At 39.0% G+C, this 69835-nt stretch overlaps 5 protein-coding genes, 1 non-coding gene and 1 pseudogene across 13 annotated transcripts; 4 read left to right on the top strand and 3 right to left on the bottom strand.

The window, feature by feature from the left end:
* Window positions 1-28427: 28427 nt before the first annotated feature.
* LOC106430378 lies at window positions 28428-30169 on the bottom strand. Its single transcript, XM_048743862.1, has 5 exons — window positions 30029-30169; window positions 29816-29950; window positions 28996-29589; window positions 28781-28832; window positions 28428-28684 (listed from the first exon to the last, which is right to left on the bottom strand). Exons 1-5 carry the CDS (start codon window positions 30167-30169, stop codon window positions 28428-28430), a joined length of 1179 nt encoding a protein of 392 aa, XP_048599819.1.
* A 1575-nt stretch (window positions 30170-31744) lies between these two features.
* LOC106430376 lies at window positions 31745-35266 on the bottom strand. The gene is made up of 2 exons (XM_022711169.2): window positions 33952-35266; window positions 31745-33850 (listed from the first exon to the last, which is right to left on the bottom strand). Exons 1-2 carry the CDS (start codon window positions 34159-34161, stop codon window positions 33440-33442), a joined length of 621 nt encoding a protein of 206 aa, XP_022566890.1. The 5' UTR covers window positions 34162-35266; the 3' UTR covers window positions 31745-33439.
* A 1511-nt stretch (window positions 35267-36777) lies between these two features.
* Window positions 36778-39693, top strand: LOC106430398 (serine/threonine-protein kinase SRK2A). The gene is made up of 9 exons (XM_013871189.3): window positions 36778-37125; window positions 37312-37386; window positions 37521-37622; window positions 37863-37916; window positions 38000-38092; window positions 38227-38319; window positions 38796-38900; window positions 38982-39080; window positions 39149-39693. The coding sequence occupies exons 1-9, from the start codon at window positions 37006-37008 to the stop codon at window positions 39464-39466; spliced, it is 1059 nt and encodes a 352-aa protein (XP_013726643.1). The 5' UTR covers window positions 36778-37005; the 3' UTR covers window positions 39467-39693.
* A 179-nt stretch (window positions 39694-39872) lies between these two features.
* Window positions 39873-41366, top strand: LOC106430374 (annotated as a pseudogene).
* Window positions 41367-41769: 403 nt separating this feature from the next.
* On the bottom strand, window positions 41770-45534 carry LOC106430390 (splicing factor U2af large subunit B). Of its 6 annotated transcripts, none has more exons than XM_013871171.3 (13): window positions 45318-45534; window positions 44873-45114; window positions 44651-44797; window positions 44356-44429; window positions 43712-43791; window positions 43579-43626; window positions 43438-43497; window positions 43284-43344; window positions 43088-43200; window positions 42537-42983; window positions 42303-42438; window positions 42156-42223; window positions 41770-42070 (listed from the first exon to the last, which is right to left on the bottom strand). In XM_013871171.3, the coding sequence occupies exons 1-13, from the start codon at window positions 45441-45443 to the stop codon at window positions 41933-41935; spliced, it is 1740 nt and encodes a 579-aa protein (XP_013726625.2). In that variant the 5' UTR covers window positions 45444-45534; the 3' UTR covers window positions 41770-41932. The 6 variants fall into 6 exon arrangements, with proteins under 6 accessions (XP_013726625.2, XP_013726626.2, XP_022566900.2 ...); XM_013871172.3 differs by having other exon boundaries at window positions 43712-43788; XM_022711179.2 differs by lacking the exons at window positions 44873-45114; window positions 45318-45534 and adding exons at window positions 44034-44086; window positions 44249-44286 and having other exon boundaries at window positions 44651-44803.
* A 6129-nt stretch (window positions 45535-51663) lies between these two features.
* Window positions 51664-59276, top strand: LOC106430373. Of its 3 annotated transcripts, none has more exons than XM_048745793.1 (24): window positions 51672-52116; window positions 52228-52299; window positions 52380-52423; window positions 52501-52612; window positions 52698-52769; window positions 52878-52940; window positions 53050-53127; window positions 55190-55282; window positions 55406-55525; window positions 55635-55718; window positions 55877-56080; window positions 56186-56233; window positions 56408-56638; window positions 56719-56825; window positions 57008-57252; window positions 57358-57426; window positions 57520-57578; window positions 57686-57855; window positions 57963-58041; window positions 58139-58382; window positions 58459-58504; window positions 58650-58758; window positions 58853-58915; window positions 59071-59276. In XM_048745793.1, exons 1-24 carry the CDS (start codon window positions 51790-51792, stop codon window positions 59149-59151), a joined length of 2820 nt encoding a protein of 939 aa, XP_048601750.1. In that variant the 5' UTR covers window positions 51672-51789; the 3' UTR covers window positions 59152-59276. The 3 variants fall into 3 exon arrangements, 2 of the variants coding, with proteins under 2 accessions (XP_048601750.1, XP_048601749.1); XM_048745792.1 differs by having other exon boundaries at window positions 57358-57427; window positions 57515-57578; XR_007318492.1 differs by lacking the exons at window positions 58459-58504; window positions 58650-58758; window positions 58853-58915; window positions 59071-59276 and having other exon boundaries at window positions 51664-52116; window positions 57515-57578; window positions 58139-58372.
* Window positions 59277-60324: 1048 nt separating this feature from the next.
* On the top strand, window positions 60325-60395 carry TRNAG-GCC. Its single transcript has one exon. It is a non-coding gene; the product is annotated as a tRNA-Gly (tRNA).
* Window positions 60396-69835: the final 9440 nt, after the last annotated feature.

Here is a 69835-nt window from a genome sequence, read left to right as displayed (position 1 = left end):
GTATCACAATCGTGTTATACCCCTCGAGCCGAGGCCCGACGATATAACTCAATATCTTTCACAAACATCAATCATTATCATATCATTATTGTGGGAACCGAAATTCGCACTGTCGATTTCCGTTTAAATAAGGAAACTAGGAAAACCCTAATTTCCCAGAGGACCCAAATATCTGCTAATTACCACACGTCAAGCAATCAGAACACGAGAATAACAACGATAAGAATAGGAAATCGAAAAAGAGAGCAAAGTATATCTTATTCCGAATTTGCGTATGAGCGTTTACAACAAGGTATAAGCCTGGGCTCCAGAGCCGTCGGCGAAATTCCTAGTTCTAGCAACCCTAAATCATTATCATATCATTATATATCTAAACGCGAAACCTAGCAATCCATCAACCAATACTCTTGTTTTGCAGGCGCTAGTCACACACACAACAATCATAACCCATAACCGACACTCACCTCAACACTTAGATGAAAATTTCGGACTGGAAACGCTTCTATCTCGTGGTCGGTTCACTTTGAACTTTTATCGGAAAAACTCTAGAACTTTAGAAATCTAGACACAGGGAGGGTAGGATATGAAAGGAAACGAAAGCTGATTAAAAAAAAGAAAAGAAAATCTATAGACCAAAACGTTACCTTAAGTCTAAGTGTTCTCGGGTTCTCTCGGGTGCCTACGGTCGGGTTTTTAAAAGTGGAGAATGAACTAAGGGGGTGGTCTGCTATTTATAGGCTGGAGAATGATCTCTGTGGGAACCGAAATTTGCACTGTTGATTTCCGTTTAAATTAGGAAACTAGGAAAACCCTAATTTCCCAGAGGTGCCGGAGATCTAATAATACCACACGCTAAACAATCAGAACACGAGATATCAACGACAAAGTACAAAAATCGTAAAAAGAGGACAAAATAGATCTTATTCTGAATCCGTGTTTGAGCGTTACAACAAAGTATAAGCCTGGGCTCGAGAGCTGTCGGCAAAATTCCTAGTTCTAGCAACCCTAAGACGGCTAAACCTAATTGAGCCGCAGCTCGAAATAACAAAAACGGAAATATGCCTAAATCGCTCTAAGTGCTAAGTTTTCTCCGAAAAAAGTCTCTCCCTATGCCTCTCGCCTAGGAATCCTTATATAATGGCTCCTAGGTCGGTTTACGCTTTTCCTCTTCTGTCCTTATGCCGTCATAGCATAAAAATGGAGATATTCTATTTTTCCGATCTTCGTAATTATCTTCAAAATTTTGTATTTATCCGCGGAAACTTGACATTTATCTTTCCTTGCGAACCAAGCGTAAACCGTTATGCGGCATATGGGCTGTTGGTTAAGAAATCGTAAGTTGGGCCTCAAGTCATGTTTTAGGTCCCTTTGGGCCGTCTTCTGACTCAAAGCGTTTATTACGGCTTCTTTCGATAAAGAACAAACTTTCCGTGGTTTTTACCGTAAAGTTTGATCGATGACTTAGAATGGCGGGAAACATGAAATGGGTTCGCTACGGTCTTCGGGAGATAGCATTGAAGGGTAGACGAGAATGCATGGACTAATGTCGTATCGACGTTTCGGAAGAGCTTGGTCGCTACGTAGCGACCGAGCGGAACGGAGGCTCTGTCGCTGGCTCGAGCTCGGTCGCTACGCAACGACCGGGCGGGACGAACGCTCGGTCCCTACATAGCGACCGAGCGGGGCTCGAGCTCGGTCGCTACGTAGCGACCGAGCGGAACGGACGATTGGTCGTTACGTAGCGACCGGACAGCGTGAATATACGGTAGTTGCATAATGACCGAGCTTGGTTCGTCCGTGTTCTGATCGTCATACTCGGACCTATCCTTAGCTGTTCTGGGTATGTTTCCGATGGCTTATGTTTGATCTAAATAGAATTCGAACGAAGCTTTATCTCGGGAACATACGCTGCGACGTTTTCTTGACCGAGCATGATTTGTTGCGGAAAGACATACTTGTATTCGGCGGGGATTTGGACGTTAACTTCGTCGTAACCGTTTTCGACCCCAACAGTTAGCCCCCCAGCTCGTTAGAATCCTGGATTTCTAGTGAGATTCTAACCCGCGGTATGGCGATTTCAGACGAGATTGGTGTATTTGGGCGAAGTTCGTGTCCGAAAATCCGCAAGTAAGTAGTAATTTCTCATGCCTATAAGAAGGGAGGTACTTCTTCACAACCTTTACACTTACTCATTCTCATAGAGAGGTCTCTTGAAAAATTTCTTCTTTTTTTTTTCTCTCTACCCTTTTCTTCTTGATTCTTAAAAGGAAAATACGAAATGTCGAGTAAGAAAAGGAGTTCGAAGAAAGGGTACTTGCCCGCGAACGTTCCTGAAGAGCTCCTTGTGCCAAAGATAGAATTCGTTCCTCATTCGGTAGACCCGGCCGAGAACGAGGCATGGTGGGTCGCGTGTTATGGTTCGATCACACCTCCAAAAGAGGAGTCGTTCCCGGTCATGAACCGTCCCCCGGTCGACGAAGGTGCACCAAGTAGGAGTACTAGTGAACTCCTCGAGATCATGCGGTCGTTCTATCAGATTTCGGATGCGGTGGAGTTCCGGGTATTTTGTCAAGGAGAGCGCGCTAGCAGTCCCCCGGAGGGTTACTTTACTTGTTACGAAGCATTCGTAGTGCGCTGTCGCTTGTGGTTCCCGATTCCCGAAATTATCGTCCGTGTGTTGGATCGTTTCGAGGTGGCGATAAGCCAACTGAATCCCCTTGGCATCCAGCACCTCATTGGAGTCCTGATCCTGAGCTACGAGCATGGTCTCTCCTTTACCGTCGATCACTTTAAAGCGCTTCTTAGGTTACAGATCGTCAAGGATACGGACAAATATAGGCTGGTCCCTCGGAACTTCATGTCAGTGGTTAAAGGGTTTACTTCCAACTTCAACTCGTGGAAGAAATTTTTCTTCTTCGTTCGTATAGACGCTGCGTCTGTTGAAAAGATTTGTATCCCATTGTTCTGGAGGTTGCCGAACGATCGTCCCTTCATCAATCCTCCTGCTCCGTTCCCTGAGGATATTATCGCGGTGAGCGATCTTCTCAGGAACGGTCCTTTTTTCTGGACTTCCTTTACGCCGAAGAGAGTTCAAAAGGCGTTGAGGTTTGTGCATCCTAGTCCTGCTTTGGGCGGGGAAACAGGGAGTGACTCTGAGCCCGATGACCAAGGTCCCGATGCTGCTCCCACGGTTGCGACGGGGCTGAATTCTTCGAAGGGGAAAGATATTGACCTTGGTGACATAGAGTTTTTGGTGGACGATTCCATGCTTCCAGGATGGGATCCAGACCTTGCTTTCGGCGATGGAAGCGGTACGAGCGAGGTCCCTATTCCGGACTTTGATGATTTCTTTGCTGGTCTTCCCTCGGGCTTTGATGCTCCTCCGGCTACGAACGAGTCGGGGAGGCCGAGAGTCATCGCGGAAGGATCTCGTATCATCAACGGGGTATAGGCTTTAAGAATTTTGACGATCGTTTCAAGTATATATATATATATATATTTGCTTATAACGTGTTAATCGGTTTTGCAGGGCTTGAACTTGCTTGGATCGGCCATTGAGGCGAGCCATAGAAAAGCCATGATCAATCGCTTTAAAGCGGAGAAAGCGGAAAAGGATCTTGCTCGCATGCGAGACGAGATGTTGGCGCGAGATGCGCAACTCGCTCGTGATCATGCGAGGGCTGTTCGTAAGGCGGAACGGAAGGGCAAGAGGGAGATTGTCGAGGTGATGAAGACTCGCGCCTCTCAATTCCAGGTTGAGTACAGGAACCTCAAGGATGCTTTCACCTCGCTAGGCGATTTCCGTGAGTGTCGCGGTTCAGTCGGGAGCCTTTGGAAGACGCGGGCGGACGATTACGTTTTCGAGAAGGAGATGGAGTTAATGAAGGGTGGCATGAAGGATCATGCTCGCGCTGAGGCGCTCATTCCTCCGATCGACGGGAGGATTCAAGGATTTTGGGATCCCATCCTGGTTTCTCATAACACCGTAGAGACCACGACCGAGTTTCCCGGTGATTGCGGGGAGGTGGATCGTCCCGCGGATGCGTTTGGAGCTTCGTTGTCCAGGAACTTTTACTTTGAACCTTTAGAGGTGGACTGAAAATCTGGAGGGAGGAGGTTGTTTATTTATCATGCGTTTGTTGCCGAGTATGGCTTTTATTTGTCTTTTTCTGCCGAGTGTGGCTTTGATTTCCCACCGCTTTATGCGGTCTTTATATATGATGGGCGTTTTATTTCGAATTTTTTCGAGTAAATTTGAAGTAAATTTGAGTTGTCGTCTCATATTTAATTCCGTTGGGACGTTCAATCTGTCGGTTCGTTCGTGACTTTTCGTAAAAATTTCTTATTCTTACAACTTTCGGGAACGTTGAGATGTGAACGGAAAGACATGGTTTAGGATCTCGTATCGTTTAGATATCATGTCTTGCGATGTCTGAGACCAATGCGATGGGTTTAGGGCAAGACCTAGGTTTACTCTCGGTTTTAAGGTTTGTGCGGTGACTAGCCGGCTATCAATTTTCCTGTTGCAATTTCTACCTGATTCGTTTCGATTTAAAGTCCGCTATAGGTTCTCGGCTTATATGACTTGTATGGTATGAATCGAGCATCCTTCCAGAGACAATTTTTAAGCCAACCAGAAGTGCTAGACCTAAATTTTTGATTATTTTTGTAGCGCGCTTTCGTCCTTGTGTTGGACGTTCGAAGATCAAAAGAGTGATCAAGTTGCGTTTGTTTAAGACGGCTGACGCGTTCGTCGGGGCCAATCGACGAACAGGGTGTAAGGTTTTTGTGGTCGTGGTCGGATAATTTGTTCGCATCGTCTCGAATTTTAACTTGGCGATGTCTCGCGGTTGTTTCGAAGACTATACGAAATATTTTCGGTGCTGAAGAAAGATTATTTTCCGATTTTGGGCAGGATGAGGCCGCTGACAAGAGTCTTAACGTTCGTATATTTTCTAGGCGTGTCCTAAGACTTTTGCGTTTAACTGAAGCGTAAGCGTTTTAATTAAAAAGGAGCAATGCATATAGTAAAAAGAGATTTTTTTTTTTTTAAATCTCTAAAAACTCGATTACAATAACGCGTCTTTTCCTATGTGGGAGTATACGAGTATACGCACCCACTCCCCCCCCCCTTTTTTAGAGAGGGGGATAGCTGAACTCGTCTTTCGAGCTGCCTAAGTACATCTTTCGAGGATCAAGCCATCTCGTATTTCTGTTTTATGCCGCGAGCGTTTTTACTCGGCGGTTTTTGGCGTCTTTCCGAAGTGTTTGTGTCAGCAGACGATATTAAATCGTCTTTCCTTGAAGCGTTTTTGGCCGAAGATTGATCTATCTTCGTGCGCTTGCGATTTGCCGTTGCAGAAGTCGTCATTTACCTTAACTTGTGCTCCGCGAGGAAGCATAGTCGCGACTGTTTCTGACATCCCCAGATAGCTGCGACTCCGTTTGGGGTCGGGAATTTGACACCTAGGTGGTATGTCGATGGAACGGCTTGCATGGCGTTGATCCATGGGGTTCCCATGATCACGTTGTAGATGGCAGGATGATAGACCACCGCGAGTTCGATGATTTTCGTGATCTCCTTAGCCATGACTGGCAGCTGGATTGACCCGAGGGTCAACGATACTTCTCCTGAAAAACCCGTGAGCGATTTCGGCGTTGGAGTTACTTCTCCGAGTTTGATGCTCATCCGATTGAGAGTGTCGCGGAAGATTACATTGACCGTGCTTCCCGTGTCAATGAGTACTCTTCTGACTTCCCGATCTCGTATGACGAGATCTATGACGAGCGGATCGCAGTGAGGTTGGTCGATCCCACCAGCTTCCTCCTTTGTGAAGGTGATTGAGCAATTTTGACCATCTCGGGTAAGAGATCATGTAGGCCAGTTTGCGCTCGACTCCGCCTTCCGCTGGTAAGCCTTGATGGCCGAAACCGTATCGTTGCAGAATTGCGATCCTCCAATGATCATGTTGACTCTGCGACGATTGTTATCGTTCCCCTTGTCGTCCGGCCTTCTGCCGCGTTTATCCCCGGATTGGTTTCTTTGGGGAGATTTCTCCGCGGGCGGATTTCTGTCTGTCTTCGGGGGGCGATCGGTCTCGAGGATGAGATCTTTCACGCTGGTAACTTCCGAGAGCTCTCCAGCTAGTAGCTTCGCGGCCAGCCTTGCTCCCAAGACTTTGCAGTTAGTCGTGGAGTGTCCTCGGGACTGGTGGAACTCGCAGAAGGTGTTTTCGTCATATTCTTGTTTGCAAGTCCACGAATTACCCGTGGTTCGGCCCTGGTCTGAACTGATCGCGTAATTGTGCGCTCCTTGGAGATCTTCCCCCTCGTGATGGACATACTTGTCGTTACGAGAGTTCTTCTTCTTCGTTTTTGGATCTACATCTTTTGAGGATGGTCTTGCCGACTTATGTTTTTACGATAAGACTTTCGTTTCTTCCTCGATTATGATGTAGTCTATCGCCTTGTGGAGGGTGTCCTGGATCGTCCGTGGTTTGTTGAGGGTTATCCATTTTCTGAATTTCGACTTGTACCAGAGCGTCTTTTTTAGCACATCTATGGCCACCTTTTCGCTTATCCCGCTGACCTTGGACATTACCCGCTTGAATCGGCTGATGAACTCGCGGAGGGGTTCGTCTTCCCTCTGGGACAGACTCCAGAGATCGACATCGGAAGTTTCTCTATCTATGAACATAGAGTATTGCTTGAGAAATTTTGATGCGAGCTGTCGAAAACTCCCGATAGAGTTTTGCTTAAGGCGTGCGAACCATTCGAGGGCTGCTCCTTCCAGATTCTCGACGAACAGGCGGCAGTAGCCGGCGTATTTTTCGCCGTCCTTCAGTCTTGCTCTCCCCATCGTGATGTGGAAAGCCTTAAGGTGCGCCTTTGGATCGGTCGTACCATCATACTTCGGTACTTTGATTTTTCCCGGATCGGATACCCTCATATCTGAGATGCGAGTGGTGAAGGGGGTCTTCCGAGCCCCTTCCAGCAGCCTGTTGATCCCGGGTGCAGCGCTGGTAGCTTGATGGATTTGGGATTTCACGGCTCTTACTTCTGCCGCAGTCTTGGTTATATAGTCGCGAAGATCGCGGTTATCCGACGTCCCGCCAGCAGATATCCGAGCCTGTCGGCGTTTACTGCGAGTGAGCTCGGTTTGCTTTTCAGCCAGCTCTTCTTGTTCGTTCCAATAGAGGACTTCCTCCTTTTCCGTCATCGGTTTGTCGAACCGAGAGCTTTCCCGAGCAGATTGGCTTCTGGTCCTTCTTGGATGTCTGTCGATGTCCTCATCGGTATCGTTGGAGACATCTCTAGGATCCAGGTCAACGTGCTCGACTTCGTTATCCTCCGAATCTTTCACGGGAGGCGGAGGACTTTCAGGGTTCCCATTTTCGACGGGAGATTTTTTGCTAGGGTATTGACCCGAAGGTTGTTCCCGCGCGGCTCCAAACCTATCGAGTGGGGGTAGCGAAGTCGAGTCTTTTCCCATGGACTTTAGTGGTTCCGCGGGGACGGATTGCTCTGGTATTTTCCGTTAAGGTTTAAACCTGTTTGGTCAAGGTGCTCACGAGCCTGTCCTGTTCTTCCGACCTTTTTTCGTAGGTGGCGAACATCTTCTTAAACTCCTCGAGCGCCGCGGCGTTGGCTGGTGCGTTGGCCGCGGATACGTCCGCTGCGGGAGTGTGGAGATCAGTGCCACTGCTTCCGTTAAGAGGAGTCTGCATGTTATCCGCATCGTAGGTTGACATGTCTGGTTGAGCGTGATGTGGTTGAGAGTTAGATTGATCTGTACCCCCCCCCCCTCCTTCTAGTGCCAAACTGTGGGAACCGAAATTCGCACTGTCGATTTCCATTTAAATTTCGAAACTAGGAAAACCCTAATTTCCCAGAGGTCCCAGAGATCTGTTAATACCACACGCTAAGCAATCAAAACACGAGATATAGATCTTATTCCGAATCCGAATTTATTCCGATCTTATTCTGAATCCGTGTTTGAGCGTTACAACAAGGTATAAGCCTGGGCTCGAGAGCTGTTGGCGAGATTCCTAGTTCAAGCAACCCTAAGACGGCTAAACCTAATTGAGTCGCAGCTCGAAATAACAAAAACGGAAATATGCCTAAATCGCTCTAAATGCTAAGTTTTCTCCGAAAAAAGTCTCACCCTATACCTCTCGCCTAGGACCCCTTATATACTGGCTCCTAGGTCGGTTTACGCTTTTCCTCTTCTGCCCTTAAGCCGTCATAGCATAAAAATAGAGATATTCCATTTTTTCCGATCTTCGTAATTATCTTCAAAATTTCGTATTTATCCGCGGAAACTTGACATTTATCTTTCCTTGCGAACCAAGCGTAAACCGACATGCGGCTTATGAGATGTTGGTTAAGAAATCATAAGTTGGGCCTCGAGTCATGTCTTAGGTCCCTTTGGGCCGTCTTCTGGCTCGAAGCGTTTATTACGGTTTCTTTCGATAAAGAACGAACTTTCCGCGGTTTTTACCGTAAAGTTTGATCGATGACTTAGAATTGCGGGAAACATGAAATGGGTTCGCTACGGTCTTCGGGAGATAGCATCGAAGGGTAGACGAGAATGCATGAACTAATGTCGTATCGACGTTTCGGAAGAGCTCGGTCGTTACGTAGCGACCGAGCGGAACGGACGCTCGGTCGCTACGTAGCGACCGAGCTTGGCTCGAACTCGGTCGCTACGTAGCGACCGAGAGGGACCGGCGCTCGGTCGCTACGTAGCGACCGAGCGGAATGGACAATTGGTCGCTACGTTGCGACTGAGCTTGACTCGAGCTCGGTCGCTACGTATCTATGGGAACCGAAATTCGCACTGTCGATTTACGTTTAAATTAGGAAACTAGGAAAACCCTAATTTTCCAGAGGTCCAGGATCTCTGCGAGAGCCAACGGCAAGTGACCAAATATATGCGGAAATCTAGTTCTAGTGGCCAAAAAGCTCAAAACTAGTTGACTCGCAGCTCGATAACAAAAGACGAAGAAAATACAGAAAAGATTTTTGATTGATTTCGGACTGAACCTTATGAAAGGCTGCCTACGTACCCCCTTCAAGGATCAAGCCGAACGTAGTTCAAGAGTGAACCAAGAGATCGAACTGCTTGTTCACGTGCGTCTGGTAATCGGGTGCCAGGCATAGAAACAGAGCATGTCGAGAATAATGCCTCAGAGTTTCTAAGTGCCGAGAGTTCTGAGTCTAAAAAGTTCTCCTTGTGCCTCTCGCCTAGGACTCCTTATATACTCGCTCCTAGGTCGGTTTACGCTTTTTCCTCTTCTGCCCTTAAGCCATCATAACTTAAAAATGGAGATATTCCGTTTGTCCTGATTTTTCTAATTATCTTTGAATACTTCGTATTTATCCGCGGAAACTTGACATTTATCTTTCCTTGCGAACCGAGCGTAAACCGTCCTACAGTTTATGGGCTTTTGGTTAAGAAATCGTAAGTGGGTTTCGAGTCACGTCTTAGGTCTCTTTGGGACGTTATTTGACTCAAAACGTTTATTACGGCTTCTTTCGAAACATGAAATGGGTTGGATACGGTCTTCGGGAGATATCATTAAAGAGTAGACGAGAATGCATGGATTCGTGTCGTATCGATTTTTGAAGAAAGCATAGTCGCTACGTAGCGACCGAGTCGTGTGCATGCTCGGTCGCTACGTAGCGACCGAGCCATGTACGTGCTCGGTCGGTACGTAGCGACCGAGCTTCGGGGAGAGATCGGTTGCTACGTAGCGAACGAGCCATTTTCATGCTCGGTCGCTACGTAGCGACCGAGCGGTGTACGTGCTCGGTCGCTACGTAGCGACCGAGCTTCGGGGAGAGTTCGGTCGCTACGTAGCGACCAATCCATGTACGTGCTCCTCGGTCGCTACGTAGCGACCGAGCTTCGGGGAGAGCTCGGTCGCTACGTAACGACCGAGCCGTGTATGTGCTCGGTCGCTACGTAGCGACCAGCTTTGGTGAGAGCTCGGTCGCTACGTAGCGACCAGCTTTTGTGCAGGTTGCTAAGCGGCAACTTTGTTCGAGTCTTTCTCCGCAAGGTTCTTCGTAAAAATAAATCTTTTTCTAAGATTTATTTTTCGTAAAAACGTTCATGCCGATTTTTACGGACTTTCAGACATCGATTCCGTCGTGACCGATTTTGACCCCAACAGTTAGCCCCCCCAGCTCGTTTGAACCATGAACTTCTATCGTGAGGTTTTAGCGAGTGGCTTGGCATGTTAGGTGAGTTAGGCAGAATTAATGGTCGAAAAGGTCCGTGGTAAGTGGTCTTCTCGCTCTTCTAAAAGTAGAACACGATAAAATTGGGACTGCGCCTTATGACGGCTGCCTACGTACCCTTGTTGAAGGGATCAAGCCTTTTGTAGTTCGTCTTGGAGTTAAGGTTCGTATGACTAGTTTTCCAGCGAGACCTTTACGGTCTGGTTTTTATGTAGAGGTTATTAGGCGTGTTGCTGCCGATGGCATTTTATATGGGTGTAGAAGGAAAACTACGAGTTGTCATCTCGTAATCTAACTCTGTGTGAACTGCTATATCCGTAATCTGTTTCGAAAGTTTTCCGCAGTGCGAAACTTGCGGGATTTCTAAAGACGCTCGAATATTGGCAAAGAGACAAATTTTGGGATCTTGTATCAAGGTTTTTGATACTATGCCTAGAGATGTTAGAGACCAGTGTGCTGGGTCGAGGGCAAGACCTAGGTTTACTCCTGGTTTTAGAGGGTGCGATGACTAATTCGACTTACGTATCCCGTTTCAGTTTCATCCTGATTCCATACCGATTTAAAGTCCTTGATAGGTTCTCGGCTTATATGACTTGTATGGTTGGAACTGAGCATCTCTCCAAGGACAATTTTTAAGCCTCCTGGAAGTGCTGACCAAAAATTTTGGGTTTCTTTTATAGCGCTATTATCCTTGTCTCGGATGTACGAGAGTCATCTCCACGAGATGGCTAAGTCTGTTTAGGACGTTAAGAGTTCGTTGTGATCAGCAACAAACTTAATGGTAAAAAATACCGTTTCGAGTCTTCGTGAAGGATATGTTTTGAGAAGATGTTAGTGCGTACGACTGTCTGGTCTTCCAAGAAAGTGTTTTTATCGAGGAAGGAAATTTCGTCAAAGAACAAATCTTCAGGCGTCTGCGACGTCTCGCGAGGCTGAAGATTTGTTATTCTTTCGTATGCCGCGTTTCGTGCTTGAAATGTTCGCGGGCTTGAAGATGTTTTGCGATGTTGCAAGGGTTTAGTCTTAGCCCTGCGTTTGAGAAACGTTCTTGTTTGACTACGGATGTTCGCAGCCAAAATTGTTGTTCCTGTTTGGATGCTAATAATTTGATTTGCGATCGAGGAATTAGGACTGAGGTGTCGCGTAAATTTTTTTCATGGGAAGAAGCGTTTTCCTTCATAGTGCTTTGTGAAGTGTTGGCTTTCCGAGATCTATTTCGTGCATTTTTTAGGATGTTTCGTATAGCTCTAGAAGCTTTGTTACGGATTTTTCCTTACATGCCGCGTATTATGGGTAAAACGTTGCGGGCTTAAAGTGAATTGTGGAGCGTATTGAACTCGGTCAATTTTCGAAAAGTTTAGATCTTCCTTTAGCCATTTGGTTGTTAGGATTGAGTTTCGTTACGAAGAATTTATCATATGACTTCCGACTGTAGGCTATACGATAATTATTCTCTTAATAGTCACACGACGTTTTTAGACAAATCGTAGATTGTCGTTTAGCCGTTAAGTGATGGAGCTATGGTTTCTCAAATAGTTTGGCTTGGCGTGAGGGATGTGTTCACTCAGATAGCCAAGGATGTTGTAGGTCAAAGATTAGACCATGGTACTTTAACATTTAAGGTCATGTTAGTTTACGATTGTCCTTAAAGGGGATGGCAAATATTGGTTTGGACCTTTAGTGGAAGGCGTAATTGACCGAGGGCCAAAGAGCGCTTGTTGAGATTGATAGGCTAAGTTTGCCGGGGTTATCCATGCTAATATGACCGATAGTCGTAGAAAACGATTCTCCGCTCTAGGTTTCAGTTATACGACGAATATTTCGTATAATGTGACATGTAGTCTTATAAAAATCGAATCTTTTTTACCTGAGGAAGACGAAGCCCAAGAGGTTTGCTACATAACCAGTGTGGAGTCAGTGGCAGGAGGACTGCCTTCTCGGATGTGACCGAGGGAAAAGAAAAGCATAAGCCAGCGAGCCGCATGGTTGTTCATAAAGCCTGTTATGTTAACTTTAGAAAGTTTCTTCGTAAGACTTGGTCTGATTGTACGAAGGATTTTTCGCGTAAGTAACGGGGACCGGTTTTACGAAGGTTGTCGAACGGTCATATGTAAACATATGTTAAAGTAGCGTTATTTCGGTGGGTTTCACGAGAAATGTTTCTGCTGTGATTTCGATCCTAGGTGAAAGTTGCCTGGAGTTACTCATGGAGTGTTACCGAAGTTTATTTCATTACTTTCTAGTCTCAGAACGTTTTCATAGGTTTTATGAAAGTATTCTCATGACACATTCGTTTCTGGAACGAATTGGTCGACCAGAGGTGGATCTAGCCACCATCGGGAGGAAAGCGTCTCTTTGTGCACAATGCTACATCTATTCTCGAGTTTTCTTCGTCGCAAATGTTTTCGATGCTTTTCCGTGACTCACTTGGTACAACGGAAACTGAAAGAAATGCTTTGGTGATTAAAGATTTCTCGTAGAAATTTTTAAACGAAACTGGCTTTCTAAAACTGGAAAGGGCTTCAATACTCTGGTTAATCGTCGAGTTTCAGTTTGATATTGGTATATGTTTTCTGTACGCATGATTGCGACAAGAAATGATGTATAGTCTTTGAGATTATGTTTATGATCGTCTGGATATGTTGCTAGCGTTTAGACGAATTTAGATTTTGTTTGCCTATTTGAGACGATTTGCAAAAGTTTTTGAAGTTTGGGAGTATACGAGTATAGTATACGTACCTACTCCCCTTTTTTTTTTTACGAAAGAAAACAGTAGAACCGATACTTTGAAGGGTTGTGTACGTTTCTTCTTCTAAGGTTTGAAATGATCAATAATCCTGGACGATTTAAAGACGAGCTTGGACTGTGATTTGGTTTGTTTCCACTTTGACGACTTGGAATATGTCGGTTCCGAGAAAATTGCTAGAAACGAATTGGTTTTAAGACGAAGTTCATGTCTCTAGTTTTTTCTCTCTTTAGGAAGCAACCTTGATATGCGTGGCGATCGTTTCTCGATTTTCGGAGAGTTTAGATCGGTTTGCAAAGATCTGGCCGAACAGTTATGGAACGATATATCGAGACTAGAAAAATCGCCTAAGACTTAGTTCGCTAAACTATCCACCTAGGTTTTACGTTCCCTAAAATTCTATGGCAGTCTCAAAGGCGTTTTTATTTCTTAGTAATTTCCTACGAAAATTCCAAGTCTGATTTCAAAAATTTCAAGTCGGAAATACCTTAGTTCTCTCGAAGACGCAGTTTTGTCTCTTCTCATTTTTGCTTGCTTATTTCCTCTTCCTCTTCTCGTGTATGTTCGCCATTTTCGATATTGGTCTTTATCCTTTAAACTTGACATTTATCTTCCGAACTTGGCTGTTATCTTCTCCTTAGATACGACGTCAATTTTTATAAAAAGGTTCAACGTAATCATATAGTTGAGGCGGCTAAGGTGTTAAGTTAACAGTTGCCGTTTTATACGATTAATCTGAATCCAAGCGAGAAAACAAGTCTTTGCGGGTTTTTTTTATCGTAAAGTTTCAATGGTAACTCAAATTAAGACAAAAAAAAAGACATTTCGATCGAGATTTGAAGGAGAACACTAAGATGGAGGTAAGGGCGAGTAGGAGCAAGCGAAGGAGTTTAGACGAGTCTTGCTTGTTTTTGTCGTAAAATCTCAACGGAAACTCCGATTGAGACGAAACGAAGAGCGTTTCAATGAGGATTCATAAGAGAACCTAAATGAGGACCTTTCTGAGGCCTGACAGGTCGCTATGTAGCGAGTGAAGGTCTGACAGGTCGCTACGTAGCGAGTGGAAGCAAGCCAAGAAGAGTCCTACTTGTTTTCGTCGTAAAATCTCAACGGAAACTCCGATTGAGACGAAACGAAAAGCGTTTCGATGAGGATTCAAAATAGAACCTAAAGGAGGACCTTTCTGAGGCCTGAAAGTTCGCTATGTAGCGAGTGAAGGTCTGACAGGTCGCTACATAGCGAGTGGAAGCAAGCCAAGAAGAGTACTACTTGTTTTCGTCGTAAAATCTAAACGGAAACTCCGATTGAGACGAAACGAAAAGCGTTTCGATGAGGATTCAAACGATAACGCAAAGTAGGACCTTTCTGAGGCCTGACAGGTTGCTATGTAGCGAGTGAAGGTCTGACAGGTCGCTACGTAGCGAGTGGAAGCATGCCAAGAAGAGTCCTACTTGTTTTCGTCGTAAAATCTCAACGAAAACTCCGATTGAGATGAAACGAAAAGCGTTTCGATGAGGATTCAAAAGAGAACCTAAAGGAGGACCTTTCTGAGGCCTGACAGGTCGCTATGAAGCGATTGAAGGTCTGACAGGTCGCTACGTAGCGAGTGGAAGCAAGCTAAGAAGAGTCCTACTTGTTTTCGTCATAAAATCTCAACGGAAACTCCGATTGAGACGAAACGAAAAGCGTTTCGATGAGGATTCAAGCAAGAACGCAAAGGAGGACCTTTCTGAGGCCATTCAGGTCGCTATGTAGCGAGTGGAGAGTTGGCTTGAGCTCGGTCGCTACGTAGCGACCTAGCCGTGTGCGTGCTCGGTCGCTACGTAGCGACCGAGCTGTGTGCGTGCTCGATCGCTACGTAGCGACCGAGCTGTGTGCGTGCTCGGTCGCTACGTAGCGACCGAGCTGTCCGCGTGCTCGGTCGCTACGTAGCGACAGAGTTGTGTGCGTGCTCGGTCGCTACGTAGCGACCGAGCTGTGTGCGTGCTCGGTCGCTACGAAGCGACCGAGCTGTGTGCGTGCTCGGTCGCTACGTAGCGACCGAACTGTGTGCGTGCTCGGTCGCTACGTAGCGACCGAGCTGTGTGCGTTCTTGGTCGCTACGTAGCGACCGAGCTGTGTGCGTGCTCTGTTGCTACGTAGCGACCGAGATGTGTGCGTGCTCGGTCGCTACGTAGCGACCGAGCTGTGTGCGTGCTCGGTCGCTACGTAGCGACCGAGCTGTGTGTGTTCTTGGTCGCTACGTAGCGACCGAGCTGTGTGCGTGCTCGGTCGCTACGTAGCGACCAAGCCTTGTGCGCGCTCGGTCGCTACGTTGCGACCGAGCTGTGTGTGTGCTCGGTCGCTACGTAGCGACCGAGCTGTGTGCGTTCTTGGTCGCTACGTAGCGACCGAGCTGTGTGTGTGCTCGGTCGCTACGTAGCGACCGAGCCTTGTGCGTGCTCGGTCGCTACGTAACGACCGAGCTTGTCTAGGGCTCGATCGCTACGTAGCGACCGAGCTGTGTAATCGATTTTCTGCGCTTCCTTTTTCCGCGATTAACCTAGGGGTTTTCTGCGGTTTTTGGGAGAACAAGTTTTACCTTCCGAAAAGTTTTCGGAAAACGTGTTTTGGTAAAACCCTTACGCATTGAAACATCTTTAGCTCGGAAATGAGCCAAACTTATGGGGTTTGATAAGATTTATCGTTTCCCTTTATGTTTAAAAAGAGAAATCGCGAGCTCGTTTCATTGCACTTCCTGTGGCGAAAAGTCGCGGCTAGGCGCAGTGGCGGCTGGGGTTGTCTTACCAGCGTTGTTGCGAACTGCGATTTTGTATTTCGTATTTCCAAACATTGTTTTGATCAAGCGTTTTGTGGCTGAGAGTAAGATTGATCCTTACCCCCCTCCTTCTAGCGCCAAACTGTGGGAACCGAAATTCGCACTGTCGATTTACGTTTAAATTAGAAAACTAGGAAAACCCTAATTTCCCAGAGGTCCCGGATCTCTGTGAGAGCCAAAGGCTAGTGACCAAATATATGCGGAAATCTAGTTCTAGCGGCCTAAAAGCTCAAACCTAGTTGATTCGCAGTTCGATAACAAAAGACGAAGAAAATACAGAAAAGGTTTTTGATTGATTTCGGACTGAACTTTATGAAAGGCTGCCTACGTACCCCTTTCGAGGATCAAGCTGAACGTAGTTCAAGAGTGAACCAAGAGATCGAACTGCTTATTCACGTTTGTCTGGTAATCGGGTGCCAGTCATGGAAACAGAGCATGCCGAGAGTTCTGAGTCTAAAAATTTTTCCCTGTGCCTCTCGCCTAGGACTCCTTATATACTCGCTCCTAGGTCAGTTTACGCTTTTTCCTCTTCTGGCCTTAAGCCGTCATAACTTAAAAATGGAGATATTCCTTTTTTCCCAATTTTTCTAATTATCTTCGAATACTTCGTATTTATCCTCCGAAACTTGACATTTATCTTTCCTTGCGAACCAAGCATAAACCGTCCTACGGTTTATGGGCTTTTGGTTAAGAAATGGTAAGTGGGTTTCGAGTCACGTCTTAGGTCTCTTTGGGCCGTTATTTGACTCGAAACGTTTATTACGGCTTCTTTCGATAAAAACAAACTTTCTGCGGTTTTTATCGTAAAGTTCGATTGATGACTTCAAATGACGAGAAACATGAAATGGGTTGGCTACGGCCTTCGGGAGATAGCATTAAAGAGTAGACGAGAATGCATGGATTCGTGTCGTATCGATTTTTTAAGAAAGCACAGTCGCTACGTAGCGACCGAGTCGTGTGCGTGCTCGGTCGCTACGTAGCGACCGAGCCATGTACGTGTTCGGTCGCTACGTAGTGACTGAGCTTTGGGGAGAGATCGGTCGTTACGTAGCGACCGAGCTTCGGCGAGAGCTTGGGAGTATACGAGTATAGTATACGTGCCTACTCCCTTTTTTTTTTTTACGAAAGAAAACAGTTGAACCAATACTTTGAAGGGTTGTGTACGTTTCTTCTTCTAAGGTTTGAAATGATCAATAATCCTGGACGATTTAAAGACGAGCTTGGACTGTGATTTGGTTTGTTTCCACTTTGACGACTTGGAATATGTCGGTTCCGAGAAAATTGCTAGAAACGAATCGGTTTTAAGACGACGTTCATGTCTCTAGTTTTTTCTCTCTTTAGGAAGCAACCTTGATATGCGTGGCGACCGTTTCTCGATTTTCGGAGAGTTTAGATCGGTTTGCAAAGATCTGGCTGAACAGTTATGGAACGATATATCGAGACAAGAAAAATCGCCTAAGACTTAGTTCGCTAGACTATCCACCTAGGTTTTACGTTCCCTAAAATTCTATGGCAGTCTCAAAGGCGTTTTTATTTCTTAGTAATTTCCTACGAAAATTCCAAGTCTGATTTCAAAAATTTCAAGTCGGAAATACATTAGTTCTCTCGAAGACGCAGTTTTGTCTCTTCTCAGTTTTGCTTGCTTATTTCCTCTTCCTCTTCTCGTGTATGTTCGCAATTTTCGATATTGGTCTTTATCCTTTAAACTTGACATTTATCTTCTGAACTTGGCTGTTATCTTCTTCTTAGATACGACGTCAATTTTTATAAAAAGGTTCAACGTAATCGTATAGTTGAGGCGGCTAAGGTGTTAAGTTAACAGTTGCCGTTTTATACGATTAATCTGAATCCAAGCGAGAAAACAAGTCTTTGCGGGGTTTTTTTATCGTAAAGTTTCAATGGTAACTCAAATTAAGACAAAACAAGAGACATTTCGATCGAGATTTGAAGGAGAACACTAAGATGGAGGTAAGGGAGAGTAGGAGCAAGCGAAGGAGTTTAGACGAGTCTTACTTGTTTTTGTCGTAAAATCTCAACGGAAACTCCGATTGAGACGAAACGAAGAGCGTTTCAATGAGGATTCAAAAGAGAACCTAAAGGAGGACCTTTCTGAGGCCTGACAGGTCGCTATGTAGCGAGCGAAGGTCTGACAGGTCGCTACGTAGCGAGTGGAAGCAAGCCAAGAAGAGTCCTACTTGTTTTCGTTGTAAAATCTCAACGGAAACTCCGATTGAGACGAAACGAGAAGCGTTTCGATGAGGATTCAAAAGAGAACCTAAAGGAGGACCTTTCTGAGGCCTTAAAGGTCGCTATGTAGCGAGTGAAGGTCTAACAGGTCGCTACATAGCGAGTGGAAGCAAGCCAAGAAGAGTACTACTTGTTTTCGTCGTAAAATCTAAACGGAAACTCTGATTGAGATGAAACGAAAAGTGTTTCGATGAGGATTCAAACGAGAACGCAAATTAGGACCTTTCTGAGGCCTGACAGGTTGCTATGTAGCGAGTGAAGGTCTGACAGGTCGCTACGTAGCGAGTGGAAGCAAGCTAAGAAGAGTCCTACTTGTTTTCGTCGTAAAATCTCAACGGAAACTCCGATTGAGACGAAACGAAAAGCGTTTCGATGAGGATTCAAACGAGAACGCAAAGGAGGACCTTTCTGAGGCCATTCAGGTCGCTACGTAGCGAGTGGAGAGTTGGCTTGAGCTCGGTCGCTACGTAGCGACCTAGCCGTGTGACCGAGCTGTGTGCGTGCTCGTTCGCTACGTAGCGACCGAGCTGTGTGCGTGCTCGGTCGCTACGTAGCGACCGAGCTGTGTGCGTGCTCGGTCGCTACGTAGCGACCGATCTGTGTGCGTTCTTGGTCGCTACGTAGCGACCGAGCTGTGTGCGTGCTCGGTCGCTAAGTAGCGACCGAGCTGTGTGCGTGCTCGGTCGCTAAGTAGCGACCGAGCTGTGTTCGTGCTCGGTCGCAACGTAGCGACCGAGCTGTGTGTGTTCTTCGTCGCTACGTAGCGACCGAGCTGTGTGCGTGCTCGGTCGCTACGTAGCGACCGAGCTGTGTGCGTGCTCGGTCGCTACGTAGCGACCGAGCTGTGTGTGTGCTCGGTCGCTACGTAGCGACCGAGCTGTGTGCTTTCTTGGTCGCTACGTAGCGACCGAGCTGTTTGCGTGCTCGGTCGCTACGTAGCGACCGAGCCTTGTGCGTGCTCGGTCGTTACGTAGCGACCGAGCTTGGCTAGGGCTCGATCGCTACGTAGCGACCGAGCTGTGTAATCGATTTTCTGCGCTTCCTTTTTCCGCGATTAACCTAGGGGTTTTCTGCGGTTTTTGGGAGAACAAGTTTTACCTTCCGAAAAATTTTCAGAAAACGTGTTTTGGTAAAAACCATACGCATTGAAACATCTTTAGCTCGGAAATGAGCCAAACTTACGGGGTTTGATAAGATTTATCGTTTCCCTTTATGTTTAAAAAGAGAAATCGCGAGCTCGTTTCATTGCACTTCCTGTGGCGAAAAGTCGCGGCTAGGCGCAGTGGCGGCTGGGGTTGTCTTACCAGCGTTGTTGCGAACTGCGATTTTGTATTTCATATTTCCAGACATTGTTTTGATCAAGAGTTTTGTGGCTGAGAGTAAGATTGATCCGTACCCCCCTCCTTCTAGCGCCAAACTGTGGGAACCGAAATTCGCACTGTCGATTTACGTTTAAATTAGGAAACTAGGAAAATCCTAATTTCCCAGAGGTCCCGGATCTCTGCGAGAGCCAAAGGCAAGTGACCAAATATATGCGGAAATCTAGTTCTAGCGGCCTAAAAGCTCAAACCTAGTTGATTCGCAGTTCGATAAAAAAAGACGAAGAAAATACAGAAAAGGTTTTTGATTGATTTCGGACTGAACCTTATGAAAGACTGCCTACGTACCCCTTTCGAGGATCAAGCCGAACGTAGTTCAAGAGTGAACCAAGAGATCGAACTGCTTGTTCACGTTCGTCTGGTAATCGGGTGCCAGTCATGGAAACAGAGCATGCCGAGAGTTCTGAGTCTAAAAATTTTTCCCTGTGCCTCTCACCTAGGACTCCTTATATACTCGCTCCTAGGTCGGTTTACGCTTTTTCCTCTTCTGCCCTTAATCCGTCATAACTTAAAAATGGAGATATTCCTTTTTTCCCAATTTTTCTAATTATCTTCGAATACTTCGTATTTATCCTACACTTCATTTTTATAAGACTTCCATTATGGTCTGTTATATATTTTAGATCAGCGGTTTAACATATGTCACATAGCTCTGAATGGTAACAACAGATCTGGTGGTGCATGACAAGTAGATTGGTTAATGCGGTACTGTTTAAGTGCGGTTTGTGTTTAAAACGTATATTGCTGAACAATTGCTATTTTTCTAAAAGAAGTGGTTCAAAACAACATGTGAATGGTGACAAAAATAATAGATATTGCGGGAAAATGTTTGAATGGTGATAGTAAACTAAATAGTGCAGAAAATTATAAAATAATATTCTACTTTATATTATGAATATATTGTGCTGAGTTTTTTTATTACATTATTTGATTCAATTATTGTATATTAAATTATATATTTTAAAATTAAAATTATATAAAATTTATCTTTTTTATACTCTATAAATATAGACTTGTTTCATTAGATTTGGACACAGAAAACTAAATCATCTTTAACCTCTCATAAACTCTCGTTTTTATATTTTCAAGTCTTCATTGAGAAAATAGATCCCAACAAAAAGCCTTCTAATAATACTCAAAATTCTTCTAACTACCCTTTTAACCATCCAAATCCCAACAACTATCCATTTCAAAATCAATCTTCCAACCAACCCCAAAACATACTACATTGTGGTTTTCCACCAAGTTTTTTCATGCCGTCAGCTATTCCAAACTATCATCCATATTACGGTTCGGCAATGTCATATTCATCTCAACCACCCGCTTATTCTTCAACTATGACGGGTAATGAAATTGCTCCAGATGTTGAAGCAACTGGATATCCTGAATTTTCTACACTAGTGACTCTTTATGGTATAAGTAGTTTTAATGAAGTCATTCATGGTGCAGACAATTCAACTCCAGCTATCCAAAAAAGTGTCAAATTGACCACTGAGCAAAATTTGGTGCTACTGAATGGGTGGATCAAATATGGGACCAATGTAATGAACATTTCTCATTTAATCATCCGAATGGGGGAGTTTCGTACATGAATCATTATAACTACATGAACCAAAAATTAGAAAATGGATTGGCGCCTATGATAACGCTAACTGTATGCAAGAAAGTGGGTGGTCGGCGCAAGATGTATTGGGAAAGCGTAAGAAAACTGTTCAGGTGGTGGTACCAGAAATTTCAATTTAATGAAAGAATGGATCACTGTCTGTGATCAACCACATTATGGTAGTAAGATATCATGTAATAGTGGCTCTGGAAGCAGTGGTTCTAAGAGAGCCCACGAGAGTGAGGCTAGTGACTCCAACTCTGTAGGATCCAATGGGGAGAGATGCATCAAAGAAAAAAAACTAAAAAGAAAGGTAAAGTCACAGCTTTGGAAGTGGTCAACGAAGATTTTAATTAATTCAGACAAATCAAGGTTCAAGAGTTCGAACGCTTCGAAAAATTAGCTATGTTGCAAGAGGAGGCATACTAATTGATGAAAGAAACAAATTGGACTAAAAAGATGAAGATGTGGCTGAAGCTAAGTGAAAAGGAACATCTCAATGACCAGAGCAAAGATGTGTTCGAACAGTTGAATCAAAAATTATTTGGAAATTAATTGTAGTCACAAGTGGTTGTCTGCATCATACCACTCCATGCTTGTTTGTATCATGTCACTTAATGCTTTCATAATATTTGTTTGTCACTTTTTTTCTTTAATAATGTTGTTGTCAGTTGATGTTTTAATAATATATTGTCACGTCATGCTTTAATAATATAAAATTTTATCAAAAACCACTCAAAATAATTTAATAATGTTATCAAGTGCACGTGACTTATTCTTCATTGTGATCCGTGACTTTTCCGTCAATGTTATCCGTGATTTTGGCTTTTTAATGAGAGAATATTATCTTGCAACCACTCAACATGATTTAATAATGCTATCATGTGCATGTGACTTTTTCATCAATGTTATCCGTCAATTTCAGTTTTAAATGACAGAATTTTATCTTCCAACCACTCAACATGATTTAATAATGTTGTCAAGTGTCCGTGACTTTTTTTCAATGTAAAAATCTTATTCTTCAACCACTCAATCCATAGGTTCCATTGTTTTATAAATATGAACTCATTCTTTCATTGATGTACCAATACCACAATGGATTCTTCCGAAATTCTTTTTGATATGGATCCATCAGAATTTATTTTTAATATCAAAACTTACAAAAGACAGTCTGAAATTGAAGAAAGGTATAAATTTGACTTTTAAATTTTATGAAATATTATAACTTATTTAATTTTTCTCAAACAATATCCTGTGCAATTTTGACTGTTTTCACATTAACAAAAACACGAGATATTGAATGTGGGAACATGTGAATATGATTTACAGGAGTTTTAGGATATATATATATATTTTTTTAATAAATAGAATATCTTTAAAATTAATATTAATAACACTTATTTTTAAATTATAATATATAATTATATTTTATATATTATACATTATTTACTATACGTGACACCATTCAAACGAATTCTACATATTGTTTGCTATATACATTACTATTCATATTATTTTTTTTAAAAGCCTCTTAAGATTACCTAAATCTTTATTTATTTTTGTGATTTTAATAAAATTATCTACTTTTATATTATTTATAAAATTTCATTAAATACTAAAATTTTGATATGAATTTTAGAATTTTTATTTTTAGATAACACACTTAAATTATTATTTATAAAGACAGCTATCGCAATTATAGTTTTATATATAATAAGATATTAACTACAAAATCTTGTTATTGACATATTAAATTTCATATTTTAGATATATAAATTATGGGCTTTTTGCAAAATTGACCCAAAACTCAAATCAACCACAAAACTAACCTATGATTTTTGTTGGAATTTTTATTTTCCCTATTCACCCCACAAGTTTAAATTATTCACGAAAATGCCATTAATTTTTTTTTCTTTTTTCGAAAATGAGTTTTTTACACTCTCAACCTCATCATCTTCAAGTATTTACAAGATTGTCATTGCCATCAATACACCAACCACCATGAACAACCAATTTGAAGCTCTTAATGCACCTAAAATCGATTTACACTTCCTCTTTTCTCAATTCTTATGAACTAAAAACAACATCTCTTTACTTTCTCACCATATTCATCCCAAAAAACACAAGATTTTGATTCTAAAATTTTTATGGTTCATAGAGGCATTGAAGGTTACGATTCTTGGTGGGTCACTTTCGTTTGAGCTTCTGTGTGCTTGGAGAAGACTTATGTGTGCTAAGGAAGTTATCTCACTAATTTAAGGTATGAAATCGAGTTTTTATTCAGATCTGTTCGCGAAGAAGACTTCTGGGTAAGTCTTCTTCGCGTAGACGACTTACCTGGAAGTCGTCTGGTCAAAGGAGAGGTTAATTTTGCAATTGACTTTTAAATCTTTTTCTAGAGACGACTTATATTGAAGTCATCCATTTTTGTTTGGATAAAAAAAATCTCGGAAAACCCAGAAACGACTTCCGTGGAAGTCGTCTAGGATAAACAGGTTAGTTTTGCAATTGACCGGATTATGTCAGAAATTTGACTTTCCCTGGACGACTTACTTGGAAGTCGTCTAGTAGAAAACCAAAAATTCAATATTTTATTATAACGAGACGACTTCCATGTAAGTCGTCTCAGGTTAGTTTTGCAATTGGAAAATAAAACTTAAATATTTAATTTACTCTAGACGACTTAAACGGAAGTCATCCGCTAGATGACTTACATGGAAGTCGTCCAAGATTTTATTCCGAGATTCTGGTCAAACCTTGCTTATCTTGGACAACTTACATGTAAGTCGTCTGGCGGACGACTACCGTGTAAGTAGTCTACAAAAAAAAATTGTTTAATTTTCCAATTGCAAAACTAACCTGAGACGACTTACATGGAAGTCGTCTCGTTATAATAAAATGTTGAATTTTTGATTTTCTACTAGACGACAAGAAAGTCAAATTTCTGACACAATCCGGTCAATTGCAAAACTAACTTGTTTATCCCAGACGACTTCCTCTCTGGGTTTCTCGAGATTTTTTTTAAACAAAAGTATGTCAATATTTACAAAGGAAGACTTCCAAAGAAGTCTGCTGTAGAGACGACTTCTCTGGAAGTCGTCCTTTGTAAAATTTTAATTGCAAAAATGACTTAAATGGACGACCTCTCTGGAAGTGTACTAGACGACCCCCGTGGATGTCGACTGCGTCAATGTTTAATAAACTTGCATTTTCTCTAAAACTATAAAGACTTTTTAACATTTTCTTGTTAATTCATGTTTATTAATGAATATTTGGGCTACTGAATGAAATTTATAACTTAATTGGTGATATTTATTAGGTTACCAACATTCATGTTAATTAAAGTTTATAACTAATGTGCTTTTAACTCATACATGTTCTATGTTTGCTAATGTGTTTTGTTTTGTTTTTTCAGATGGATCGTCAGTAACATGCAGTGCATAGAGAATGGTTGTTGAAAGATGGCTGTTGGAATTTTGTGGTTGATAAGTTCAAAGGAGCGAGACTGTTCTTTTTGAGTGAAGGTTCGACGCATGCTGAACTTGTTGCAATGGCTCAAGAAGATTATAACCTGGACATGAACACAGAGTCTGTGCAGTTAGCCTACTCATTACCAGAGGCAATGATGCAACGGATGGCTCCAGACACCCCTTCTATTCATGTTACAAGTGATAGACAAGTTTGGAACTTGCTCGAGATAGCTAAAACGCATGAAGTACATCATTGTGTATCAAGCCTTAGCAAGATGAGAGCTGTTTCAGAGGAAGGGGAAGAGGATGATGAATGGGATGAAGCTGATGAAGGGAATAAAGGTGATGAAGGGGATGAAGATGATGATGATGATATGGCTGAAGATGACAATCATGATGGGGAGGAGGATGATGGGGGCGAGGATGATGATATCCATGTTGTTGCTGAAGCGGTTGATGATGCTGAGGATTACAGTGAGTATGGGAAGGTTAAAGATGAGGATGAGGATGAGGAAGAAGATGATGATATGTGTTTTGAAGATTTCAAAGGGACATATGGTAGTGAAGGAGGAAGATCGTATGGTAGCAGAATCTATATCAACCAGAGTTTTGCTAGTAAGGATGCATTGGTTTCAGAGTTGCGGTTGACAGCGGTGAGGCGTAAGTTCTCCTTCAGAATATACAAGTCAACGAAAACTCTCCTTGTGGCAACAAGTCGGGTTAATGGTTGTGGATGGAAGATCAGAGCGAGTGTGAAACATGAGACAAACACTTTATGGGTAAACAAGTATGTGGAAACTCATACATGTTCTGTGGGAGACAGAATTGCCCAACGGAAACACTATACTCTGAAGTATGTTGGTAGGCTTTTCATAGATCGTGTTGGAATCATTGATGGGTTGAATCCGCAGCATATCAAAGATGCAATGAAGAACATGTTTGGCATGACACTTGATTACACCACTTCATACAGAGCATTGTTATATGCGCAAGAATTGGTGAGAGGATCAGCGGAAGATGGGTATGAGCGACTGCCTTCATATTTGGAGCAAATCTCCTTAGTAAATCTGGGTTCTATCATTGGTCTAGAACTTGATTCTCTGAATAAATTTAAGTATATATTTCTCTCCTTTGGAGCTTCAATCCGAGGTTTTCAGTATCAGAGAAGGGTCATTGTGGTGGATGGAACTCACCTAAGTGGGAAGTATGAAGGTGTTATGTTAGTTGCAGCTGCAGGAGATGGTAATTTTCAGATATTTTCATTGGCTTTTGCGATCGTTGATGGTGAAAATGATGAATCTTGGGAGTGGTTTTTCACAAAATTGGCGAGTTGTGTATCTGATGAGTATCCTCTGGTGATAGTCTCTGACCGGCACACGGGCATTAAGAATGTCTGTGATAAGGTGTTTCCGTGGCTACCCGAGGAATATGTTATTATCACCTTCAACAGAATATTGTCCAAAAGTATAAAGGGAAGCATCTCTTGTACTTGGTCAAAGGTGATGCTTATGCTCATACACTTTACAATTTTGACCGGTACATGGATGAGATAAGGAGTGCAAACCCGGAACTTGCAACCTACTTGGAGAATGCCGACGTGACCCTATGGTCAAGGATTCTTTGTCAGGGAGACCGGCACAACATAAAACTAGCAGCATCGCTGAATCTATTAATTCCGCACTGAAGCGAGCTAGAGGATTTCCGGTTCATTTCCTGTTGGAGTTCATAAGGGATAAGCTATCAAGGTGGTTTTGGAAAAGGAAAGATGATGCTTTGAGTTTCACAACTCAACATAGTCGGTGGGTTGAATACTTGCTTGTTGTTCGATCGGAGATAACAGATACAATGTCTGTCCAACAAATTGATGGATGGCGATTCTTGGTGCAAGGTGCCAAAAAGGACTGTTTTGTTGATTTGGAACATCGAAAGTGTGATTGTGGTGTCTATGGTGTCGAGAAAATACCTTGCTCTAATGCTATAGCAGCTGGATCATATGCTGGTTTGCATATCTCCACACTTGTATGCCCGGTCTACTCAAAAGATACTTTGTTTGCAGGATACTCAGAGAATATCTATCCTTGTGCAGGACAACAAGTTGAGGCACACACATGCTTTCCTCCGGAAGTAAAGCGTAGTCCGGGGAGACAGAAGAAATCAAGATGGCAATCTTGGTTGAAGCTACCTAGGATGAGAGGACGCATGCCCCGGAAGCAACACAGGGTTTATAGGTGCTCGGTCTGCAAAGAAACTAGCCATATGCGTCCACGTTGTAAGAACTGACGTGGACGACCTTCTCGTTAGTCATCCAGAAGACCTAACTCCTGGACAACCTTCTAGTTAGTCGTCCAGAAGACTCAAATCTTGGACGACCTTCTGATTAGTCGTCCAGAAGACTTAACTCCAGGACGACCTTCTGACTAGTCATCCAGAAGACTATCTATCTGCGTATCTGTTATGACTTTGTGTTATGAACTTCTCTGTATTGCAATTTATCTGCTTCTGTTATGGGTTTACGTGTTATGAATTTATCTGTGTTATGAACTTAATTGCAACTTAAAAAGACAACAACTCCACCATTAGATTAGATTATCCAAAAGGTTACAACACTACCAAACTAATTTCCTACGAAAAGATAGTTTGGTACGAGGATAGGTTACAAAAAACTACTTCCTGTTACAAAAAGATCACCTTCCTAATCTGTCATACAAAAGCACATTTCATCCCACAAGTTCAAGTACAAATAAAACATCAGTAACCTTGCTCGTCATAAGTTCCCAGGTTCTCATCATTGTCTTCGTTCTCTTTTGCATGGCCTTCAGGAGTCTCCTTAAATATATCCAACGCCATCTTCTCCCTTATAGCCTTCGCGCTCTTGTTACAAAACTCTGGAGGAAATGACATCCTTAGAGCATGACATTCGATGTACTTCAGAACGAACACGCCACAATCACCAGCTCGGCACTGAGGTACTCCAACGGTAACTCTCTCATATGTGTATGGCTCCAGTGTGTGTTTGACATGTTCTTCGTCAGAGCCAGCACACTCAACAAGCAGATAAGGGACCATGTTGACAAAAGGCTCCATGAGCACATCGAGGTCTGCAGCTTTAATATGTGTTAAAATGCTATCCTAGACGACTATGTGCCTCTTAGGGATCGATATCTAAATAGCAATCCAATGCTCGGTCCTGAAGTTCACTGGCGCATAAATATCATCCACATCCAACCCCCAAATCTTCATAGATTGGCAAAATGGTGGTACAATGCCTGCATGATAATTCCACGCCCCACCAGGGAGTCTTCTTCCTAAGTCGTTGATGTCGCCTTCGTCGCTCTTAAATTCCGGGTACTTGTGGGACCACTGCCGAGAAAATACATGATCAAGAAATCACAGTCTCTCGCTCATGAAATGATGTGGTTTATCTTGGTACCGTTGCCTCAGTACATTGATAAAAGCATCCATATGCTGCATATAAAACAATACAAGTAAGAGATACTTATCAGACGACTTACGCTTAAGTCGTCTAATAAGTATTCTGTTAAGTCTTCTAGAGAAGACATAACAGAATACTAATTGGTAAATCGTCTGTTAAATCTTCTAGAGAAGACTTACCAGACGACTTAATCGTAAGTCTTCTGATGAGTCTTCTAGAGAAGACATAACAGAAGACTAATTGGTAAGTCATCTGTTAAGTCTTCTAGAGAAGACATAAATACTGGTAAGGGGTAAACTAGAAGACATAGCAGGAGACTTACTCCGTCGTTCAGCCATTCTAAGGGGGTTCGGAGGGTGAAATAAAACCGACTTGGACATCTACGTGGTTATTTGGCCATAGGTGTTTTAAAATAACTGCAAACACAAAATGTAGATAAGCAGAATTTTTTGTATACTAAAGGAAGCTATTATGGGACATTCTCACTTACGGATCAAGTTTCACCCAGTCAGTGAGCAGCTTCGACATCTTCTTGTCAAAGGGTGCAAAAGGATCATAGCCTTGGCCAACCCTTTTGTTTGGAATGATCACTTTGGCAGTGTTGTTTCCCTTAAAAGGAGTTTGCTGTGAGGCAGCAAGTTTCCTTGCTCGCTCACTCTTTCCACGGACATGTACCATAGCAGCATCCTTCTTTCTCTGCCTTCTAGTTTCCTCCTTCTGTAAATCTGAATCAGTGGGTACTCCTTTGTCCAATACAAGAACGCTAGGTTCACCACTCTATTCTGGAGGTTTCTCCTCGGGCTCATTTGCTATCACAAGACTCAGGTCCTTCGAGGAACTCGGTTCTTGGGGGTCATTCTGTCCTGCTTTCGCCTCATTCACACTTTCACTCTGCAATTTCGATGTACAAAATGTGTTTATAAAATATTAACCAAATCTCCAATTCACACATCAAACAAAATTCATACATAAGCAATGATCCAAGCACACTAGAAACAATGTTCCGACATACAATGATTCATCCAAACAAAGCACATCATTCCTTATTCCTAACACTTTCCCTGGTCAATCTCTTCTCTGTGATTTTGGGAGAGGTTTTGGTACTAACTCCGGGTTCGTGCCCACGCTTTTCCAGATTTGAAGTTGTGATTTGATGTTCATTAGATGCAGTCCCTTTTTTGGTGATTCCCACCTTCTTCTCCATAGCTTCCATCCTATCCCCCAGCAACTTGATCTCCTTCAGGCACATCCCAAACCCATCCCTCATGACATCAGCTATGTCCCTAAAGCTTTTTTCAATCTGATCCTTGGTCATCCCACCAACAGACGTAGAAGCCTCTGCACGCACCTCAGCAGAAGGCATTTTAGTAGCCTCAACAGAAGCCTTTCTACGAACCTCTTTATGAGCTTTCTTCCGAGATGTTGCACTTTCTTCCTTCACACCACTCTCTGTCTCCGCTGCACTCACTTCCTTCTTCACTCTCGGGTTAGTACCGGTGACTTCCCAGCAATCCATGGTCCACTTCCAATTAGCTTTCGCATTAAACATGACTATAATTATGTTCTCCGCGGACGGGTCCTCTACATCAAAATCCCATCGTGGAAACATCTCAGCATAGTCCTTGTGGACGAAGTTGATCACTCTAGTCTGCAAAAATAAAAGATATCAACTCAGATAACAAAGACTGAAATCATCCAGAAAAGACTTCATAGAAGACTTTAAAATAAGTCGTCTGGTAAGTCTTCCACAGAAGACTTCACAGAAGACTTAAAGTTAAGTCGCCCAGACGACATAACTTTAAGTCTTCTGCGAGGTCTTCTCTGGAAGACTTACCAAACGACTTACTTTAAAGTTTTTTGTGAAGTTTAAATACTTGTCTGCTAATGGCCTCTTTAAAAAATCTGCGTCCTTTACCACCATTGTAAGCCAGCAACATCGGAGACGGTCTGTTTGGTAGGGGATGCCCAAAATTAGCACCAAATTCTGGCAGAGCAAAGTACGCCCACACCTGGAGAACTTGATCAAACCCATCAACAGTGTATGAATTTGATTCCAAATTTACACCCTTTAAAGACTACATCAGCACCTTAAACGCCACTCTCCCCCAAGGATAATTCTCAAATCTTTCTATATCCATCACTAGCCTTGCAAGACTAGCTCGTGTAGCGGTTGAGTACTTTCTCCCTTCAATGAATCCAATGAAGATGGCAAGGTATCCGAGCCGCATGCGATCTTCCCGAGACCACTCCTAGCATCTCCCAAATGCTGCTTTTATATGTTCAGTAGTTTCCAGGTCCTTGATGTAATTGCAGTTCAGACCAGTGAGGTGTTCAAACTCCAACAGTGAAAACCTCACCGGTTGTGGACCAACAAGACTCCATAGCTCATACTTCTTCTTGATGTTAAGCTGGAAACTGAGCATATAATGAACCAGCCTTGAAGCCCAACCAAAATTCAGCTCCTTGAACTTGATGAACACTACCAACTTCAACTCCTTCAGCTCCTCATATTCGTCAGCGTTTAGAGCTCGCCTTAGTGCAGTAAATAGCTTCAAGTCATCAGTGTGATAAGAAATGCTCTTCAGTGCAGGGGGCTCTTCCCCTAATGTATACATCCTCTGCGGGAGTGCTGGTAAATCCATTTTCCGTCCTGCAAAACAATCAAAAACAAGCATCTCAATCACATAACAAGTGCACTATTCTAAATACAAATACTGGAAGACTTGCATGTAATTTTTAGTGAGAAGACTACTGAGACGACTTCCAAGAAGTCTTCTACAAAGTCTTACACTCTGGAAGACTTCCAACAAAGACTTTAGTCGTCTGGAAGACTTCCAAGAAGTCTTCTACAAAGTCTTACACTCTAGAAGACTTCCAGGAAGTCTTCTACGAAGTCTTACACTATGGAAGACTTCCAGGAAGTCGTCTGAGTAGTCTTTCTGAATAAATACAAAAAAAACTGTTTCTTTAAAAGATGGATGACTTACAGTCGGAGAAGATATGGTCTCCAACGACACCAGCGGTTACAGATCTGCAAAAATCGACGGGAAAAGAAGAATCAAAACTACAATTTTTAGGGTTTTACGGCGGCTAAACGCCTTAAGACAAGAGAAATAACTTACCGGCGGCGGAGTTCAATGAGACGCGATTTCAGATCTGAACAAAGGAAGCGGATAGTCAGTTTAAACTACTAAATACTCTACGCCATGAAGGAGAAACAAGATTTGTCGTAAGAGGAGAGATTACTGGCGGTGAGAACGACGGAATACGAGAGATTACCGGCGGTGAGAAATCAGAGCGTAATCGCCTTCGTAATCGCATCTGGAGAGAAACGGTGCTAGGGTTTTGGAAAGTTGTGAAAAAGTAAAAAAATGGTATTTATATGTCCGGTAAATGATCCGGTTAGGTTTAAAAGTACATTGGTAAAAAAAAGGGTTCGGTCCGGTATGGACGACTTCCCTGTAAGTCGTCCATCTAAAATTATTCACCAGACGACTTCCATAGAAGTCGTCTAGACCCTAAACATAACCCCTAAACTTAAGTAACTAACTAAACACTTCATAAAATCAAATTAAACTTCAAAAGTGTTTACTATACACAAAAATAAACACTTACAGGTAAAAAATTAATTTTTCAAAAAAAAACATTTAAGCTTTCCAAAATCTAACCCTAAGAATACATACAATACTACAACATATGTTGCCAAACCCTAGACCAAAGAATACCATGATTCACTACCTACACTCATCTATGTTGAAAACAATTCAATTTTGTTATATTTTAATTTATATCACTTAAAACTGTTTATAATTACATGATTTTAATTTTTCGCTTGTCAAAATATTTTTTAAAAATTTTATAAATTATTTTTAAGATCAGCTACACCAGAAGACTTACTTGGAAGTCATCTAGAAGACGTCTACCATCTCAGACGACTCAGACAACTTACTGAGGCTATATTCGTGAAAATGGCTTCTGTTTTTTTGTTTGGTCACAAGGGGCTGGCTGTAATTTCACAAGGCTTTTAGGTTAGTTTTGCATTTGATTCAAGTTTAGGTATAGGTTTGTATTTAAAATCAAGTTGTGAGTCATATTTTGCAAATTCCCCATAAAATATTTAAAAATAAAAAAAAAAAAAAAATTTTAAATTACACTAGTATTACTGATTTTTAGTGTGTAAAATATAAATATATTATATACATCCTGCAGTTATAGTGTTCATGATACATGTCACCATTCATATTTTTTTTCTTGAAATGATTATTTTAGACGAATCGCGGTTGTTCCACGGTATGTTTTTCTTTTATATCGCAGTTAAACCACACCGAAATATCCAATCCGCTTATTTCACACCGTTCAATCCGGTGTTACCAATCAAATCCTTAATCTAACTTCAATCGTTAGGTAAGTGCACAATTGATCGAATTTTTTTATGTCCAAAAAAAACTTCTATTCGCTTTAAGCAGACAGCCCGGATAAAGATTAATCTGTATATGCCTTTTTCTATTGCTGTCCGTATAACGTTTTTTTTTGTCAACATGTTTTCATTGAAAGCCCATTGGGTAACATACAACTGGGTCGGTTTACATAAGCCCGAAGAGAGAATTTTAAATTAAGTCCAAAAGAAAAGAAAAAAAGAAACGGTGGTGAATGACTCATTCAACCACGTGTCAGCATTCGGAGCCTTTTGGACCACATGTCTCTTACGTGTCCTTTGCTTGAATCAGGCAATCTCGGCCGTTAACGAGGTTTCACCGCCGGTCTTAGCAACCGCTTCTTCCGTTCATCGTCCACCTCTCTGAAAAGGCTTCGATTCTCCTATATCCGACTCCAATTGAGATTACTTCTTTCTTCGGTCGCCGGTTGTATTAGAACCCATTTCTCTATTCGCCGGAAGTGTATTGCAGATAAAGCTTTAGAAGTTATAGTAACAGATCTTTGCCGAAACAGTATGGCCATGTTCGTTTGGTGGTCGCCAGCGTCAGCGACTAGAGTCAGCGACCAGCGACTGCGACTTGATGTCGCTGATAGTTGTTCGTTTCCATGTCGCGCGGTTGATAGCAGCGGTTGTCGCTGGATTGTTCGTTTCCATGTCGTGCGGTTGATCGCAATTGTCGCTACGTCGTTCGTTTCAGTGTCGCTTGCGACCAGATCTTTACATTTAAATTATTTATTTAGTTTTTGACAAAAATATGATTACAGTTATATTTTTTTTTTTTAATTCGTTTTTAGTTACTTAGTTTTTATTTTTAATTTATACATATCTTGTAAATAAAACCATATTAATAAACGAAATATAAATTCAAATATAAATAACAAAAGAAATGAAACAAAAGCCATGAGTTTAAAACAAGCTTACTACACAGTCATACTTAAACAGACACTACAATCATTCATAAATCTTAACTCCAATCATATGTTCAAGGTAGCTAATCTTATCATCATCACTAGGAAAAGACATAAAAGATAGTCTGTTTCCTTCATCAGCTTTGAGATGGTTAACAGCAGCAATGTGAAATGGTGACCACTTTATCTACACGGAATTTGCGATCCTGTTGCAACACCACACGATCCTCTGCCATTACCTCTAGCATCTTTTCAGCTATCTTATTTTTTTCTGCCAGAATTGCATTTCGAACAGCATAAGGCTCATGATCAATTTCTTTACGCTTTCTCTTTGACTTTGAACATCCAGCTCTACTTGTTTCTTCTCTTGGTGCTGGCATATCAGTGTCAACTGAATCAGATTCCTCATCCTTTTCTGCATCTACTCTAGAATCTAAACTAGCTTCTCCTTGATGAGCACACCATCCTTCTGCTCCTGTCACAGTAACAGCACCAAACTCTGCTTCAAAAACATCCATGTTTGGAGGCACTTTGGTCTTGTACTTTCTTGCACCTTGCCATTCCTGTTTAAGAGAAAAAAAAAGTTAGTATACTTGAAGACGGATTGTATTCTTTCATGCTAATATACTGACATTATTAAAGCAACTAAGAGAAAGTTACTTACCGCAATGTGTTGATCCCACCAAGCATCAGACATCTCCAACCTTCCCATAGCATCATAGACAAGCCCGGTTCTGTTATGAGTGAGTTTCTTAAACTTGACGTATGCTTTCCTACTGATATCAACCTTGTTCTTGAACCTGTCCCATATCCATCTCTTACTAAATTTCTCTTCAAACTTCTTTATGATGAACTCCCTTCCAACTACATTCATGCCACTCCTTGGTCTGTTCCCTTTTCTTTTCTCATCGGCATAAAGAGTAAAAAAATACTGAACTTCTACATCGGTCCAGTTCTAAATAACAAGTCTCATCAATACACAAACAAGCTAAACTAGCAGAAAAAAACAATCACAAAACATCTAAGAAACTAGAACTGCATAAGACACTTACAATAATTATTAGCCATTCTTCTTGTCTAGTTGTTATCTTGTTGTGATTTATGTCGAAACCTGAAAAGATAATACAAACGTAAGTGAATCAAAGGTGAAGAGCTAACAATATACAAACACATTCTAAGCCAATCATAGACATGTATTAACACTGTGTCATTAAGAAAACAAAACTGAAACATAACTCTTAAGCTACGTGAAAGAACAAACCCACATGCCAACCACGTTCTTTAGAATCAGACAGTAATGCCATTAATCTATTTGTTTCAACCAAAGCAATATTAATCTGATATGTGAATGAAGTAATGAATTAAGACATGATCAAAGACTTCTAATCATTGAAATCGAAACTCATCTCTGCAAATCAACTATCTTAGATTATCAAAACATATTATAATCCCAAAACCCAGAACAATGCAATTTTCTTACAGGTACAGCAATAAGGCAACGTTTTGAAACATGCCCATCTCACTGATTTCAGTACTAGCTATAAACCCTCCTAAATCTCTCAAGTGAAAGGTCGAGATCGATTGTACCTGAGTTCGAATCAGGATCAGAGAGAGAACTGCCTGAAAGTTGAAAAGAAAAGGATTTACTTCCAATCAGAATCAGAGAGAGAGAGCGAGAGAGAGAGAGAGAGAGAGAGAGAGAGAGAGTTAACTGGCCTTTGAGCTTTGATGGTAGAGGAGGAGAGATGATGAACAGGCGTAACGAAGAAAGACGTAAAGAGATTTAGGGTTAAGGGTATTGTTTTGTGATTTTGAAAATAAATCAAGGGTGTTTTTGTCTTTTTACACTATTTTATTTTTTTGATCGCTGGTTTTCGATTGCAACGCTGAAATTTTCAGCGATCGAAATTTTTGAATGCCGAACGCTGGCGTCTGGTTGCAGCGATCAGTCGCAGAACCGGCGACCACCAAACGAACAACGTTTAGTCGCTAGGACTGGTCGCTGACGCAAGCGACCCGCAAATGAACATGGCCTATTCATAATGGAAAGCTTCGACTCATCTAAATTTGTACCAAAGCAAAGAGCTTTAATCAAAAACTTAATTATTTGCCCTTTTAGGATACTCTGCCATTAATACAAGCAGCAGAGATTGATTCCTAGCCAGACAAAAATCAAGAGTAACCGGCTAAAAAGAAAATAAACCCCAATACCAAACGGAATATGAGATGTGAAGAAGAAAGAAGCAAGATTATAACTTTTATTTTATCAAACCAAATCAGAAGAGGATAAGAACATGAAGAACGGATCTGATTTAGATTTGATAACACCACAAAATCGTCTAAACGAAAAATGAAAATCGCCTAGCGAAAGTATGTAATCGATCGCGAGATCGAAGTTGTTACACCAAAAAAAACGATTTATCATCTCTTCCCTTCCTCTCTATGTAAGATTCTAGAGAGGGAACAGAGAGGTGTCCGTATAACGTTTTTCACAAGTTGTTTACATATGATTACAGCGGAAGAAAATACAAGAATCTGTCTCTAAAAAAAGGATAAAGAAAAAAAGAAAGTATCGACGTAATAATATGACATAACCCACATAACTAGTATTCTTTCTCCGGAAAAATTGTCAATTTCAACCCCAACGATTTCAATTGTGCCAAATACAACCCGAACAAATAGTCAGTGCCAAATACGACTTTAACTCAACTATAAATCAAAAGAACTACCCAAATTTCTTAAAACGTGCGTAAATCAACATTGATCTCTAACAGAAGTTAGTTAACCGTTAACAAGATAAAACGACGTCGTTTTGATTTAATTTTTTAAAAGAAAATATGTTCATTCCGGGATTCAAACATATTTTTCGATACCCGTTTAAAAGGACACGCTAACTACTAGAATAAAGTAACTTTTAAAAATATTATTACAAATAGAAAATTATATAAACTAGTATACTTCTTCATCTTAGTAAGGTACAAGTTTATTAAAAATATGATAAATAAAAGGTGTTAATGTATTTATATAAATAAGAAACCATCGTCAACAAAGTTTTAATTGGATAAGACGAAGAGGCATGGTAGTTTATATAATTTTCAATTTGTAATAATATTTCAAAAAGTTATTTTAGTCTCGTGGTTAGTATGCGAGACGTGGGTTCAAGTCGCAGAAAGAACTTATTTTTTAAAAAACGACATCATTTTATCTTGTTAATAGATTAACTTTGGTAGAGTATTGTTTTAAGCGTTTTAAAAAGCTTGAGTATTTTTTTTTAATTATAATTAATTGTTATTTATTCTAATCGTATTTGGCACTTTTTCCTCTTTTTGCCCGGTGTTTCGAGAAAAAAAAAAGGAATCATTTTCCCAAAAAGCGACACGTCTCACAGTAAAGGAAACATTGAACTGACAGAAAAGAAATTTTGTGGGTCCTACATTTTGAATTATTATAGATTATATTTTAAGTTAAAAAATCAAATAAAATAAGAAAAGGCCACCGCGAGGAGAGACGATGATTATCAATCAGTGTAATCATTAATCATATCTTCTTTTGAAAATTCTTCGCGGAACAGAAAAGGGATTCATTAACCAACTTGACCATTCGCCGCTTAGCTTTTCAAATCCATTTATCTCTCACTCACCCACTTTTCTGCGAAAATCTCCGAATCGGGTTTCGTATATTGTTTCAGGTACGGCTTTTGAATGAACTCAAATTGAACATGGAGAAGTACGAGCTTGTTAAAGACATAGGTTCTGGGAACTTTGGAGTGGCGAGGCTGATGAGGGTCAAAGACTCCAAGGAACTTGTTGCCATGAAGTACATCGAGCGTGGCCCTAAGGTTTCTCCTTTTTGTTTTTTTCCTGAGCTCTTGAGCTGTGATTTCAGAGATGGGCAAAATACCAATTTTGAATATTCTAACTTTTGTATCTGCTTAGTTCAGAATTGTTATATTTGTTTTGTCTTCCAAGTTCAAATATTGAATCTTTTTCTGTTTTTTTTTTTTTTTTTTGGGGGGGGTATGTAGATCGATGAGAACGTGGCTAGAGAGATTATTAACCACAGATCACTTCGCCATCCCAATATTATCCGGTTTAAGGAGGTATGTGCATTTCCTACACTTTGATGGCCTGTTTAAAGCTATGTTGAAAATTGAAAAGTCTCAGCTGAAGTGTGCATCTTCACATCTCTCGCAAGTGCACTATGTGGTGGGTTAAACCTTTTGGGCTTTTACAGGTGGTTTTGACTCCAACGCACATAGCTATTGTCATGGAATATGCTGCTGGAGGCGAGCTATTTGAGCGTATATGCAGCGCTGGAAGATTCAGTGAAGATGAGGTGAGCTTGCCATTTTAGATATTGATTAAAAATTAAAAGTAAGAGATCAATTTGAGAGTTCTGTATTGTCTTAAAATAGATTGACCAGGAAGAAATGGGAAAAAAAGGAAAAGTTCTGTCTGTACTATGTAGGTTGAGCATGGGAAACAAATGTGATCTATATATTTTAAAGATCATTTGTTGTAGCTTCTTTGATTATGACATTCAAGCTGTTTGTGCCCATCTTTTCTTTTTTCTCAGGCAAGATACTTTTTCCAGCAGCTTATATCAGGAGTCAGCTACTGCCATGCTATGGTAATGAAGTTTTTTTCTTTTCAACTTTCAGAAGTTTTTCTTTATCAGTCCTGTAGTCACATTAGTCTTCCTTATTGCCACAGCAAATATGCCACAGAGATCTGAAGCTCGAAAATACTCTCTTGGATGGAAGTCCTGCACCACGTCTGAAGATCTGTGATTTTGGTTATTCCAAGGTATCTCTTATTATCTCCGGCATCACTTGAGTGCGCTAGTGGTTCTTGTGTCATAACAAGCTCATTTTTGTTATTTACCTTCCATTTGCTAGGGTCTTGTCATTTTCATGTGATGTGGTTTTCTTCTTTTGTAGTCCTCACTTCTGCATTCTAGGCCCAAATCAACTGTTGGAACTCCAGCATACATTGCACCCGAGGTTCTTTCTCGTAGAGAATATGATGGCAAGGTAAATCTTATGTATTCAAGTGTGCTTAGCCCCTTAATAGAGACAAAACAGTCTGAACATCTTCCTTTGTAGTTGTGTACGTCTTTCAGTTTTGCTCATCCATTATATTCTGATACATTGTGACCCGTGCATGTTATGGTAGATATAAACCCCATCTTGTCATAAATCTGCTCTGGACTTCGTAGATTTGGGCGATCATTTAATAAGGGATCGAGAGAGATTTGTTTTTATAATTATCCAGGACCATATGTTTTCCCATGCTTATCATCTAATCCATCTGCCATCACCCCTTGCTTGCACTTTCTGACTCTTGTTTTTTATTGATAGTTACTTTGAACCATGCATAAAAAAATGGATCCCAAATATTTACCTTGACCTATGCAAAGGATCTATGAAATTTTGTTTAGATGTGGTTTTTTTAATCATCTTCACAGAAATCATTAACGGTTTTTTCTTATATTTTTCTTCTCACTCAGATGGCTGATGTATGGTCATGTGGCGTGACTCTTTATGTCATGCTTGTTGGAGCATACCCATTTGAAGACCCAGAGGATCCCAAAAACTTTAGAAAAACAATGCAAGTAAGTTTATCTTTTTTTTTTTTAGAGCCTTTCCTTTAAGAAACAATGTGACCCACTAGTTGTTGCACTACATTGTTACAGAGAATATTGGCTGTTCAGTACAAGATCCCTGACTATGTCCATATCTCACAAGATTGCAAACATATCCTCTCCCATATATTTGTTGCTAATCCACTCAAGGTATCATATCTCTCTCGAAAATGCTTAATCCATCCTTTGTGAGATTATAACTTGTTGTTCTTTTGCAGAGGATTACAATAGCTGAAATCAAGAAACATCCATGGTTCCTAAAGAACCTGCCACGGGAGCTTACTGAGATAGCTCAAGCTGCTTACTATAGGAAAGAGAATCCGACGTTTTCTCTACAGAGCGTTGAAGAGATCATGAAGATTGTGGAAGAGGCAAAAACACCTCCTCCTGTTTCTCGATCTATAGGAGCATTTGGTTGGGGAGGAGAAGAAGACGCAGAGGAAGTATCTGAGGAAGTAGTAGAAGAAGACGAAGAAGATGAGTATGATAAGACGGTGAAGCAAGTGCATGCTAGTGGAGAAATCCGAATCAGTTAAAGAAAAAAAAGATTGGTTGTTTTGTTTTTGTAAAAGGAAAAGAAAAAGAGTTTTCGTTGGTCTGTCAAATTTATCTTTAGTGTTTTTTTGTTTGGTTCTTAAATTTGAAGGTTTCTCTTGTGGTTTTTGCTTTTGGAAGTCCTGTAAAATCTGCAGTAGAAGAGACAGGTTGGTGATGAGTTATGTTTGGGCATTGTGACCTTATATAAAATATAGTCTCTTTGTTCCTCTGTTTCTACAGACAGGGGATACGTTAATCTGGAGATTTGGGTGGCGTAATGATAGAGTTTAGATATCTCTAACTCTCAGACTCTTCTTATTGATCACTCCAACACCAAGTACAAGCTAGAACAGAGATTACAAGATGATAGACGAATAGCTTTGAGCTGACTCCGGCTAAGCTCTCATGGCGAGCTTCACCTTCGTCACCGATCTCATGGCGTCAATCTTCATACAACATCAAAGCATAATCTCCTTTCTTCATCTGGCTCGGTTCTTATACTTCGTATCTCCTCGTGAGCTGCTTTAGAACTCTGTAACCGCATACCCTCTGCGACAATCAGAAGCTTTGCTTCACCCGTTTTCCTTAGCCACGTCATAAGCTCCCCTACCACGTCAGTCTTAAGATAATAGATGTCTATCACGTAATCGTCCATAGAGTTTATGAAATAGGTTGCAACAGAAGAAACAACAAACTAGGCTGATCCAGTATGGTGGTCACTGGATAGTACAGCCTCTCCTTGAAGGTTGGCTTCATGCACAAGACTTCTTTCAGGCACGACCCATTGACTTTTTCGTTTGTAGCTACCCAAAGTCAGGCACCACTTGGCTCAAATCTCTAGCTTTCTCTATAGCCATTCCTCAAACCCTCTCCTAAAAAGCAACCCTCATGATCTTGTTCCGTTCATTGAGGGCGAACTCTCTTTAGTCCCTCAAGTTGATGATGTTGCCAATGACAATGGGAACACTCTTTTCTCGACTCATATATCCCGTATGGATTGTTACCCGAATCAATTTCGAAGTCGGGTTGTAAGATGGTTTACATCTGGAGAGACCCAAAGGACACATTTGTGTCCATGTGGATTTTTTTCCAAAAGGAAAGGTCAGACAGTGGCCCTCTCAATACCCTAGAAGAGTCTTTCGACATGTTCTGTCGAGGTTTTTCTTTCTACGGTCCTTATCTAGATCATGTCATGTCGTATTGGAACGCTTACCAAGAGAATCCTGATCAGATTTTGTTCCTCAAGTATGAGACAATCAGAGCTGATACTTTGCCTTACGTGAAGAGATTGGCTGAGTTTATGGGTTATGGATTCACAGCTGAAGAAGAGAAGAAAGGGGTTGTTGAGGAGGTAGTGAATCTTTGCAGCTTTGAGACGTTGAAAAATCTTGAAGCCAACAAAGGAGAGAAAGATAGAGAGGGTACCGAAGGAAGAGAAGACATTCCTTCTAATTTTTATCCAAAAAGCCATATTTCAGAAAGGGAAAGGTTGGAGATTGGAGCAACTACTTGACTCCGGAAATGGTAGCTCGAATCGACGGATTAATGGAAGAGAGATTCAAGGGAACCGGTTTGCTAGAACATGATATCTGACCTGTTTGTATTCTCAGTTTACTTGCATGACAAGTTTTTTCCTATCTTCAGTGTTATTCTAAAATGTAATGAGTTATCATTTGAAAGACCAAATCTTGTTTCTGATATGGTGTTCGATATAAAAATGATTTGTAGCCCATTCGCTTTGCCATGATTTATGCAAAGTCTTGATCCTATGCAAATCTTGTTTCCACACATGATTTGGTCTGCAATTATTCATTCTATTTATTTTATTTCATAATTTCCATCATTCCATTAGTTGGATATGGGCGAATTGGTTTTACAAAACTAAACTCCAATTTCTTTATTTCAGATTTTATTGGTTTATATATTTTGATTGATTTAGAAATCTATATAGTATTTATAAATCCAAGTAAAATATGCAAATCCGGAGGTTTCTCTCGGATTTGAGTCTTTGTATTTTTAACTAAAAAATCCAAACAAATCCATTCAAATCCATTATTAAATCAAATATATTAGTAAATCCATACGATTGAATAACACTTGATTTGATATAGAATTTATGAATCATTAAACCAATAACACATTATTTTAATACAGATTTGAAAATCATAGAACCAATAACACTAGATTTAGTTCGGATTTTCAAATCCATTAAAATACAACAACCAATAACCCCTACTAATACATACCAATCAACTCCTTTCTACCATGTCAACCTTCCGATCTGGGTTTAGGACAGAGGTTATAATTATCCAACACACCTTGGTTATTTATGTCTTCTAGACAAGTACTAAATTGATAATAATGTAGTAATATTCTAGACAAACAAGTATATCCATTAAGCAGAGAGACATAAGATTAACCCAAACAAAATATCTTTTTGCTAAGAGAGCCAAAGTAAACAAAGATCAGCCTTCGTAGTCGCCTTGTGCAAACTTGTTCTCGGGGTAATACACAGCAACCACTTGGTTTCCTCCAAATTTTCTTCCGTTCATTCCCGATCTGGCCTTTGCTGCGCCATCTACATCCGCATACTCTAAGAAAACCTGCATTAATATAAATATCATTTAGAGGGATTCGTGATCATGAACTTAGTAAAAAGAAAACTGTTTCTCAGAGTAGAAAACGGACCTTTCCAACTCCTGGTGTTGGATCATGATCAGGATTGGGCCTCGGAATCACAACATTCACCAAGTTACCTGCACACAACAATGGATTACCAAGAGTTCGGACAGTGTAAGTGTTGGCAAATGGCAGAACGTCAGTAACATTGCTTACCGAATTTTCCACCTTCTTGTCTCATGTCCTCCATTATGTCTTCATATTCTTCATCGTCTCCAAGATCATCAGCTGTAACCACTTGAGTCAAACATACAATCTTGGTTGGCGTGCTTCCCGGTTGTAGCATAAGCCTCTGTTACACGACAATAGACACTTAATGAGTGATCTTCAGATATACAGTAGTACAAGCCAGACGATTTATAGAGACGAAGCATGAAGTAAACCACTCACCTGCAAAGCAATCTGCTGTTGAGCATGAAGTAATACTTCCTCTTGCTCAGGTTTAGGTTGAATCACACCCTGGACTGCACGCCTCACTGTAAGTGTCTTATCACCCATCTTAATCCCGTTTAGAGCGGCACAAGCAATATCTGTCACTGAAGGATCTTGGAAAACACAAAAAGCATATCCCTTCGAGTTTCCAGTTTCCCTGTCTTTAACCAAGTTAAAACCTCTCAGGGGCCCAAAAGACTCCAAGAGCTCCCTGATCTGTTCTTCTGTGAAGTAATAAGGAAGCCCACCAACAAAAATGCGGTCCGGACCCTCAAGCCCACCGGTAGACCCCGAAGACAATCCAACAGCCGCCAAATTGAGACTGGGATTCGGCTGGCTCGGGCCAAGAGCTGCAGCAAGCGACGGGTTATAGTCAGTTGGCCTCCTCACCTTTACAGGAACCCCCTGGAGATGTTCAAAGCTAAGATGTAAATACTCACAGTACATATTGTAATTAATAAAGAAGATGAAATGGGACATCTAAACTGAGCAAGAAGATAATACATTACCTCTAATATAATTCCGTCTAGTGCCATTGCATTACTAGCCTCCTCAACAGATCTCATCTCCACAAAAGCGAACTTCTTTTCATGGTTTATGTAAACATTGACCACCGCATCGCCTAAATGAAAATTAAACAGAGGGTGAGTTATTGTGTAGACCTGTCAAAAATCTAAAAACAAAAAGCACAGAAACTTTCATCACCTAGCCCAGCAGTGTTTCCCCCAATCGCCGACATCACTTGGCTAAAGAAAGTTGCAACCGACTAGAAAATGAAAATCCATTCTCAGTAGTCATAAAATGACAACGCCAAAATTTGTGGTTTAAAACGACTATAATAGACAAAAAGTAACAAAACCTGTTCATTTGCAGTGGGTGGAAGGCCACCAACATAAACTCGTCGAGCATGCCTAGTTGCCTGCCATCATAACACAGTATTGTATGGGAATCTTGACAAAAGATGGACAACAGGAAAATAAAGTAGATTGGTTAATCTTACCTGCTGAGTCATTGCCTGCATTGGCAGTAAAGGAAGCGCTCCCATTTGCTAGGTGAGAAGAAAGAATGAGAAGTTATCAGGCATGTTTGCCAAAAAACAAAACAGGAGAAAAAAAGGAATACATAGATTATACCTGACCAGGGACCATTGCAAGCATGTTGGGGAACATCCCTGGAATACTAGCAGTAGCTGGCACACTAGGAACCTGGCCTGCTATAACAAGTAGTAGACATCATAGAGTGTTAGTCAGAAAATATTATTTTTTCCGGGTAAGCAGAGACCAGCCAACAAGTACAAAGCTACAGCACCTTCCTACCAACTAAACCCGCCAGTACAGAGTAAATCAGCGTCTTATGAATATTAAAATATGAAAATGTAATATCTGTTTCAAAATTGGCAAAACTTGTTAAGTCTAGAAAACAGGCATATAGTTGCCAGTCGAAGATAAAGAATACCAATGACAACCGTTGCACTGGTTCCTCCTTGTACATAGCCTTCTTAGTTCTTACTACAAAAATAAGACACAAAAACAAACAAACACCACCAAAAAAAAGACAAAAACAAAAGTCACTCAGTTCCAGAACCACTTCACCAGGGAACAAAAAATAGTAAAACATCCTATGAAGAGAGCAAGGATTTAAAAGCCCTCTGCAATTAAAATGCAGCTTACCAAAGTTACACCGTGTAATTGATAATGATCTTTCCAAACTACGTAAAATCAAAAACAACAAGCAGTTAAGGAACAAAATAACGTTGGGTAGATGAAGAAGCATATACCTGCGGCAGCAACAGCAGTAGCAGCTAGCATTGCAGAAGCAGGGGGCGCCATATCGAATCCACTTACCCTCTTGCTGAAAGGGCAATTATCAAGAGGTCAGACATCAGTACAGACAGCTAGGAAATACAAATGGCTGCACTAAACCTAAGTAACACACAAATAAACATCCAAATAATACTATATATATATATATTTATATCATGTTTCAAGATAATAAAGACATCAAAAACTAAAAATAAGGGGTTTCTTTGACTTGGCATAACAACACATTGCAATAACAGAGAAAGCAGGTACCTCTTGGACCGTGAGCGTGAGCGTGAACGTGATCTATGTTCAGACCTACGCCTATGCTCGGATCTTGACCTACGTTCAGAGCGGCTCCTGGAGCGAGAGCGTGAGCGTCGCATGTGTCTCTCCTCTCTATCTCGATCGCGAGAGCTCCTGTGGATAAGTGATGACACCGTCAAATTAAGAAAGAAAGAAACAAGAAAAAGAATAGTAACAGACTATAAGTACCTGTGACGGTGTCGACTTCTGTAATGATCATCGTCATCATCATCATCGAGATCATCTCTCTCACGTTCCCTTTTCTCATTACGTTCTCTGCTACGGTCCCTATGACGATCTCTACGATGGCGATCGCGTTCCCTATCTCTGTCCCTGCTCTTCTCCCTGTCCCTGTCCCTGTCTTTATCACGCCCCTTTGCCTTGTCCTTCTCCCTGCTTCTTGAAGAATCCTTATCCAGAACATGAGAATCCTGCAAGCGAAACAAATGGTCAAAGGCTTACAAATGAATAAGTGCACACCAGAGGCTCCCACCAAAGCAAGTTCTACAATAGCATAATACACCCAAACCTAACTCTTTATATAGCTTAAACTATCAAACACAGAACTGCTACTAAATGACAACAGGAAGAAGCTGAATCGAACAAGGAACGTGTAAAGATCAAGTGTACATACTCGAGACTTGGAGTCCTCGCTACCAAGAGACTTGAATGGCGAGCTCTCCCTAGCTATGTAGTTCTCGTTGTCGTTATTGTCATCGGTGGCGACAGTGACACTATCTCCGTTACCTTCGTAATTCATCTTCCCCCTTTGTGATTGTGAAGAAAACCCTAGAAGCGATTTATCGAGAACGAATTATTATGAAGAGGAAGAAGGTCAAGGATATTATCGTAAATTGCTTCCTTCCGTATAAGAGGGCCTACACCAACATGGGCTGCGTTTGACTAATGGGCCTATCAGTTACATCAACCAAACTTCCTATGGACCAACTCGTGCATAATCGTTGTGCAATACACTAGAGATTTTTATTCAAGGAACAAAATAACTGAAAAGAGATACCCTCAATAATCGTTATACATAACCCCTCATTTAGAGTTGGCTGTGTCAGCCAATCCAGCAGAGATGACATGTCTTTTAGGAGTTACACAAAATGTAAAGAATATATAGTGAAATTAGGCTATTTATTGGATGACAACGAATATTTTCTGTCGTGAACCTAAGGTATGGTAACTGAAACTAGTATCACAAAGCTTTACATAGAGAATCAGTGCTCCATGTTCTCATATGGCAGATTATAACACGATATTTCACGGTTACGAGGAATTTGACACGTCATTTTATACAATATGATAATCATTGTCTTCGATGTACCGAAGCTGATGAATATGTTAATCAAGTTATTTTGAGGTGTCCACCTGCTATACAGACCTGAGCATTATCATCAACTCCTTTATGCCCATCGATTTTTCTGATTACCAGTGTGTATTTTAAATGAAAAATTGATATAAGAGAATACAGCTAATAGTCATAAATCATAGATAAATGTAAACACAAATCTACTGATTATATTTAAGTTCGCACAAGCGTGTGGGGGACCGTCCACCTAGTAATCTTTTATTTTCAAAAGAATGTTCTAACACAATTGTATATTGAATTAATATTTTTTAGCCTCATATTTATTTTATTTTAAAAATATTATATTAATATTTAGAAATTAAATAATTATAAAAAAATCACTAAGACCATATACAATGAGACAAACTGTTGAATAAAAAATTCAACAGTTGAACTCTTATAATGAGCTTGTTAAAAATCCAAAAAAAAAAAAATCCGATGTTAGATTACTTCTTGTTGAATTTATTGAACATGTTGAAAGTGTATAATGAGGGATCCACCGTGTTGATTTTCTCTACTTTAAACCACACACATAAAAAAATATGATAGAAAGTGAACAATTTTTCTTTTTATTTAAAAAAAGAAAAAAAAAAGTGTATTCGCACATGCGCAACAATATCACCGGTTGATGGAGTTTTATAATTTTTTTGTTATACCCTAATTACTTGAGATCAATTATCTTGTATCAAATAATATTTCTTATAAAAAAAGTTATATCAAAATTTATAAATTTTGTGGTCTACAAACAAAGATTTGGTTCATTTGATTTTGATATAGGAAAAATCATTTATTTCCTACAATATTTTCAATATTTTTTTAAGAAAAGATGATTTCAAGTTGATCAAAAATATTTTGTGTTAAAAAGATATTTAAAATTTATTTAGTTTTTAGTTATTATGGTTTTTAGATATGTTTTCATTTTTTTGCTCATAAAATACAATTATAAAGGAAGAAAAATATGAGATAAAAATGGTAAGTTTTTTTTTTTCATCAACTTATACAGACTCATACTGACTCTGTGAACCAAACCGGGAGATCTGCATCCATGTGAACGATGAAAGACGGTTGCTTCCTGACACTGCGTGCTAGGCTATCCGCCTTTGAATTTTGCGTCCTTGGTATATAGATGATATCTGATCGGACGAAACTTTCTTTCAAGATCTTGATATCTTCCAAATAACTTGCAAAAGTTGGTCATTCTTCTGGTTCCGAAACCATCTTCACCAATTGAGAACAATCCGTTGCAAACGTAACCTGAAATTGACGTTAGTTTCTTATACATTTCATTGCCCAGATTAGTGCTTCCATCTCGGCATGAAGAGGATAGAGACTAGCCCGAACATTCCTCGCCCCCATCAGCCCATCAAATCCTTCTAGAGTGATGAACCAACCTTGTCCGGAGAAAATATCGCTCTCTTTCCAAGAATCATCTGTAAAACACCATCTTCCTAGAATTGACGGTAGGGTCCTAACCTCTACGTGTGGTACTGTCCTCTGTTCATTCAATATTTGTGCCTCAGCCCAGAGTGTTGATTTTGTTTCTGCCCATTTAAGTGTTTCCCTAGGATAAATGTCTAGATTACTGAAAACTTTATCATTCCCACCTTTCCAAATGTACCTTAGTATCCATGCAAACTGATGATCATCCATCTGCGGGAAAACTCTCCAGAAGAGATGATCCATGTTTGTGAAGAGATAACTTGTTGGAAAAATAGCTGGATTTGATGGTATCTTTGAGAGAGCCCAAACCTGAAGTGCTGGAGGACATTAAAAAAACACATGGTTTATCGATTCCTTATGGGCTCCGCATCTTACACATCATATATCCCCTTGTATTCCTCGCGCTTGCAGATTCTTCTTGACTGCTATACACCATGTCACCAATTGCCATAAGAAATGTTTTAACTTTGGTGGGCACCGTATTTTCCAACAGAACGCCTTCAATGCATCAACTGTGGGTCCAAACAGTAGTGGTGGTCTTTCCTTGTCTGGGTAAACCCGTTCTACTTGATATCCTGATTTAACCGTATATTTCCCATTTTTTTGTGAAATGTCATCCATCCCTATCTACCATTTGAGTTCTACTCAGTGGTATACTTTCTATAAGTTTCACATTCTGTGGGTCCACCAAAACCTGAATTGCCTGCAAGTTCCAAGTTCGCGAAGTAGAGTCAATGAGAGAATCCACTGTGAAGTCTGGGTAGAAATTGTGTTGGTTTTTATTAGCTAGTCTCGGGCGAGTGGTTGGGAGCCATGTGTCGTTCCATGCAGATATAGAAAAACCTGATCCCACCCTTTTGATTAGTCATTTGCTTACTAGAGATCTAGCAGATACGATACTCCACCAGCCATATGACGAAGAATATGAACGAATCGGTTCCAGCGGTGAGACGTTCCTGTAATACCGACCTTTGAAAACTCTAGAAAATAAAGTGTTTGGCTTCTCTATCAGACGCCATAACTGGTTACCAAGCATCGTTGTATTGAAATCAGTGATATCTTTAAACTCCAAACCTCATTCATCCTTATTTACACATACTTTGTCCCATGATTTCCAGTGCATGCCTTTTGTGCTTCCCCCTGGACTCCACCAGAATTGTGCTACCGCGCTCGTCAGGTTTTTGCCGGTTGCCTTAGGTAAACGATAGCAAGACATCACATGATTTGGTAATGATGTAACCACTAATTTAATGATCACTTCCTTTCCTCCTTTTGTGAAAAATTTAAAAGTCCAACCGTTGACCCTATTATTTAGCTATTCCTACACAAAGCTAAAAATTTGTATCTTGGAGCCCCCAAGATTTTCTGGTAAACCTAGGTAAGATCCCATTCCTCCTAAATTCTGGATGCCCAAAATATACCTTAACTCTTGTCTGGTAGATTCTTCAATCTTGTTTCCAAATTGAATCGAAGACTTATCAAAATAAATGAGTTGACCTGATACTATCCCATATTCCTTTAAAATTCTGAAAATGGTTAAAAGTGGTGAGTAGAGTTTTAAATTTTGTTAAATGAAATTATTTAAGGTGTAAAAACTAAATGAATATTGAATTAATAGGTGGAAGATGATATGGAGTGTTAAAAATGTAGATTAAGGTGTTGAATAATTTCAACCCATTGTAAGGATTGTTTGCAAAAAAAAAATTACTTTACAAACTTTAGTGACTGGGGACTTACAAAAAGAATTCATTTGCAAACTTTATAATTTAATTATTAGGTAATAATCCGCGTCTTGCGGAAGATGTGATTATTTGCTTTGTTATTTTGTAATAAGGAGACATTAAATCTGTTTAATCTGGATATCAGTTCTGTTTTAGGTTGTTTTTTGTTTTTAATCTCCTAAAATATAGCTATGATTTTTAATCAATATTTATTTTGGTCTGTTCAGTTCAGATTGTTGATATTTTTGGTTTTTTGGTGATAACCCAAAAAATATTATTATTTGTTTGGTTTCAGGTTATATGAATTTTAGATAGTCATGATGTCAAACCAATGGTTTCATATTATAGTTTATAAACATATAATAGCTAAATAAAAGAAAAATAAAATTATTAAGACAAATCATTTCACTACAATTTGGTCGATAGTGAAAGAAGCATTAAAATAACTTCCAAGAGAATTAGATACTTCAGTTGTTGTGAATATTTAGTTATATAAGTGCTCACGTCAATGTTCACATGTATATCTATGTAAGGTATATAAAAATGGTTGGTAAATATATAAACATACTGTTAATCAATATTAAAAGACATTTTTATTCAAAATAACACATGAAAGATAAAATTTTAAAATAAAATTTATTAAAAATAAAATATACGTAGACATTAGAGAATTTTCTTTCATATAAAGAAAGTCAAATTGTATTCGTAAATAGGGGTGAGCACCGATCGAATATCCGGATATTTGAAGGTATTAATGTCGATTCGATCTGTAGCCACTCAGATATTCGGTGTCTCGGATATCCGGAAAATTACAGAATTTTCACAGATATCCGATTTGATTCGTAAATAAAATATTTTTAAAAAATAAATGAAAAATATAAAAATAATATAAAATAATAATATTTCATTACAAAAATAAATTATTATTTAAATTTTTAAATTCTAATACCTAATATAATAAATTTAATACAGAACAATATTGTAAAATCATATAAAATAATATATATATATATAAAAATTATATATATATATATAAATTATATATATATATAAATTATATATATAATTCTTTAAATATATGTATATATATGCATATAACGGATCGAATTGGATATCCGTTCCTAAAAATATTAGTATTTGTGATTTGCTTCATTTTTTACAAATATTGCATTTTAGTATTTGATTTGCTTCGTAGGGTTACAAATATCCCGATTTTTTTTGGTTCAGATCAAAACGGATAACAAATCGAATAAAAACTTTACAAATATTTTTCCCAACCTATCCGTAAATGATAAAAATAATATATGTATAATTGGACTTTCGATACGTTATCTGTTTTGATTCGAATCGAAAAATCTGGATAGTGTGAGTTTTATTGGAACCTTACATATGGATTTTATATTTAAAAAAAAAATGTAAAGTACATATTGTTAGCACATTTATGTAGAGATTGGCTGAGAAACTCTGTATACGTGACACGTAGCATGCTCATTCTCAAATCAATGTAAGACTGTCAATTGTCTATTATAATGTGAACACATTTATTAGAATGTTTCTCCTTCAAATATAAGGGATGTAAACACACAAATTCCTTGATATGGTCCATATGGACGTAGCGTGGCATTGGTACATTGCAAGGCATGTCACTTCTATCAAGCTTACTAGAAACCGTAAGCATTACAAAAAGGATTATTTTTTGTCAATCAGATTTGCTTAGCTACAAGACTCGATAACAAGGGAAATTAACCAAGGTGTAGTAGTCTAGTGGTATTATTTTAAGATTGGTGTGTATCCACATCAGTCATGGATTTGATTTCTCTTGAGAACTAAATTATCATTGCTTGACAATCTAGGCTCGGGCTGCGGAGTGTTTAACATGATGGGCTTTAACAGATGATTAGTCAATTTCCTGGCATTTGTCGGAAGGTATTCCAAACTCGGGTTAGGCAGTGTGGTAGTCAGTCCATTTTATAGTATTAAATGTGTTCCCCCGAAGCTGACCGGATCTACCAATAGGGTATATCAGAAGAAAAAAATCAGGGGAATGTCATTTTAATCATCTTGCCAGGCAAAAAGCTTAACACCACACTGCAATTTTTGTCACTGATTTCATAAATATTTGAAATCATTGTTTTGAGTTCATCAATATATAGCAGTATTTGGTTCCAGTGCTATGAGTTTTCCACATTTTTCTTCATCGACAGCAAAGCTCCATCTATTATTGGTGCCCAATGTCCATGCACCTCAACTTACAAATACATTCAGCATACTAAGAACAAAGAAAAATATATACTGATTTAGGACGGGGCTCTTAGCGGAATATAAGAACCCGACTCTTAATTTTTAACTGAAAATGCTAAGAGTCAGCTCTTAAATAAGAGATTTAATGATGCTCTTAGTGGTTTAGTGATAATTGAAAGATGAGCAACTAGTAGACTTTTTAACTGGCACGTGCAAGCCTCCCGCATGCAACGACGAGCTTTCCTTTCAAAAAACTGTTCACTGTCTTTTCAGATCACAGTACGAGTAGCAATCACCTAAACAAAAAGCGTATAGGAAGAATTAAACTTTTTGAGAAAATCTCTTTCGAGATGTCATCCACGGCCATCGGTGTCAGCTTGTCAATGAGTAGCCGCATAAGAAGAGGAGGAGGAGGAGAAGTCGATGTTGAAAGAGTACTAGTGACGGCCTCACCGACAACATTGAAGCTGAATCAGACCCGGAGAGTAGTCGCAGGCAGGTTTTTGGGGATGAAGAAAAGATTCCATGGTACCGTAGCAATCACTAAGGCAGAGGTGGACGACGGAGAGGAGAAGATGACTAGTAGGAATATGAGAGTTGGACTCATTTGCGGAGGTCCGTCGGCAGAGCGTGGGATTTCTTTAAACTCTGTTAGATCAGTTCTTGATCATATTCAGGTTCTTGAAATCATCTAATTATTCTCTTCTTTTTTTTGTCCTCATCAGTTATTTGATATTTTATTTATTTATTTTTATTTTCTTTTGTGTTGGATGGTTTTGTTTCATCAGGGTAATGGTATAAGCGTCAGCTGCTATTACATAGATCCTGATCTCAACGCTTATGCAATATCCTCTGCTCAGGTTTTGCTTGAGTTACGTTGTAATTTAGCATTTTCCATAAGCACTTCATGGGAATGATTTTGTTTGCTGAAAACTTGCAGGTGTACTCAAATACTCCGGCAGATTTTGATTTCAAGCTCGAGAGGTGAAGGCATACGTAATAATATTACAAACTCGTTCGTGAAGTGACTTTGTTTTTTTTTTTTATTTTCATGTTTGTAGTCTTGCACAAGCATTTGCTTCGTTATCAGAATTGGCCGAGCATCTTGTTTCAGCTGTTGACATTGTCTTCCCAGTAATTCATGGTCGGTTCGGTGAAGATGGTGGCATTCAGGTTTGTTGTTTTGTTTTGGGGGTCCTCATAAATTTTATTTTCTATATTAGAACCTTAGATAACATTTTGATCAATGGCTAAGCAGGAGCTGTTGGAGAGTCATAACATTCCATTTGTCGGTACCGGATCCGTAGAATGTCGCCGAGCCTTTGACAAGGTAAAGAATATGAGTGTATTGATGAACGAGTTTCAGATTAAATTGTATATTTTAATTACTTAGCCTTGTTCTTTAAAGTTGTGATTAAATTGTGTGAACTAATTACAGTATGAAGCCTCTTTGGCGCTCAAGGAGCATGGGTTCATGTCAGTACCGAACTACTTGGTTCAGGTAATACATTGTCTTCAAAACACGTCTATCAGGTTCTACTTTGGAAAATTCTATGCGTACGTGGTGATATCCTTCTCATATTAAGTATTAACATAAGAAGTTCACTCAGGGAACTGAAGTAGACGAAAGTGAAATAGCGCAATGGTTTACGGATAATCAGCTGGACCTCGAGGTTGGAAAAGTCGTGGTAAGCATCCGGCAATTTTTTCGGCCGGCTTGTAGAAAATGTTCATTTTCCTTTTTTTTTTTTTTTTTTTTTTTGAAAAGAGCCTTCTATGCATTAGATTAAATGAAAGAAAAATTACAGGCCTTAGGGCAGTGTATTGGTTTTAAGGAACCTAGTAAGGTGCTTGAAAAGAGACAACAAAACAAGCTAAGACAACCACAATTAAGTGTGATGAAGGCCAGTAGCGCTGGAGATAGTAGTGAGGGGTAGATTTAGAATTGTTGGTTTAGTGGTCAGTTGAGAACAACATCTGCAGCATCCGTGAGGAGTTTCCTGGGTTCTGATCTCTCCGACTAGAGATCCTATTCCGGATAGAAGAGTCAATTTGTAAGAAGATTGAATCTCCGGACCTGAAAGAAGAGTTATGAAGTCTGTTATTCCTCTCCGCCCACAAATAGTACATTGTGCTCTGCCATGCTAGTAAAACTAGCTGAGTGTAAGAACCCGCAGCCGGAAGAGATTGGAGATCGGTTACTGTCTGAGTCCACTGTTGCGCTGCTGTAAACTGACATCTTTGAGCAACACATTGCCATAAGTCCCAAGAAAAGCTACATTGGTAGTACAGATGATCCCTTGATTCTGGTGCAGTTTGGCAGAGAAGACAAGTTGGGTCAGTGTTTATACCCCACTGGATAAGTCTATTTTTGGTTGGACATCTATTGAGACAGAACAGCCAACAAAGAAAGCTGTGGCGAGGGATTCCTCCTTTAATCCAGACCGATTTTACCCAAGGCAGAGAGGCAGTGACTTCCCTGAGACAGTCATAGAAGAATCCAGTTGAGAACTTTGTAATGACATTTCCATTTATCTCCCACTCGTAAGTATCCTCTTCATTATTGAGAAATAAGGTCGTTAGATAAGCATGAAGCAACACTTGATTCTCTGTTCTGGCTGGTGGCAATGACCAGGCACCGTCAATACAAAGATCCTCCAAGCGTGATGCCAAAGGTATACCCAGCCTAGTTTTGTTTCCCTCATTCAAAAAATCAAGAAGTTTTCCAAAAGGAGACCAATTATCCCACCAAAAACGACATGAAGAGTCATTGCCCACTCTCATCTTTATCCAGCTATAGACACAGTCCTTTGCTTTGAGGATTTTATTAGCCATCCAAGAGTAGTTGTTCTTTTTCTTTATTCTCCAGAAATTGCATAGTGAGCCTCCTAGTATCTCCTCCCTATACCATGCAGCCCATATGGAGCCAGCTTGAGTGAATAACATCCAGACCAGTCTTAGCATGCAAGCCTTATTCCAGATAAAAAGATTCTTTATGCCCAAACCACCTTCTGACTTAGGTTTTGTGATTGCTTCCCACGCAACTTTTGCGGAGTGACGTCCTTCAACTGAACCCTTCCAGAGGAAAGAACTGCACATAGAGTTTATTTTTGCAATGCAGCTCTTGGGTAAAGTGAAGGTAGAACACCAAAAGTTATTAATCTCAGCCACAACAGTTGTGAGAAGGAGTAGTCTCCCTGCATAAGATAGAGATCTAGCTGACCAAGAAGTGATTTTCCCTTTAATCTGTTGGAGTAGAGGCTCACAATTAGCAATGGTAAGCTTTTTTGTACATAAAGGAACGCCAAGATAACGGATAGGCAAAGATCCCTGAGATAATCCAGTAGACACAGCAATGGCATCTATAACCTCTTGAGAGACAGCAGAGGTGAAGAAGCTTGTCTTAGTACGACTGATGGCTAGGCCTGAGAGCTGCTGGAACTGATGTAGAACTTGAAGAACACACTGCACAGACTCCACTGAACCATCAGCAAATATAAGCAGATCATCTGCAAAACTAAGATGGGTCAATCCAGATTTTTCACACTTCGGGTGAAACTTGAGGGCACCTGAATAAGCAGCATTATTCAGCATGACAGAGAGACAATTCATCACTATCACAAACAAATACGGGGACAGAGGATCGCCTTGACGGAGTCCTCTTTTACCCTTGAAGTAGCCATGAACCAAGCCATTGAAGCCCACCATTTTTTTTTAATTTCTCTTTTTGATCACTTCATTTTGTTACAGGTAAAACCAGCGAACTCAGGATCTAGCATTGGTGTCAAGGTTGCTTTTGGCGTAAAAGACTCAATTAAGAAGGCTACTGAACTTATTCTAGAGGTATCCTTTCTTTTGAAGCTTGGACAATTCGAGTAGGAACATAGAAAACTCTCTTTCCGAAAATAGAAAAAAAAATATTTCCTTACAGGCAATGGTTTGTTTGTTTTCCCTTTGTTGTCTCAGGGAATTGACAAAAGGGTAGTTGTTGAGGCGTTTATTGAAAATGCATATGAGTTTACTGCCATCGTCTTGGATGTCGGTTCTGCCTCTGATTGCCATCCTGTTGTGCTGTTACCTTCTGAGGTATTATCACACATTCTCACTTCTTGTGTCCAAAACTTGGGGGCTCAGTGAATAGGATGGCCCTATATTACTATCAACTCTTACTAATCGAAATGCCTATGTGGATCAGGTAGAACTTAAGTTCCACGGAAGTGGTGATACGAAAGAAAACGCCATCTTCGACTACCGGAGGAAGTATCTGCCGACACAACAGGTAATCAAAGTAACATGATTCTTGCAATTTTTATTAGAAATATAAAAAAAGCTAAATGCTGGGCCTTTCATTAATTTTATTAGCCGTTATTTGTCATGACTTCCAAATGTTAGCAGCTTGGTGCACCCTTACAATGTCTTTATTTTTTTAAAAAACAGGTCACCTATCATACTCCTCCTCGGTTTCCTATCCATGTTATCAAAAGCATACGTGAAGAGGCATCTCTTCTATTCAAAAAGCTAAGTCTACGCGATTTTGCTCGCTTTGATGGATGGTATTTGACTCCCACTTCAAATTTAGCATCATCTGCAAGTCAAACGCTTACAAGATCAGGGGATATTATATTCACAGACATCAACCTGGTCAGCATATTGCAAATATTTTTTTTTTGCCTTGAGAATATAACAGGAGCTGCCATGTTGTTCTTAGAAGTAACACTCGGATGGATTTCTCAACTGCTTTAACAGATAAGTGGCATGGAACAAACTAGCTTGTTCTTCCAGCAGGCTTCTAAGGTAATCAAATATATATATATATATATTGTAACATTTCATGTGTTATATTTTAGTGATTCTTGCTGCCTCTACTCCGTTAAACTTGTCGTTCTTGTACTTTGTTCCCTCCTAAAGTATAGTTGCGTTGATGCAAAATTACATGAACGTTCCTGTCTTGTTACTCTTTACGTTCAGGTTGGATTTTCTCATTCAAACATTTTACGAACAATAATCTACCGTGCTAGCTCAAGGTATCGCCAGCTTTCTTGGTATAATTATGATGAGTCTAGCCGAGGTTCAAAAACCATGGAAACCCCCGGGGACGTCCAGAAAGTGTTTGTCTTATTTGGAGGAGACACTTCAGAGCGGCAGGTCTCAGTCATCAGCGGAACAAATATATGGATGAATTTACAAAGATTTGGAGATGTAAGCTGGAAATAAATGAGCACTATGTCGTTTAATGTGCAACATCATTGCCATGACTCAAGTAATCTTGTTGTTTGTAGCTCAAGGTAACTCCTTGCTTGCTATGTTCATCACTTAGCAACTCAATGGGCGCATTTCCGGACAAAACAGAATCAGATTTGGACAATAGAGAAGTTTGGTTATTACCGTAAGTATATTTTCTGATATCAACTAATTCACGTACAAATAAGATTTACAAAAGCAGTATGGATGCCCAACAAGACCAAGCTTGTACATGAAGAAAAAATTATGGCATTTCACATGCATGTATACAAGTATTTTAGCTTTTTTTTTCAGTTTAAAGTTATAAGTGGTTTTCTTTCTTGTCAGCTACTCTGTTGTGCTAAGGCACACTGTTGAGGAAGTTCTTGCAGCTTGCATGGAAGCTATTGACCCTGATCGGGCTCGTTTTACGTCTCTGCTGCAGCAGCAAGTGAAGGAGGATCTTATGAATGCTTTGAAGAATCATAGCTGGTTTGCAGGGTTTGATATAATAGACGAAGTGCCCATGAGATTCTCGTTGAAAGATTGGATCAAGCTTGCCAAGGAATCTGAAGCGACCGTGTTCCTTTCAGGTCGGTCTTATAACCGAGGGACTGCTATGTTTTCCTATCTCTATGCAACTCGCTCTTAGTCGTTATATGAAGTGTTTTTGTGGTTTTATTTATTTGGAATCCTAGCGCATGGAGGAATTGGGGAAGATGGTACGATGCAGGCTTTACTGGAGGATGAAGGAGTGCCTTACACAGGTTCGTTGCAACTTATGATGCAGTCTTTGATTCTTCACATGTCATATGTTCACCCTATTGATTTACTTTTCCGTTCTAATATAAAAAGTTCAGGAGTACATGCTTCAAGGATTTGCATGGACAAGGCTATGGCATCCAAGGCTCTTAGTCATGTATGCTAACCATCCGATATATTCTTTCTATATTGAAAAAATGTGACTAATATAGTAACAAATGATTTTATTTTGTTGTATGTGTGTGTTTTTCATGTAATAAATAGCTTTCAGAGTTTGGAGTTCAAACAATAAGCAATGAAGTGAAGAGAACGGAGGATATAATCCATGAGAGCATCCCTGACATTTGGGATGAATTGATCACCAAGTTTAAGTGTCTGACACTATGTGTTAAACCGGCAAGGGATGGTTGCTCCACTGGTGTTGCAAGATTATGGTAAAACTAGTATTTAAAAGTGGTAAAACTAGTATTTAAAAGTCTTTAACTAATGGTAAACTCTCTTTTTTTGTGTCTTTATACCTTTAGTTTTTTTTGTTCTGTAGTTCCTCTGATGACCTTGAGGTATATGTACAAGCTTTAAGAGACTGTCTACCAAGGATTCGAGCAAACTCCTTTTCCAAGGTAAAAATATACAAATAGTCATTCTATTAGTATAACTTTAAGACTTGCACTGAACAAAGTAGGACTAATGCAGTTCCCTATCTTTACTTGTGTGTAGACACATGGAATGATTGAGATGCCAAATCCTACCCCAGAGCTCTTGATTTTTGAACCATTTATTGAGACAGATGAAGTCATAGTTTCATCTAAATCCAGTGAGAAGCTATCATGGAAAGGTAGTAGGCGGTGGGTAGAGATAACCGTGGGCGTAATAGGTAAGCATGGGTCGATGTGTTCGCTTAGTCCTAGTCTTACTGTCAAGGAAAGTGGCGATATATTGTCACTAGAGGAGAAGTTCCAAGGTATGTACTACTCCCACTTATTTTTTCTCTTCTTCTCTATAAAAATCATGAGAGTGTTAACTAGTCTTTATAATAGGCGGCACTGGCATAAATCTCACTCCACCTCCAACAACGATCATGAGGTTTGTCTACACACTCCGGTTTTGTCTAGAAATTCTTTTGTGATCTTATTAAGACATGGAGTAGATTGAGAAAACATATGAACATTGAAGATAGCATTTTACTGTATAGAAAAATGATACATGGTTTTTATATATGTGATTTCAGTAAGGAAGCATTAGAGAGATGCAAACGAGGAATTGAGCTGATTGCGAAAACTCTCGGGTTAGAAGGGTTTTCACGTATTGATGCTTTCGTGCACGTTGAAACAGGAGACGTATGATCCGACCCGGCGAACTACTTTTGCATTATTCTACATAAATTGTTAACCTTCATCTTTTTACCAGGGCACTAACAAGGAGGTTATGCAGGTTATGGCAATAGAGGTGAATACAGTTCCCGGAATGACTCCTTCCACTGTTTTAATCCAACAGGTGACACTTTTGTTATCCATCCTCCAGTCAGATCGGTTTCTATTTGTTTTAGGAAGTATATCTACAAAATTGAAAAACGTGTGAAACGCTCACGAGACATTGAACTGATAAACACATTCTTTTCTTTTTTTAAATGGGATTGGAAACAAATCCAGGCATTAGCAGAGCAGCCTCCAATGTACCCTCCTCAATTCTTTCGCACACTGCTTAATCTTGCTGCTCAAAGAGTCAAGTAAGCCTTTTTCTGTATCTATCATTCCCAAGTGTATTAAATAAGAGTGTTGTAAATTTGATTTCGTTGTGTGCTATATTGAAAACAAAAGTTTGAATAATGTGAAAAACAATAATTTACTTCTGTTAACCTGGAATGCATTCATGTCTACACTCTACATTATTGTATTACGGCTCCATATGGTAGTGGTAGGCTTTGCCATTGATATATCATACCTATCTATAATTTGGATTTGCTTATTTATGTTTCGTTAGGCACAATATAATGTTTCGTTTAGTTACTTCTTAAGATTCCTTAGATGTCATCCCTTCGTATAACCTTGATTCTTTGTGTAATTAGATACTAGAGTTTATCCCGCACATAGTGCGGGTATATTTTCATTTTATAAATATTTAATTTTAATATTATTATATAAATTTAAATATACAATTTATATTTTAGTGTTTAGTATTTTATAACTTTTTAATTTTATTGTTTAAGTTTCTTATTATTTTATTAATATAGGGGTTTGTTTTATACATTTTACCCTTTTTATTACGTTTTCGAGTTTTCATAATTTGAAATCATCAAATAAAAAATATTCTTCAACATATGATTTTTGAAAATATATAGCTGTAGAAATAAATTTTTAACATATGTTAATAACTTCATTTGCATAAAACAAATCTGACATGATTAACAAATTTGAACCCGTTTTAGTGGTAGATGATAATTTATTTAAATGAAAGCATTCTATTATTTAAATACGAAATTAATTAAACAAATATTAAATAAAAATTATTTAAAAATTTAGTAGGATTTTGTTAGATTTTTCTCAACAGATTTTGTTATAACTGAAAATAAAATTCAAATCTATAGTTAAAATTAATTTATTATTAATATTCCTATTAATTATTATATCATATTATGTGATTAATGAAATGGTCCTAGTAGACTTCTAAATAGTAGATAAAAATGGTACTTCTCTTTTAATAGAGAAGATAAGTTCAGACCGATATAACCAGACTTGAATACCTGATAATCCCGGTCCTCTCCGGAGTCTGTAATTTCAATCAAGATCACAAAACCATATTTGTTTTGTATAAAAGGAGAGATTCAAAAGAATATTACCCACCCTTTTCTGTTGCTGGGATATATTTCCAAACACATTCCGAATTGAATCAAAAGTTTACAACCAGCACCAGTGGTCTAGTGGTAGAATAGTACCCTGCCACGGTACAGACCCGGGTTCGATTCCCGGCTGGTGCATTGAGAGCTATGAGGATTTGGGCAAAGCAAAGGTTGGGTCCTCTGCATTCTTCTGATTACCGGATGATATAGGCCTTGTTACTGAGCTCTCTTGTTTTCTTTTTCATTTTCTACAAAACCATAGAGAAGGCATGAAAAAAAACAACTAATATTATAAAGCTCATATTTATTTCAAAAATATTGTACACTAAAAAAACAACATGGTTTGGAGTTGAAAGTTGAAACTTAGGCTTACAAGTTAGGCAGCTTTTATGGACAAACGTTCACCAGTACTTATCATGGAAGAGTAACTCCAAAGGCTTTACAACTATACTTATATATAATTAATTTTATTGGTTACAAAAACAAAAACAACTTCGTAGAGACCTGCGTTTTGCCCAGGGTGAAATTATTAGGAAAATAATAAATTTTTACTATACTTTAACATTGTATATAAATCAATGTACATATTATAATAGATTAAGCATATGGTAGATTTGTGGATACATGTAAGAAAACAATTTTTTTGAATCAAAATGTGGGGCTATAAAAATCTATAAACCAAGACTTGGTCATTATCAATATACATATTATAATAGATTACTAGATCTCGATCCGCGCAACCGCGCGGATCTTTGTTTTCATTTATTTTTATATAAATATTTTGTTTTCAATTCTAAATTGATATATATTATAATATACATGTATCTATCAACTTTTAAAATATACTAAGTTTACAGTATATTTTTTCATTGAATAGATTGTTTCAAACTTTCACATGTATTTGTATCTTCTTTTATATATATTTTCGAATTATTATTTCATTATTAAAATCGTAACTATATGTATAAAGATTAGTAAAATATTGTTCTATTATCATATTCAAAGATATTGTAACATTTCACAAATTTAGAAAGTTTTTAAAAAATTAAACTTTTCGCTTCATATATTTATATTATCGAGTAAATAATTAAACATTTAGTTTTTGTTTAGTTTTTAAAATAAACTATATAGTTTAGAAATTTATTTTCATTGGTTTAAGATAGTAAAGATTAATCATTGTTAAATAATATGATTTTTGTTATTTAAAAAAAGTCTTTATAATTTTAAAAGTTACATCGACAAATATTTAAATAGTTAACATATGGATGTATAGTACAACATTAAATTATATCTATTTAATCTATACTATCTATAAATCTAATGGATCATCTATTGTTTGAATTCAATTATTGATAGCCCAATAAAAATTTCTGTTAGGCACAAAATTTAAATAATAAGATTATAGATTAAATGTAACTTGGCTTTCTAAGAATATGTCCATTAGATCCATTTTTTTATAAAATCACACATGAATGACTTCTGTTTTAATATATAACATACTTGTCTTTGAATAGATCCCGAGTTCCTCTAAATCTAACCAAGCTTGTATGGTATATCTTACAGTATGGTGACGATAGGAAGTTACCAAATATAGTTTTACACCGCATATGTATGGTCGGAGACGGTTTTTTCAAGAACTATAGTAGTGGTCCGTGATAAAATGTTTTGTGTTTCATGGCTTTGACTCTCAACAGGCCGAATCTGGCCATAAGACACAGTCAAACTATATTCACAGGTTAGCATCCAACTTATTAATGACTTTTGTACTATTTGGACTGATCAAAGCATATTTGGTTTAGTTTGGTCTTATAAAATAAATCATAGGCTGATATAATAATATGAGTTTACCATACACTACAAGAATTATGTACATTCTTAGCGCGGAAAATATGTTATAGTAAGAGTTTCATAGCGAATTCGTAAATGCTATGTCATCGGCAGCCATCGTAGGTACGTCCTCTACGATAGCATTTTTTTAACGCTACGAAATGTGCAGATACGATAGCAATGTATGAATGATATTATTTAAATTAACTATAGCACTATTTTCGTACTATGATAGGTCATTATACAATAAAAAAAATTATAATTAAAAATTAAAAAAAAAAAAAATAATAAATGAAAATTGTTTTATAATTTAAAATAAAATAAATTTTATTTATAAATTAAAATTGGTTTACAAATACATTTAGGTTTACAATACTAAACCAGAAATTAAAAAATAAAATCAAAGCACACAATTTTCCTTACTCGGTTTACACTAAACCAAATCTAAAAGAAATCTAAACCTAAAAAAAAAGTCGAGCCGCCTCCTTCATGAGCCTTGCGCCTCTTCCAACCTTGACCGGAGACGTTGTCGTCTCTGCTTCCGGCGTCAGTGTCTCCTCCACTGCAGCTTCCGTGCCTCCTCCCACTTCCCGTCAACCATCTTTTGACTCTCCACCTTACTCAAGCTTCGTCTGCCTAATTAGCCTTCCTCAACCTTCGTTTGTCTTCTCATCCTTCCTCAATCTTGTGAATACTTCTTTACGTTTGTTTGAGACCTCTGTTCGTCATCTCCAGTCTCACATCTCCATTCACGAATCTAGATCTGAAAAAAAAAATGTGAAACAAAAATCTTTGAGATTAGAAGATAAAAGAGAGTAATGGGGGTAGAGGAAGAATCGCTTTTGATTGAGGCAGAAGCAGTGGTGGTAGTGGAGAAGATGGTCGCTTGTGGTTGAGTAACGAGGAGGAGGAGGAGGATGCGATTGTGGTCCGCGAAGGTGGGGAACAAGGAGGAGGAGGCGGCGGATGTGATGGTGGCGTCGGGCGGAGGTAATGGTGGGTGAGGTAGAAGTAGTGTGTTTGTAGAATGAGGATTGCTATGGTGAAGAAAGAAGAAGAGTAATAAGATGATTTGAAATCTCAGAAGAGATGAGAAGAGAGAAACGTGAGAGTCTGGAGGTGAGAGGAAGACCAAAAGAAAATGATAGGACAAGGAGGGGAGTGAATTAGATCCATTGGATCAAAATAATCAATGGTTAAAATTAGCTATCTTTGTCATCAAATATTAACCAATCTCAACATTTCACTTTATTATATTATTTGTATTTAAATGATTAATTAAGAGGAAGAAAAAAAAGAATTGATTATTTGATTATTTTGTGACCATACGATTTTTCTTATCAACGGTGGTTGGCTAATCAAAGCCAATTCTTTCCTTTGTGCCTTGACCAGTCAGAAGCAAGCTTTCTATTTTTTTATCTAGTTTTTAATATTTTGTTACTTTTGTAAGTAAGAGTTAGAAAATAATTAGGGTTAGAAGCACAGTTATGGGATTTGAAATTTAAAATAAATTTAGATTTTTTATGATATAAGATTTAGAAATAAAGTTTAGTCTTTATGATATAAAGTTTGAAGTATTTGGTTTAGAGTTTATATTTGGGGTATAAGGCTTGAAAATTATAAATATTAAGTTTGAATGTTAATTTCACATATACTACAACAATAATATTTGTGTATTTAAAAATTAAAGTTTTAAGGATTTTAGTATGCATTTAAGGTATATGATTTAGGGTATGGTTTGGATTTATAGTTTAAGGTTTGAATTTAAGATATGAAACTATATATATATGGTATAGCACATAGGGTTTGAAGTATATTTGGGGTTTGGGGAATGGGGTTTGGAGTTGAGATATAGGGTTTGGAATTTATTTTTTTTAGTTTAGAGGTTATAAATGTTAAAATGAATTTAAAGTTATAAACTAATTAAAGAATTTTGGAAATTAAAATTTGTGTTTAGATATAAAAGAGTTTGATTGAAGATTTAATATTTGTGTTGAGGAAATTAAAGTTTAAGATAAAAATATTAAATTCTGAGATAGTTTTAAGATTTGAAGTTATAATATGAAAATATTAGAGTTTTAAGGGTTGTCTATAGAATTTAGGGTTTAAAACCATCTTTAGGGTTTAGGGTTCACATAGCTTTTCTTAGTGTTAGGAAAATGCTATTATACGTCTTTGATAGCATTACTGAAGCCGCTTAAATAATGTCTTTAGCGCTTAAGTCATTCTTCCGCTGAATATTGGCAGAATCAGTGATTTTATATTCCCGCTCACTTAATTTTTTAAATAGCATTAATTAAGTGCTATTTTAGGTTTTTCTCTATCATAGCGTTTATCTAACGCTATTATATAATACGGAAATTTATAAATCATCAACGATAGCAGTTCAGTAAAACGTGCTATAACAATGTGCTATCAATGTAAACTTTTTTTGTAGTGATAATAGTGATAATAGAAAGAGAACACGTCTGGAAACAACTAATATATGAGATATAAAAAGCTACTGAATGTTGTCGTCAATAAGCTTTGATTGGAACCCTGAGAAGAAAAATAAAACTATGAAAAAAATATTAAGAAATACAGATGGAAGATTAATTAAGAACAATAGAAAATGAATTTAGATGCCTACTACTTCTTTTTGAAGGTCTGTATTTCTGGAATGTTAGGGTCGAACAATTTTTTAGAAAATTCACTTGCTTGAAACCACTTATATATGAAGCAAATATTTCTGCTTACCAAATTAAGAATGAACATGATTTAGAGTTGCGTGTAACTATTCTAGATGTAAATTACCTTCTCCCTAGAGGCACAAAAGTCGTGTAAAGTTAATAATTAGGAAACACAAACACTCGATATTTATTAAATAGAACTGAATTCTGCCGATCTCAATACAAAGTTTTTAAACGCAGAGAAACTTGGTATGGTTGATTAGACACGCTATAGAGTTACTTGTATAGTAGAAACATAGACTGCTCTTAATTAATGAGAAAGATATGCAAACTTAATATGTGTATATCTTTACTTTCAATATACAAACATTGCAGAATATTGGAATATTACTATATTAAATCGGTTTTGTTAATTTTCATTTACTCGTTCCGAAGATTAAGGAAAAAAGCTACTTCACACTAGGCCTGAGACGGATCGGGTATCCGGGCAATTTTAAGGTATCCGGATCCAGATCCTTATCCGGCGGATCCATAATTTTACTATCCTTATCCGGATCCGGGGTTCTCGGACAGAATATGCTTCTTCCTCAAACATGATAGTTGGTTATTCTTTAGTTCCCAAATTATAGTCAGAGATTTGCATTGCATAAATCAGGCATATAATTGTACGGTATATATAGAGAGATATATAGTCAACTTGTGGGGGTTATTGGTCGTTGTATTTTAATAGATTTGAAAATCCGAACAAAATCTAGTGTTATTGGTTATATGATTTTCAAATCTGTATTAAAATCATGTGTTATTGGTTTAATGATTCATAAATTCTATATCAAATCAAGTGTTACTTAATCGTACGGATTTACTAATAAAATTGATTTTATAATGGATTTGAATGGATTTGTTTAGATTTTTTTAGTTAAAAATACAAAGTCTTGTTATAAAAGTAATGAAAAAGTCTATCTTTATTCATAACATAGAGTTTCCTTCTTATATAGGAGATTACACCGTCATAGATAAATGGAAAGATTACAAATCATGATCTCTTGGTTACGAGTCATCCACAATCTGGTTCATAACACTCCCCATTGGATGACATAATCATTTAGAGCTTGTAATGTGCTTTAATGTTGCCTCATTAAAACCTTACCTGGAAAACCCAATTGGGACAAAACCATGGTGAAGGAAAAAAAGTACAACACACATTACTCCCCCTGATTTGGACATTACTAAAGGTCCCTTGGACCTCTCCAATTTTTTGCAATCCGTGGGTGATGAAGATCTTGGGCAGAATATGCTTCTTCCTCAAACATGATAGTTGGTTCTTCTTTACCATCGGCCATGCCACAATCTGATCGAACATATTGAGTCATCAACCTCAAATACACACACGAAATCTTGGATGATGTTGCTGTGATATGCGTGTACCACCATGTGTAAAACATAACATGTCTGAAAACAAATCAACAAAACCAAATAACCTCTCTTTGGGCTGGTTAGTATAAAATAAACCAAAATCAAAAGTTTCTTCATCGTGCTTCTTATGGACCAATCAGATCAGTGTCTAAAACAAGATTTCTGCATCGTCCATCTCAGGACTAAATTGACTTCTTTATCGTCCACCTTTGGACTGAATGGATCAGTGTCCAAAACAAGTGATCTCACGCCCATGTACTAGATAATGGGTGAGACTGGTCCATATTAAATCTCTTGAGTACCCTTTTCTGTATATACTATTTGATGCACAAGGATTTCATTGTTAATGTACTCAAGCTGTAATCCCAAACAAAACTTTGTTTTCCAAGATCTTTCATCTCAAACTCTTTCTTGAGATATTCAACTGTTTGGGAAATTGTATCCAGAGGTTCCTAGGATATTCAGATCATATACTTTGATGATTATCAATATTGTTCTCGAGAACTTGCTGTACTTTCAGCTCAATACCCTCTAGTACTTTCATTATCCAGTGGACCATATAAATATGCAGTCACTACATCAACTTGCTGCAAGTCTAATTTTCTCTCTTATATAGCCAGACTTATGAGAAATCTAAAAGTAGTTGCATCCACCACATGGGAGTATGTCTCCTCATAATCTATTACTGGTCTTTGTGAGAATCCTTGTGCAACATCAGCTTTATATCTCACGATTTCTATTCCTCACAAGACCCATTTATATCCACTTGTTTTAACATCATATGGCGTCTTAATCATATGACGAAATACGATTTTCTTCCTTAAACTATTTAACCTCACGTTTCCATTCAATCCAATCTGTTCTACGAGTGCGTCTTATATTGACGTGGGTTCATGATCCTCGCTTATATTCATAAATTCAAGTGCTACCTTGTATACAAATAAATCATCTTATGTCGACAGTCCTTATTGGTTTCATTATGTCCAGACATGATATAATCGATTGAGATTCATTATTATCAGGACCTTTAATACTTTTCAACTTGGCGTCCCAAGCTACATTGTTTGGTACCTGTACCTTAGAGCAGGCCGACCTTATCTCCATGTCTGGGATGGTTTCCTTAGTAACGTCGGATTTGGATTTTGATTATCATTCTCTGCACCTTTCTTTTGTTTCCGAGGATTCTTATCTTTTGGAAAGGTCTACCACTTTTCATACGTTGTCTAGACTCTGTAGCAACTTGACTGTGTCTCTTCTTAGACATCAAATTCGTTGGTGCTTTACAAGCTGGTTTATATATGACTTAGTCATTCTTTTTTGGATCAGCAAATGTGTTTGGTATTTGATTAGCTAGCTTTGTAAATGTATAATCTATGGACGTCTATTTCACATTCTTTAGTCCGAGGATCTTGCCAAGACATTGATGGTTGATTTCATTCTATTTCTTTTACCATTCTTTTACCAGCTTTATTATTTTTTTCTCCTCCTGGTCTTAAAATAATTCGTGTACCTGGCCTCAAATATAATCACTCATAGTTGGCTCAAAGTACTTTATTATTGTGGGAGAATCATATCCAACATATATCCCCATCCTCCTTTTGAGGTCCCATTTTAGTTCTCTATGGTGGAGCAATTAATACATAGACATCACATCCAAATGTCTTATGATAGGATATGTTTGGCTCTTGACCCGTTAATAATTGTGATAGGGGATATCTATGCTCACTAAATGGCCTGATGTGTATTAACTTAGGTGCATGTAAATTTCGTGTGGCCCAAGCTGTGAATGAGAGTTTTGACCTCATAAGTTATGGTCTATCAATCAGCTATTTGCGTTTTAAAAGATTTCGGCCAAGCCGTTCTTGGTATGGACATGTATCACATAATTATCCACACTTACCCCCATGGACATACCATAATCATTTAAACGCTTGGGACATGTATTCACCAGTATTATCTAGACATATAGTCTTTATTTATGAAAAAGGGGCTCGTAGCCGTTTTACTAGTGATGGCCTAATGAGTTTACCTTGTGTACATGCTACACACGTGAGATTCTTTGGGATAACTCTTCTTATCTTTTAATGTGTGCTTTTTGAATATCAATTTTCGCATCATGTTTGGACCAGGATGGCCAATCCGGTAGTGCCATAAAGTGTATATTTTCGCAGGCTTTTAGCCTCTATCATACTGATCTATGCATAGTCTAGGTCAGTAGAGAATGCATGTATAGTCTTTAGGACTTATTATGGCCTTGAGCGATTTTATACATATATCTGAAGGAACTCTTTGTTTCTTTCGCCCATTGTTTCAATATGGAAACCATTCATTCTTATATCTTTAAAACTCAATAGGCTGCTCTTGCTCTTAGAGCTGGGTGAATATAAGGAATCACTGATTTCTAGATGCATACCCATAGGCAATAATATATTAGCCTAGCCATAGTCTACTTTCAGACTGGTGATACCTGTTTTAGTACTTATATATGCGTTTTTCAGTGTACTCATATAAAAAAATCATTCATTCATTTAATCTGAGCAGACAATGTAATAGAAATAAATTCAAGGAGATAAAAATCAAAGAAAGCATACAAGCAAAGCAATCACACAAGTTTGATGTCGAAATCATATTATCAACTTGATTCTTTTAGGCAATCATAATTCTCATATTCCATAAGATCATCTTGATTATGTTCGAAATTATTTTCACCATCTTTATAGACCAAGTGGGTTTCAGGATTCTTCCCTTTCAGACTCTCTTTGATAGAGGTCACAAAAATGTTTGGGAGTCCTTCATATCTTAGCCCAATGGTTCCTCATTCCACATCTATGGCACACTGATTTGGTCGAGCTTTGTGGTTTAAAGGATATACCACGGCCACTGCCTTGACCATGGCTCAAATTGGGTTGATACCCACGGCCTCTGCCATAGTGATTCCCACGGCCAAATGTGTTATAGTGGCCACGTCCTTTCCACCCTCCACGGCCATGATCGTGTGGTCTATCATTTTGGACGTGGTTACCTTTTTTTTTTTCTGCGGCCTTATTGGTATCCGGTAATAGGGTTAATCGAGGAGGTCTCAATTCATTGTTTCTCATCAGTAATCTATTATTTTGCCCAGCTAGCAATAGACTCATCCACGGACTTATAGTCCTGGATTCTGGAATTTCTCCAATGAAATAGGGCCTTTGGTAATAACACCGTTCTTTGGTGATCATATCTCGATTTTTAACTCTGTCCAAAGGTCTAGAGGATTCTCTATAGTCAGATACTGATCTTTGAGACTCTTAATAAGATGATGGCTAATAATTAATATTGCCCTGTATCAATCTTTGTCATTGGCATTATTGCCTTCTATGATACATTCACCAAGTCTTTTTGACTTTATGATAATCTTTGTATCTAATGCCCACCGTAAATAATTATCTACAGAGAAATTTAGGGCAGCAAAATCCAGGTTGAGTTTCGACATCTCAAATCATATATCGCTCAATATTTAGGTATAATTTTCATGTGGCCTTTCTCTTAAAAACAGTCAATTTAGATTTCAATCTTGTGAGGATAATGAGACTATCAATCTTAAATGCATTTAATCAATCAGTCAATTTCTAGCAAGTCTTAGCAATACTATTTCTATGTGCTCATAATATTATGGTTTATCAAGACTAG

The sequence above is a fragment of the Brassica napus genome, chromosome C1, assembly GCF_020379485.1.
Source record: "Brassica napus cultivar Da-Ae chromosome C1, Da-Ae, whole genome shotgun sequence".
In the NCBI taxonomy this organism is placed as follows: domain Eukaryota; kingdom Viridiplantae; phylum Streptophyta; class Magnoliopsida; order Brassicales; family Brassicaceae; genus Brassica; species Brassica napus.
Note: the sequence above shows the minus strand (reverse complement) of the source record. Positions and strands in the feature narration are given on the sequence as shown.

What these genes read in the sequence shown, in the direction of transcription:
- LOC106430378 (XM_048743862.1), bottom strand. Translation starts at nt 30,169, where the DNA reads ATGCGGCTCGGATACCTTGCCATCTTCATTGGATTCATTGAAGGGAGA. An exon ending in GGGGGAGAGTGGCGTTTAAG is followed by an intron (nt 29,951 to 30,028) that starts GTGCTGATGTAG and finishes CAAGTTCTCCAG; the next exon opens with GTGTGGGCGTACTTTGCTCT. An exon ending in GAATGACCCCCAAGAACCGA is followed by an intron (nt 28,685 to 28,780) that starts GTTCCTCGAAGG and finishes TATTGGACAAAG; the next exon opens with GAGTACCCACTGATTCAGAT.
- LOC106430376 (XM_022711169.2), bottom strand. Translation starts at nt 34,161, where the DNA reads ATGAATGTAGTTGGAAGGGAGTTCATCATAAAGAAGTTTGAAGAGAAA. An exon ending in GGTGGGATCAACACATTGCG is followed by an intron (nt 33,851 to 33,951) that starts GTAAGTAACTTT and finishes TCTCTTAAACAG; the next exon opens with GAATGGCAAGGTGCAAGAAA.
- LOC106430398 (XM_013871189.3), top strand. Translation starts at nt 37,006, where the DNA reads ATGGAGAAGTACGAGCTTGTTAAAGACATAGGTTCTGGGAACTTTGGA. An exon ending in ATATTATCCGGTTTAAGGAG is followed by an intron (nt 37,387 to 37,520) that starts GTATGTGCATTT and finishes GGGCTTTTACAG; the next exon opens with GTGGTTTTGACTCCAACGCA. An exon ending in GAAGATTCAGTGAAGATGAG is followed by an intron (nt 37,623 to 37,862) that starts GTGAGCTTGCCA and finishes CTTTTTTCTCAG; the next exon opens with GCAAGATACTTTTTCCAGCA.
- LOC106430390 (XM_013871171.3), bottom strand. Translation starts at nt 45,443, where the DNA reads ATGAATTACGAAGGTAACGGAGATAGTGTCACTGTCGCCACCGATGAC. An exon ending in GCGAGGACTCCAAGTCTCGA is followed by an intron (nt 45,115 to 45,317) that starts GTATGTACACTT and finishes TTTCGCTTGCAG; the next exon opens with GATTCTCATGTTCTGGATAA. An exon ending in TGCAGGCAATGACTCAGCAG is followed by an intron (nt 43,498 to 43,578) that starts GTAAGATTAACC and finishes TTATGATGGCAG; the next exon opens with GCAACTAGGCATGCTCGACG.
- LOC106430373 (XM_048745792.1), top strand. Translation starts at nt 51,790, where the DNA reads ATGTCATCCACGGCCATCGGTGTCAGCTTGTCAATGAGTAGCCGCATA. An exon ending in TCTTCCAGCAGGCTTCTAAG is followed by an intron (nt 56,234 to 56,407) that starts GTAATCAAATAT and finishes CTTTACGTTCAG; the next exon opens with GTTGGATTTTCTCATTCAAA. An exon ending in CATCCAAGGCTCTTAGTCAT is followed by an intron (nt 57,579 to 57,685) that starts GTATGCTAACCA and finishes TGTAATAAATAG; the next exon opens with CTTTCAGAGTTTGGAGTTCA.